The sequence below is a fragment of the Empidonax traillii genome, unplaced genomic scaffold (genome assembly GCF_003031625.1).
Source record: "Empidonax traillii isolate 1590-97213 ecotype Southwest subspecies unplaced genomic scaffold, ASM303162v1 scaffold551:size421405, whole genome shotgun sequence".
Taxonomy (NCBI): domain Eukaryota; kingdom Metazoa; phylum Chordata; class Aves; order Passeriformes; family Tyrannidae; genus Empidonax; species Empidonax traillii.
The window spans coordinates 107,775-179,863 of record NW_020955744.1 but is presented as its reverse complement, the minus strand read 5'-3'; the positions used below and the strand labels follow the sequence as shown (position 1 = coordinate 179,863).

The window sequence follows — 72,089 nt, the reverse complement described above, 5'->3', positions numbered from 1 at the left end:
CACATAGCTTTTAGCTTTCCTGGCATACCAGCAGCCCTAAAACCAAACAATACACTAATATTTCAAACCCAACTAAACCAAGATTTATTCTATATTCATGTAACTCACACCTCACTTTTATTAAAATGATCAATGCTCTTGGTATGTAACACCCTACCACTGAATCTGGGTACAGATTCTGTCTATGCCTTCATTTCAGGGATCATCACCATGTTGTGTCACTACTTTCCCACAATATGAGATTGTAAGAGACCATATACACAGATATGTGCTAATCTGTCATGGATTTCGGTTAGCGTAGAAGCCATTAAAATGTTTATTCACTTTCTTCTGATTTCAAGCCTAAATTATTTCTAATTACAAACTTATTCATGGTTTATATATAAATTCAAGCACTAAAAATGATAAATTTCTATTTGTAATATTTTTTTTAGAGCAGTCACAGCTCTTCCCAGCTTAGATTTTTGGTGGGTGCTTACACAATGATCAGCAAAGATCAGTACAAAATCACTGTGCCTTTTTGGACATAAACCATTCCCCTGGAAATCCCGTAAATGTTTCACTGAAAAATCTATGCCCCAAGTTATAGGACTCTCATTTATTCTTCTCTCTTGTAATAGCCTTGTATTCTCCAGCTCATCAGACCAGCCCTCCTCTGTGCCTGATGTGTTCTCAAGAGAGTACAGTACAGTTTGGATCAGAAGTCTCAATACTTAATGACCTTAATGCTTACCAATAGCTAGAGAGGGCAGCTCCCTTACATATTTTTTTATTTTATTTGTTTCTCATGGGTGAAAAACTTTAGTATCTCACACACACCAAAGGAAGAAAAAAAAAAAAAAAGATTAGATAATGTGATCAAGTCTTTTATTTCCTCAGCAATGGCTGTGCTTTGGTTAAAAGCAGCTTTTAATGGGAATTTGTATTATTTCATAAGCTATTGTATTTTGTATTGTTGCACTGCTTCTCAGTTCTATTATCCGGGTCATCAAAAACTTCTGTGTGTTACACATATCCCATTCCTCTCTAGGGATGCTCCTACTCACCTTTGCATTACCAACACAATACATTCATTTATTATTTTTTGGATTAAGTTATTGTACTGATGTAACTTGCTGTAATACTAATCTACAAACAGTCTTATTTAATACGTAACATTTTTATATCAAATAAGACTGGTTGTAGATCAGTATTATGGCAAGTCACTAGCAACTATTTTCCAACCGAATGCCTTTTTCTTCCTCACAGCAGTAATGGTCGTCAGTTTTACCTGACTTCTTGACCGCTTTGCCACTACCCAAAGTTCAGCTGGCAGCACAAGATCACATCACCTGAATTTCTACCACTGTTACCAACTCCTGTGAACAGGTGAGAAGCACACACAATGATAGCATCATGATTTGTGGTGTCCTGGGTCATGCCTGCTGAGAACAATAAAAGGACTTGTGTCTGGTTAGCACCTGTTTTTTATATTCTATAAAGGATGTAAGATAGCTTCCACACCACTGAGGCTGAAAGGTAGCTGCAGCCATGGAAAGTGGGTAGGTATTAAGAAGCATTTGGATTGAGAAAAGAAGCTTAGAGAACAGCCTAGTCAAAACTGACAGTCTAGTCAAAATTCTTTGAATGAAAAATAAAGCAAGGCTTGGACGAAGAGAAGGAAACACTTCCAGGTAATTCAGGAATGAAAGAAATGGACAAAGAGCAAAAGCATAAAAGGAACAGACTCTCAGAGAGCAACGTATAAAAAGCCTCGTTATGCATTATCATTCAAATCAGAGGAAAATTCACACAGTTTGATGTCTTCTTGGTTCTACTGACAAGAAAAATAGTTTCTATTCATATATTCATATTCTACAGGAACAGTTACATTCTCCAGTTACACACTTTCCCCTGACGGCAAACCATTTTCAAAAGCAAATCAAAATTAACCATCACTTGACATAACTGACCATTTTAGGTAAAACTGCTTTAGGGTCCTTCACAAAAACTTGTCCATGGCATTTCTCATTTAAAAATAATTTCAAATTTTCATGCAAATAAACCATCAATGTTATTTACACATATAATTTTGCTTCTGCTTTTGTTTTTTTCTTTTATAAACCTATTTTAATTTCCATTGATTTTTTTTTTTACTTTAGTGGGCTTTCATTCAGGCTCTACAAAGAATTAAATTTGAAACTGCCTCATCGAAAATACTAGAATACAAAAATTTGTTGAAAAAGCTTCAAATAGATGGGGTGAAAAAAGCAATGTCAAGCCTTGTCACTAAGATCACCAGTTCTCTACAGTATACAGAATGATTATATTTAAACAGTGATAAAATGCAGCTATTACATGTGTTGCATTTTTCTTCTGCAGGGAATACAAATTGAAAACTTTCAGCGAAAGGAGAATTAGGATTTCTGAGTCCTCCTGAATACTGAAGTTGAAAAGTGAATATGTTGTAAATTTGCTCACTAAATTTTGTGGAGTTAAAAATCAAGGTAATTCAAAAGTTAGTTAAGAGTGGATTTTTCAGGCTATTCTGCTTCCTGTCTCTGTGTGTACACCTGTTTAATCATCACCATACCCATTTTTTGTCATAAACTTGGGATATAAATGGTACATCTTCAGATCTATCATTTTCCAAAGGAGTAGACATTGCATTTTAACTCCTTTTGAGTCTTCTAAAGCAGTTGCTCTTCGAGAAGAAATGCACTTACATTAACCTTCCTATTTCGTGATCTGCATCTGCTTCAGCGTTTTTTTGGTCATAATTTCAGATCAGTTGCTAGCAATTTTTTTCCCCACATAACAACACTGTATTTCTCTCACTAAAAAGTGCCGAAAGTGCATACATATTCATGTTGATTTGGATTACAGCAGCTATTCATGAGATGCAGAAATCATAATTTCTATCATAATTTGAAATATATGACATTCCATGAACCACGAATGAGATAGCACAACCCAGAAGATGGTCTACACTGATTTCTATTTTCAATAACTAGTCTACACTTACTTCCACGGCATGGATGCCGTGAGAAAGAATGGCTTATATGAAGGAAGAAAGTTAGGGGACTAATACAAAACACGATGCTGGCCGCAGCCCGTTATTAGAGACAGCTCCCGGGCGCCTACTGGGGACAGCCAGGGGGGCCCAAAGCGACTTCACCTCCTTCCTTTAGGTCTCTCTTACGGCTCCGGGAGCGACTCAGTGCCGAGTGGTCTGGGGGACTTCGGGGACGGGCGGTGCGGGGCGCGCCCGGCGGGACCCGGCGCAGGGCGGCGGGGGGGACTTACCTGAGCAGAGGCTGCAGGAGGCCAGGGCCAGCAGCACCACGCACAGTAGCTGGGCTCTCATCCTTGCCGCGCCGCCCTCTAGAAAGTAAAGTCCATAAATCCTGAGGAGAGACGGAGAGAGAGACAGACAGACAAACAGAGAGAGCCCCGCCGCTCTGCGCCCTCCGCACGCCTGCTGTCGGGCGGCTGCAGGCACCAGACGGGGGACCCAGACCCTTCCCCAACTATATAAGCCGCGGGGTGATGTCACGGCGGTGCCGCCGTCGCCTCCTGACGAAGATCCCTCCCTCCTCCCCTCATACCCCGTGCCCCCTCCCGCTGCCCCTTCCCCGCCGATCCGCGCCCGCCGGCGCTGACGCCACTGTGCGCCTGACGCACGGCGAGCCCCCGCACCCACCGCCGCGGGGCGCGCCCCGCACGGGCTTTGCCCGAAAGGGAACCATCCTGTGATACGGAACGGTCCCCATTCCATTTTTTTTAATATTATTGTTATTAATAAATTTTAAAAAAAGAAAAAGTTTCCGCAGGTGCTTGGTCCCACGGCGTGGGGCCAGGGGCGGTCCTCGTTCGGTTGACGCCTGATGCGCTTTGTCTGTAGAACCTTTCCCAATAGCAAGGGAAACAACCGGGGAGAGAACCGCACATTGCCAACGGGCAGCGGTGTTAAACCGGGGATGGGCAGGGAACGCCTGACATGGGGCACGGTAGGGATATAACTCTGGCCATGGGCAGGAATGTTGCATGGAAAGTCACTTGATAGAGTCAGTCATAGATTCGAAAAAATCATGATACCCGACCCTATTACTCCTGAAGAGCGCTTGCCACAGCCACCCGCTGCGGTTTCAAGAGAGCGAGCGCTACTAAGAGACATTTCTCTCAAGATGCACTTTTCCCGGATGCTTTTTACACTAGGTATCCTCACTCGACGACCCGCACAGAACAGGCTCCGTGCAGAGCACCTGCAGGTCAGCGCAGGGACCCCAGGTGGAGGCAGGGCGGCGGGGGGGTGGGCGCGGGGTCCCCCCTCCTCCTGCCTCGAGAGGGGCGCGGGCTGAGGGGCGCGGGGTCCCCCGTCTCTCTACCGCACGCCCAGCCCTCCGTGCGAGCCCCGGAGCCGGGCTGTCCTGCCGTCCAGCTCTCAGCTGATGAGCCGTAAAGCCCAGGGAAATGACCCGAAGGTCAGGGCAGGGTAATCTCTTAACGTGTGGGTATAAAAACGTAAAGCTGAAGACTGGCGTCAGCCTCCATTACGCTACTGCTTTTGCTGTGGGTATTTTTTTTTTTTTTTGGTTTGTGTTTTATTTATTTATTTGTTTATTTTTAAATTTTGGTGTGGGGTGGGGGGGGTTTCCCAAATACACACAAATGCTCCATATGTTGAATGCAGATACCACAATGCAGAACATTTCAGTCTCTTTGAATACATTTAAGGGCAGATACACATGGCACACGTAGGCACAAACACACTCCGAGAATAAATTCTTCTGTCGTGGATGTGCTCTTTACCGCAGAAAGGTTCCTTTAAAATTCGAAGAGCAAAGACAGGTGTTGCTTTCTTTCTGCACCCTCTGTGAATGAATAGGTGTCGCAGAAACAGAAAACACACAGAATTTTCAAAATCCTGCCACAAAGAACACATGGCAAGAAAAGTTTAATTAATTGAATTCTTTCATCATTTAATCAACTTCTGCAGCACAACAGAATTTAAATTTAAATGTTGTTTTGGTGCATGGTCAAATGTACACACAGAAATGAAGTTGAGTGCATTGTCATGGTACTAGCTGTTTTAAGAACACATTTTTGCATAGAGTATATCTTTCTGTACTACTGGGAGAGAAATTAAAAACAAACAAAATCCCCCAAACACATTTAGTACATTGTATGGGCTGTGCTAGTCTACCAGAAAGTTTCAGCTATCACTCTTAGCCTTAGCACCGAGGTTAGATTAGCTAGCCACTCATGCTTCCCTCTAGTCCTATTTTCTATTATTTCTGTGATGTAGAAAGACCAATCTGCAGTTGATTTTTCTCTGTGGGTGTTCAAGAGTCCAGAAAGCTCTATGAATGAGAATCATATTTCATAGATATTTTCTAGTGCCTACTCTCTATCATAGATTTCTTCAATAGTCTAATTACACATATCCTTATATAACTGGAATTTAAAGGAATGAATTTTACTTTTTTTTGTCAGGAAGAGAGTAATTTCCATTAATCCTGCCATTAAAATCTCTGATCACCTAATTGTTGCTTTTTCTTTTTTTCTTTTCTTTTTTTTTTTTTTTCCCCATGAGTTAATAATTACTAGTGATTTCAAGAGGATAAATATATGGTATGTTATGAGCCATAATATTTTTTTCATTGCTCTGTTTTCCCTTTTTTTGTTCTTGGAAAATGACAAAGCAGAAACTTCAGTGCTGAAAATCTTTGCTTTCCGACCACACTCTTTTTGACACATTATCTTCAAGTCCCCTGGATTAGGCACAACTGAGCTTGGACAATTACATTTTTTTCGTGGTAGAACTCAACTGTCTTCTGTTTCTCAGATGCTTCTTTACTTACTTTTTCTACCTCTTTCTTACATCTGTATCTTGTACTACTTCACAAAGAACTGCATAATATGAATTTTAGAGAAGCTTTTACAAGGAAAAAAACCAAACTCTTGGCAGATCTCTGTCTCTCTCTCTCTCTCTTTAAACATTCCTAGCTAAAGAGAATATTTATAACTATTCATTAGTGCCAGTTGGTTTGGGAAATTCAGCTTATCTTCACTTGCCCTCAATGTGTAATTTAGATGGCCTGTCCAGGCCTATAAATCAGATCAATTCACAGCTGCGAGGCATCTGAAGATAATGAAACAATCACACAAATGGCAGATTCATGGAAGAACAGATACATGAACCTCTATTTATTTTGTCATAAAACTACCAGAACATATGGATAACACCAAACACAAAAGCTGTAATCACCAAACAGAAAGAGAACCGTTCTGCTAATAATCCTGGAGTAGAAGGAAGTGGAGATTACTATTAGGAATTCTCAGTGTTCCAGGTAGCAGTCTTATGCCTTTGGAATGGAAATAAACACAGTGGCAATGAATGGAAGGCAGTTCAAGATGTTCAATCCTTTCATTAATTATATTAATGTCTAAGAACTTTTTATGGTTTTTAGCCAAACCTATCAGTAGTTCTAGAAGTATGAAAACTTCAAGAGGAATCATTCTGGGGGTGGTAAGCAAGACAAAATTTTGTACAGCAAGCTCACTCACAATCTCAAATTTGAATTTAGTTGTGATGATTAAGCTACTTTGCCCCTACAACAGTTTGACTATCAGCAGCTTAGGTTAATATGCTGCTCAGAAAACTGATGACTCAATTTCTATCATTTCAGGTCAAGGAACAAGCTCAAGCAAAGCAACAGGGCAGATAGGGAAGGGTATTCAAAGTACATTTAAATCATTAAGTCAGACAGTGCAGCTGAATTTCCCAGGCATTGTGAGTTCTCAGCATCTCTTTCTCTGAGCTTAAAAGTAGAATTTTTTTGATCAGGACAGTAATGCTCAAAAATTGATAGTGTATTCAACTGCTGAAAGTCCCAGAGACCACCTTTGCTGCAAAGGATATCAGAAAAGAATTCAAAAGTAAAGGGGAGATGGTGCACCATCATTTTAAAGTAAAACATTAAGCATTTTCCCTACTTCAAATCTAATCTCCTCTAGCCGGTCTGTGACTCATTTTTTTAGATTTGTGAGGTTGTACAATTTAAGGAAACTTTGAGAAGGAAAAAAAACTTAAACACATAAGCAACCACATTATTATCTGAATCAAAAGTATTAATATGCAACAAATTTCTGCAGCATTTTGTAAGAAGTTACAAATCAGCAGAAATTTTTTGGATGTCTAATGATCTCACCCTTTGTGTTTGAAAGTTCTGGGGCCTGAAACTGTGAAGGTGACATTCTGCATAGCCTCTACATGAGATCTACATGCATGGTAGAGGGTTTTTTCTTCATGCTCTGAGATTTTAAACAGCAGCAACATCTCAGTACCCTAAGGAATCATGATTCTCAAATCACAGAAAATTTAAAAAAATCATCTTAACAGAATAATTTGAAGTACCATTTCATCTTTTGAATTAATTTTTTTCCATTAAAGCACAGCCATTAAATTTCCAGAACTGTGAGACTCTCTTAAGTTGTAATGAAAAGACAGACTCTGTATTTCCTTTACTATAGAGCAAACACAGCATGTATGCATCTACACACAAACAGTTAAAACAACTGGAAACACAGACTTTTTTGACATGTATATAACAGTTTGGAAATAGTTTAAGAAAAGTCAATTTGGATAAAAAAGGCCATAGGAAGACAACCTTCACTCCTACTCCTAATTTCAGTTTCTGTTTTATTTTTTTCCCTTTTACTAGAACCCTTCTATGTGAGAACCAGTGCAGTTAGAAGTGCCACCACAGTGTGTCATGGGAGTTATGCTTTGGGCACCTCCTCCTTACCCTCACCTCTCAGTAATTCATTCCTAAGCTAAGCTGCCTCTTTCTCATTTCTCTGATTACACATTTTCCCCAAATTCCTAAGGTAATCGATTTTTCATTTCTCTCCAGTGAGCTATGAATATTTTAATTTAAGTTCCAGGATCTAATATATACAATACACATGGGTGAAAGACCTTATATAACTTTGTTGACTATTACATATTCATGTAATCCTCTGCTCATCAGACTGATAATGTTTTATAATTTTTTGTTAAACAGATGAAGTAGTTAAAAGATGCAAAATTATTATTTTAATACTGTTACTGTTGGACTGATTAGACAACAATGATTATCCATAATTTCTGAAAGAGCAAAATGAAATTGATCTGAATTCAGGGAGTTGACTCTCTTTTCCCCCATAATATTCAGTTTTTGTCTGCAATTATTCTTCAGTGTTCCATGAAACATGGTAACAGAAGGCATACAATATGCATTGTCATATATTACACTGGTACAAGTATGCCCATATAAATAGGAATTAGACTCTACACTGTGAAACTTCTGAAATCACATTTCCTGCCACCTCCATAAATGTCTTAAATAATTGTGCTTTTTCCTTGTACCCAAAAGAGAAATTAACCTTAACTAGTTATTTAAAATCACATAGCCATGAAAAGATTTTGAATTAAAAATACTGAGGAATATTTACTCTGTGCACAGTAAAGAGACAATATGTTATCATTACTGTAAATCAGTGAGACTATGATGAGACCTTCATCTTGACCAGTTACGAGTTCTTCTCCAGGAGTCCTTAAGCCGTTTCTTAACAACTAGTAGACTTTTTTTTGTTGTTGGTTTTTTTTGTTTTGGTTTGGTTTGGGTTTTGGTTTTTTTGTAATAAAAGGGATCCTCAAGAGTCGTGGACAGCCTTGCACATTTCTTCTACTGAAACATAAGAAAAAACTAACTGCCGTCTTTCAGTTGTAAGTTATTTTTCCTTCAGAAATTTCATTAAGCAGGGCAAAAGCACCAGTTTTAAATTTCTTCTTAATATACAAGGTTCTTGGTTTTATGAATAGATTGTTTAAAAATCATTGTTAAACTCATCGGTTTTGATTTAGCAGTAACACTCAATAACAAAATATGGATTCAAAGAACTGTGGTTTCAGCACTGTGCCAGCACATACAACACTTCTGCAACTTCCAGCTTTTTTACCTATGAGGGATGGAAAGCGTCTACGTAATTTGCACATCTGTGAACTGAAATTTGCATGCATAATATTTAAGAAATTCCTAGGAGACTGAAAAGCAGACATCCCAATAAAGACAGTCAAAGTGGTAATAAGAATACATGTTACAACAGCAAACATAGGCAACCAATCATTTACAACACAAGCAAAAACATCACTGACAAAGAAAGAAAGCACTCTTTCTGAAAAATATAAAGAGGCTTTGCATCTGAGAAATATTTTGCATTTGCATAACACCTTTCAATTTCAGTGCTTTATAAACACGAATTAACTCTAGCCATGTCCAAACTAGAATGCAGCTTATAAATACATGCTATTCTCAAAAAAAAAATGTTTGTAATCTGTGGCAACCTATACCAGCCTAGTTTTTATTGTTAAAGCTTATCACAGGGAATGCTAAAGAGCTGTTGTGTTTATCTCTATCCCTTATCAAAACCATCGAGAGCAGTGCATCCTCCTGGATATGTGTCATGACAGTAGTTCTACATCTGTGATCACCAGCCACATCATAACAACATCAAGCCTTGGTGTACTCCCTCCTCTCTCTTCCCCCCGCCTTTCCCTCCCAACAGAAATATGTTAGACTGGCAAGAGAACAGTTGTGCTGTTATAACTGCAGGTAAACTAGGGGATTCAGTATGCACAGAGCGCTCACACCCCAGATTAACATGCTGATGTCAGCCATGCCTTGTGCTGTAGACATGATCTCAGCTTCAAACCACCATCCTGGTGCATTGATTTGTGCTACTGGAGCCATATTTAATTGAGACCCAGAGGGGACTGTTTTCTAATCACTCGATGATGTAGCCCCAATCCTGAAAACACCTCCATACATGTCTAATTTTAAGAAGATGAGACGCATGACTCAAATGTTAAAACTTAAGCTTGTCTGTATCTGTAAATTTCATGTACCCACACTGAGGAACGTGAATTGTTGATTTAAACAGTGAGGCCTGGATTGCAATCTTGATTTTAGTTGAGATACCTATAGAATACTTTGGGCATCAACTGAAAATATGTTAGCAGTCAAAGATTACAAGCAGGTTTGAAGAGCACTACACTTAGTGATGGTACCCTGTAGCATTTCATATTGTTGATTTAGGTAAAACTAAAGCTTTTTAAAATCAAGAATAAACTCCCATTTCTTCCTGCTTTGCTCCTCGTTGTCCCCAGTCTCCCCTGGATGAACAAGTGCTCCAGCTGGTAACAGGTGAGACAGCTCAACATTCACTGTTTAGTCTAACAAGTAAATGATACCTTTGCATAGCTACAATGATCTCTCTTCATATGGTCATATATTTGTGAGTAAGGCAAACCACTGGAAGTGAGCCTCTCTGACTTTATTTCGATGAATATCACTAAATGGAATGGGTTTTTACACACAGATGAGATCCCTTTGCTGTGTGAACAGCCAGCTGAGTTATTGGTGCAGAAAGAATAATGTTAGATAGCATCACTATATACCTAAGGGGTGTTACAAGGTGTAAAGAGTTAAAAAACATAAGCAGATGTGACGTGTTATTTCTGGCAGGCTTACACAGGTTCATCAAGTGTATGTAACTCCTATTCCCTACAATCTATAGCCTTAGAAGAAGGATGTGCATCACAGAACAATGCTTCAGTTACAGTGGCAGATGCATTTGATTATGGGTTTTCAGAGACTCAACTCTTACTAGAATCATAGAATCTTTTAGGTTGGAAAAGACCTCTGAGATCATCAAGTCTAACTGTCAGCCTAGCACTGCTATGTTGACCACTAAGCCATGTCCCACATCTAAACAACTTTTAAATACCTCTAGGGATGGTGACTACCATTCCAAAGCTTGACAACACTTTCCATGAAGAAATTTTTGTTTGTATTCAACCTAAATACTCCGTGGCACAGCCTGAGGCCCTTTCGTCTCATCCTGTCACATGTTACCTGGCCTTTGTAGAGAGCAGTAAGGTTCCCCCTGAGTCTCACTTGTTCCAGGCTAAACAGCCCCATCTCCCTTGTCTGCTTCTCATAAGACTTGTGCTTCAAACCCTTCACCAGCTTTTTTGCCCTTTTCTGGACAGCTCCAGCACCTCAATGACATTTAGTAGTGAGGGGCCCAAAACTAAACACGGTACTCTAGGTGTGGCCTCACCAATGTTGAGTACAGGATGACACTGACCAAGTTTACAATTTTCCAAAGTTTTCCAGAAACCTAGTGTCATGGTTTAACCCCAGCCATTACCCAAGCGCCAAGCAGCGTCTCACTCACTCCCCTACCAGCAGGACTGGGGAGAAAATCAGAAGGGGAAATGGTAGAAAAGTTATGGGTTGAGATAAAGAGTTTAATAGGAAAAACAAAAGTCATGCATGCAAGCAAACCAAAACAAGGAACTCAGGCAGGTGTTCAGCCATCTCCAGGACAGCAGGGTCCCATCACACTTAGTGGTTACATGGGAAGACAAACACCATCATTACAAATGTCCTCCCCTTCCTCCTTCTTCCCCCAGATTTATAGACTGAGCAGGATGACATATGGTATGGAATATCCCTTTGGTCAGTTTAGCTCACCTGTCCCGGCTCTGTGTCCTCCCAAACTCATGCATCCTCAACTTCTTTGCCAGTGTGGCAGTACGAAAAGCAGAAAAGACCTGTGTAAGCACTGCTCAGCAACAACAAAAACAGCTCTATTATCAACACTGCGTTCATCACAAATACAAAATACAGCCTTATACTAGCCACTGTGAAGAAAATTAACTCAACCAAAATCAGCACTACTAGAGATAAGGAGTTGCCTATTATTTACACATTTGTTTACAACAGGTAGTTCAGATGTTATGCTGACTTCACCAAATAGCTCATGCTGGGTGATCCTGTACATTGTCTTTTCATGGAATAAGACTTGCTGTTGTGTTTTGAAATTCTTACAGAGTACAGATACCAGCAGAACACAGCCTACAGTCCTTGTACCAGAGTAAGATTCTTGTGTTTTTAACAGTAATTAAGGCAAGAATGCAAGAGAATAGGACACTGCCACACATAGCAACTATTTGTGCTGCCTCCTGCCACTACACATTACTGCTGTCATCCAGATTTGCAGTGCTGAACATGTCCTTTTGCATGTACAATTCAATGGCAGCAGTTCCTTGCCAGATCATACCCTTTGTGGTTATGTAGCTGATTGTGTAGCATTTCTGGTCATAGATTTATGCACCCAACCAACTAAATCTTTTTGGAGTAAGGCCTTCAAGCCATCACACAGGCCTGCACAGTCAGCCATAGTCACAGTCAGGGACTGACTGTTTTCCCTCGACTGCTACATCTAGCACAAAGGATCTAGGCTTAAGTAGGAAAAGTGTCCATTCATATCAGAATCAATGGGAGTGAATTATCTAAACAGCTTTGTGGATTTGGACTAGGTAAATGCTAACTCAAAAGTCTCTATAACTTTTTACTAGATAACTATATTTCCTTTATACTGCTTCAGGAATTAGTTTACTGTCAGCCAGAGGAATGGAGAAGAAACCAGTGAAGTACATTGCTTTTATTCTCAACAGTTTAGATTCCTGGGCCTCAGGGAATATTCTTGCTGAAGTAATAATTAACAATTTACCTGTGAAAAAATATGTACTTGACCAAGAGGCACAAAAGAGTTCCACAGGAGCAATAATTTACAAGGAGACAAGTATTGTGAGGCATTATACCCCAGTTCAAGATGTGAGAACATCTTCAGCAGAAGATGTGTGTCTTGACATATGTAACTCTGCTGTGTAAACTTTCTCATCCTTCTTATTTGTTTTGGTCTATCGAATGCATCCCACGTGTCTTTCCACCTTTTAAAAATATTCCTGATGTTATCTGGTCTTACATGTCATCTCTGGCATCTGTGTCAGAAACATTCATGTAAAATCCATCTAAAACTCTCATTAGAGACATATGTTCTTTATTGGAACTACTGCTAAATCTGTGAAAGAGAAAGTGTGTCTTACATTTCTGAAAGACTCAGATAGTTTTGACTATATTATTATAGTTGAAATAGACAACGATGCTAGAAAATACAATATAAAATATTCTACCCCATCTGGAGAGTAAGCTCAATACAATTGTTTGGTGGGGGGGTGTTGGGGTTTTTTTGTTTGCTTTTTTTTCCCACTTCTGTGTCTTAAATTGGTACTATTTCAGTTGCTTCATCCTGAAGTTAACACCAGGTTTATTCTTGAGTAAATGTTCTGTGCAATAAATCCATTTTCCAGTTATGGATGAAAGTAAGAAATTCTTTTGGATATAAATTTAGATACAAAATGAACAGTCTCAAGAAATTTTGGTTGGTTTTTCTTTTTTTTTATTTCTAAGGGAGAAAAAACACTTCACTGTCCCAGATATCAGTCTTTCCTAACACATTTGCGGTTGTTCATTTTTGTGAAAAGACCTTGATCAGGAAAAACTCCCACTGGTTTCAATGAAAAAGCTTCAAAAAAAGCACATAGAAATGTGAATGTAATTGTCTCCAGGTTTTACATCATATGTAGATTCCTACCCTCCTGCTTTTTTGTTGTTTTGTTTTTTAAGAAATGAAGTGAAAGATTTAGAAACTGCTAAAATTTTCATATATCATGTATTAGAAGATTTCTTATTCTTCATGATGCCCTAATTTCCTTTAAAAGTAATTCATGAACTGGCAATCTGCCACCATAAGGTTACGGAACTGCAGCTTTTTGCCACTGTGGAATTATCAGTATACTTCCATGTTCTCCTAGATAAGACAGGATGGGAGTAAGGAGTATAAACATTTGTTTCTGTTCTTCTGAAAAACAGGCAGCAGAGATATTCTACCAATTAGGTAGAGTTTGAGTATTTTCCATGCATGGCTGGAATCTAGCAAGGGAATAGAGCTTGTATTTTAATGTGTGTCTGGCCCATTTGAGAGTCGACATCTGGAGAAGATCTCTCTCTGTGCAAGAAGACGAGAACAGGCATGCTGGAAGCTTACATCAGGGAAACAATATCAAGGATTTTGGTGTAAAGTTGAAAAGTGATAGGCTTAATAGGTGCAGGTACTGACAGGATCTCAGGGACTGGCATTAAATAAGAACATGAGTACTCACTCTGTGATGACTGGAATAGTGCACACCTCCAGGGGACACTTATTTCAGATGTTTGTCTCTAAGAAATGTTCTCATTCAACAGACAAGAACACACTCTTGGTAAGAAGCAATTTAAAAACACAGCAATCAAGAAGAGAGGTAAACTATACATGGGGCATGAAGGCTCCTTACCTTGGAGGTTGTCTGGTAGATATGTGGTCATTGTCCTTTTTAAAGCTTGTGTGATTAAAATTTGGGTAGGAAGAGGAGGAACAATAATGTTATTCTCCAGTTTGTAGTTGGAAACCATTTATTCTCCTGCTGTGTGAACCAAGATCTTTGAAAAGTCTTAACTATTCATAAACCTCATAAAACTATGTGATGTGAAATGTATGGATATTATCATGGCAGACCAAAAGACATACAATTAATATTCCCTTTATTAACCACATAGTGGTACGCAAAGAATGCCATGAATAGGGGTTTACAGTCAGGGCACTGTCCTAAGAATATTTCCATTGATTTTTTCTGTATTCCTTTGTTTTCTGTTTTTAAAAGTCTTCAAATAATTGAAAATAATACTGTCAGTTGCTTATCTACAAATCCTATGATCATATTTCCTCATTTAGTGTTGCAAGAACTGCCATTGCTTATCCTTGGATGTAGACAGCATAAGTATTTTTTTTTTTCAGTAACAGTAACATTATGCAAATCTAGCATATGTCTTTTGAAAGAAAAGCATTATATTAAAAAAGCTTTAATAAAGGTATTCAGAACAATTATTACATTTGTATCAGGAAAATATTTTTTTCATAATTTTGAAAAAGGAAAATTATTTTCTTCGTGTCTCTTCAACTTCTAAACACTTCCAGTAATAGGAAGTTTCTTTAATGTACTGATGTGTTTTCAAAATGTCTTTCTCAACGGATGCAATCTGAGCTTCCAAGGCTCCTGGAAGTGTACTCAGAGGAATTTTAGGTTTTGTGATAAATCCTCTACGTCAATCATTGTTGACCCAAGTATGGCAGCTTGGGACACAACAGTTCATTTAAACTGCTCTCTTTGATAATAGTCAGAGCTATTACAAGTCAGGCATTTACACCAAAGAATATAACCACAAAGTAGTATTATAGCATGCTGCAAAAGCTGTTATGAAAAATAATAGTATAATATGTTTCACAAGAGGATTAAAAAAAAATAGTAAAGGAGGGTATTATGTAAAACATTTAACCCCATCTACTGTTTCTAAGATAACTGTGCAAATCTGTAGGAGCAGAGAATTTAGTTCATGTCTCTCAACACATTTTTATCAAAATCACAGTGAGAAAAAAGGACCTGTTAGAGAGCTGAAGAAGAAATGCAAGAAGAGCAATTTTCATGTTACATCCAATCATCAACGGAAGAGGTGCTCTAGCAGATCATATAAAATACCTTACTGGCATAATATCATAGAAACATAGAATCATAGAATCAGCCAGGTTGGAAAAGACCTCTGAGATCATCAAGTCTAACCCTTGATCCAACACTGCCATGGTTACTAGACTATGGCACTAAGTGCCGTATCCAGTCTCATCTTAAAAAATAGCCCGTCTCTGATAGTGGACACTAGTAAATGTTTACGAAAGAGTGCAAAAGCAAGGCAAATATGAGGTAGTTTTTTTAATCCCATCATGAAGTAATCAGCAATTCAGGATTTTTAGAGCTGAAGGCTTATTTGCACCACTGTATTTAACAGACACTGTGACAGACAGAAGGATGTTTTGCTCACTTAATTTGCTTCAGCCTTTTATTGCAGATTTTTCAAGTGCCTAACTGACAAATATTTACACCATTACAGAAGTAGTAAGAATACATAAGAGAGTATAATGTTGGAATAGAAAAATGGCAAGTTCAGTCACAAGACATTGTCTCAGTACCTCATGAAAGAAAGGAGAGAAAGAGATTTGGGTCTGAATGCAGAATGTGTTGACTGAGATTTTCATGTGCAGACAAAGAACTTGACTCTGTATCTGTGGATTTTCTCCTTACCAATGCTTAGGAGTAATTGTAGAATATACAAAACTAGTTCTGTATCTGAAACATTGAATAAAAAACTGCTTACATGGAGTCAAGATGACTGTTTTGATCACTGCTGTATTAAAGTGTAGGAAAATCCTTACATGGAAGTCCTATACAAGAGGGCACAGCAGCCATGGTGATGGTACATTTGAACCAATCTGCAAGTCAAAAGTAACCTGTGAGGTTTACTGTGTTTTGGGCTATGCCAGTAGCTAGTCACCTGTCGGGAAAGAAAGGGAAATGAAAAAGAAATTTGAGAAACCGCTGGACCAAAAACACAAGAATCCAGTGATTTTTCTAACCTCTGGTGGCCTTAAGCTCCATGGTTTTGCCTCATCTCTCTTTCTAACTATTCTTACTTTTGTTCTTCCCAACATTTGCACTCAGAGGGCAGTTCTGTCATTTGCTTACAAGTACAATCTTTTTATTTGTATTTGTTTTAACTTTGCTGTCTGATTATTTTTTTCAGCAGGCCCTTATATTTATATTGTGAGCAATAGCTGTTTCCTGTTTAGTTTCTCTATGATGTAGATTATCATAGAGCTCTCTTAAATTAATCAGATATTCACTTTTCTTTAGATTCAAGGGTCTCATCTCTCTACTTAATTTCTCCTCATGTATTAAAGTATATTTTATGTTAAAACTCTCCTGCTGCCATTTACTTCATATCCTTCTTCAGATAGGCTGCGATATTCAAAATGTAGACTCAGAATGAAAGTTTACAGTGGCATAACAAGCTTTTCTAATTCCTTCTGCATTCCTTTCTCATTAATTGTTAACTCTCTTTTTTGTTTGGATTTAGTTTTAGTTTTAACAGTATAGAACATTGATCTAAGGCTTCCCATCAACTGACCCAAATAAATTACATTTCCAAGATGTGACACTTTAATGGTTTGTTTAGATTTTCTTCTCAGTATATTACTCTGCACTCGTCAACATTACCTTCACCTGCCATATTATAATCAGCTCCTAGTCTTCTGAGTTCATTCTGCAAATCTCAATTAAATTGAGCAGGACAGATCCACAAGTTCGCTGAAAATGCATCACCCACTTTCCTGCCTGTCAGTGAGTTATAATCCTAACACTGACCTTTCCCTCTTACTCTACTGGGTCATCTAGTCTAGTGTCTTTTATTCATACATTTGGCTGTACTTAAGCAGCCATAAGTCTTTATGGTAGTTTAAAATGAGGGAGTCAAGGTATCTGCAGCAGCCTATTCATAGAGCAAGGAATCAAGAAATTGCCCTGTTCCTAAGGTAGCTTTTACTGTCTCCATTTAGCCACCTATTGCTGTAGCCAGAACCAAGTAACACAATATGGCTGAGCCAATCTAGCTGCTCAAGGCTGCTCAGACAAGACGTCTTCCTCCCTCTGCCCACATTCTTGGCCACATGATCCTGTTTCTCTCCTCACATACCAGTCTTGCCAATTGTCTGATACCTCAATAAGCCAATTTAACTAGCTAGCCCACAAAAAGCTGTCTATTCGCTTTCATGTTTCAAGTCCATTTTCCATCCATTTAAAAAGTTGAATGGTATAAGCACAAAGCCTATTGACAACCATACTTGGCACAAGGAAAAGGTCAGGAGTCTGTGGCTGGTGAGAGGAGTAGGACCTCCCAAATTTTAAGGACAGCAAGCCATTAGATTAGATTAAATCATTTCTTGTAAACCCACTCTTGGAATAAGTTAAACTGCCAAGCTGCCCTGACACTCAGCCAAAGGAGGCCTTGCTCCCCATCACTACTTCCAAGTTCTCTTTTGCGTCCTCTCTTCTTTCTCTTAGTTCTTCTCCCTTGATTCTGCTCTGGAAATCACACTGTCTGAGTGATCTTCTCTGATCTCGAGGTAAGCCAACTCATCTCAGCAATCAGCCAAAATAGAAAGAACGAACTTTTTTTGCTGGGTTGGAATTTGAATAAGTTATGCCAGTTTACAAGGAGATCAGATGAGATCCTAGAGACTGTTTAAGATAAGCACTGAAACTAAGTGGTGGGTAAGAGAGATAAGAAAGGGAAGGGGGGAGCAGTAGCCCACCCCCTCTTTGTTGCATTTAAAAGTTAATTTGAAACTATACCCACAGACTAATATGATTAAAGCTGCGTTCCAAACTTGGTTAAAGCTGGGGTTTAAAACATTGCTGTGCTGCAGTATTTTTATCAAAGAGAGGAGTAAAACACTCAATATGAGCTTCTTTGGAAGATGGCAAATGAAACATTGCAATTTATTAACCTTAGGCTTTCTGATCAAGCACCCAAGATTGGCATCCATATTTATTGTTAGGTAAGTTGGTGGCAAGTGATGCTCTAGTGTTTATAATTCCCCTTCCTTCTCCTTTAAATCAGAGTGAATCATGGACATGTCTTTCTGAAGAAAGACTAGCTCCATACATATACATTTTATGGAATATTTTCAAAAACTGCATTCTGCAAACCAAACTATCTGCCACTGATTCATTACTTATCCTAGAGGGAAGATACTGTGACAGAACTATTTGGCTGGGCTTCACAGTATGTAGGTGAAATATCTGATGTTACCAACTATTCACCTTTTAGATTTTTGCATGAAGAAAGAATGATTAGAAGGTGATCATACTCAAGATTTGAGTGGTGGTTGCTTTTTATGCCCCTATGGCATGCTGGGAAGTGCCAGGGCCCTGGTCTGGAATGTTGGCTCAAAATTCCTGGAAGATCAGAGCTGGAGTTTAAAGAAAACTAAGGACGTGTACATACAGATACAGATAGTTAGAGGCACTTTGGAAGTTTAAGGACAAGCTAACTGAATTGTTGTGTCAACACTGCCTACAAAATTAACTTGTCCCTCTGCAAAGTTGTGCTGCAGTTTCCACTCTATTCACAGACTAGTTTATGTGATGGAGAATGGAAGGTCAAGTCCCTTCTCTTACTAAGAAAAACATCTATGTATTTTTATGGTTTTGAGTACACTTTTCCATACACTCAGATTAATTGAACATCAGGTGAAACAGCATGTCTTCACTTCTTTCTGGTATGCTAAATATCCTTTGGTTTTGTTTTTAGTAAAGCACAACGTTTGTGATTCTTAAGATTCTCACCTTTATTAATCTGTAAGACTTTATCATACACTCACGTACTTTCTTCCTGGTTTGGGCTAGCCTAATTGTAAAAGTGCATAGACTGAAAGCCTTTTCTTCTCCCTCTCTTGTGGAGGAAACATCTGCTTATTATGCTGCAGTCTTTTCTACATTTCTTTGCATAACTACATGAATTTAACAAACATTTTGATTTACTTGTGTAGAGGGACCCAGTTCCCACATTACATATATTTAGTTGAACAGTAATTTACATTTGCTAGAGGAAGAGGTACAATTTACATAGTATTTTAATTTTTAAATAAATTAAAATTGTGAGATGCCTATTCAGAAGTAATAAAACCAGCTACAAATATCAGCAAGTTCCCATTTATTTTCCTAATGATGAGAAAATTGAATATTATTTTATGGATAAAGCTATTTTACTTTAACTTTGCCAATATAAATAGTTACTTGAATTTTAATTATTCTCTAGGAGGTTCTATAGTGTTTTGATTTTTATGCCAAATATGCCTTGAACATCTCTTAGGGACCCAAAAAAATTCCTGATCCTTTAGGTATAAGAATATCTCCTCTTTGTAGCATATAACCTAATTCAAAGTAAAAAGAAAGTCTGAAGACTTAATATGTGCTTATAATCATAATGCCCAAATCAAACTACCTAAAATCTACCCTGGCAGCAGGACAAGAAATCTGTTATTTCATTTCAGCTTCCCTTTTTTTTGTGTGTTATTTGGATGATTACACAAACAAGGCTTTTAAGAGGCTACAAACTTCTCTTTGTAGTTATAGCTCAGAGAATTTAGAGGCGTGGGACTGAACTGAAAATATGTGGGGTATTCCTAGAGCTGCCAGTAATAGGTAACCCATGGAATGGGCCTTTCCTTTGTTTTCTTCAGGTTGCTGTGACTATCTTGAATAAGGGAGGAAAGGTGAAATTTAGAAGAAGAAGCCTTTTTTTTTCCAGATAAGCCCTTACTCTGGTAGGCTCCTATTTAATCATCACCCTTGGTTAATAAAACAGTTCTCTATTGTGCTGCACCTTTGGGCAGCCACATAAAGAATTTGCCCTGTGAGGAAAAAAAAAAAAAATCTAATATGTACCTGTTAAATTAAGTGCAGAAAGGGCTAGTAGAGGGCTACTATGAGCTAGGGCTGTGCAGAGAATTTTCCACCTGCCCTCGGACCTTCACACACCAGCACCAGCCTTTGGGGAGCAATGGGTGCTTTTTTCCCTTGCTCAGCTCCATACTAGAGGAGGCCGGGGGTGGGGAATAAATCCTTCTGAAGCTCTCTTTATTCCAAATCTGTTGTTCCCAGAGGGTTCCAGTTAACAGGAACCATGGTGTGTGTTCATTTTCCTTCTGGTGAAGATAGTTTAAAATAATAACAAAAAAGGTCCTCGGACAGTGCAGTAGGAACCCTGCCTGTCGTATTGCTGCCTTGCTTGTTCTCTGCTAGGCCCCACTTTAGACTTTTTCAAAGGTGGATTCAGTCTGCAAAAGCTTTCATGCAAATGGCTTATTTACTTTAAAGCCCAGAGACAGCAGAGGGGCCACAGAGCTCTTTTTCCCTTCATCTTCCCCTTACTCGTCCAACACCTTGTAAAAAAGTACCGAGGTACTGAAAAGGCAGATTATTATGCACTGGGAACTGGTGTGGCAACTATTGCTTCCCCTTCATTAACGCGTGTGTTTAAGCTGAACGACTTGACCTGAAGTGGCTGGAGCCTCCCAGGGAAAGTTTTCAGTGCTTTTGTGTGCGTGTGTGTCTTTACAGAGTTCCACAGGAGCAAAACCCCTTCTTTCCCATTTGCTGCCTGCTGCCCTGAGGGTGACAAGCCTGAAAGTTTAGCAAGTTCTGTGCATAACTTCACATCACAAGAGCAAGTGCGTATTCTCCCCCTCCCCTTTCTTTTTCCGGCTCCTAAACACCTCCTTCAAGTTCGCAGCTGGGCAGGACTCCAAAGGTGCAGCAGCAGCAGCAGCAACAAGCTGGAGTTCAAAGTTAGCAGTAAATTGCACAACTTCCAGCTCATCGCTACGCTCGGTGACTATTAACAAGCTGGAAGGAGCTCAGGGAAAAAAAAATTAGGGGAGAAGGGAACACCCTCGAATTGTTTGGGAATCGCTGATGTTATGCCGCTGGGATCATGGCTCCTTTTGGAAGGAATTTATTAAAAACCCGACATAAAAACAGGTAAAATGCGTGGGTATGTGGAGGAAAAGGAAGGGCGATATGGGATAATATTTTTATACTTTTTGTTTGGATCTGGGGGCAGGATGTGTTGTCCGGACCACGCCGCTCCCTGCAGCTGGAACTCCAGGGCTCATGAGCGAACGGGAGAGGGGCCGGAGGGAGCGGGGCGGAGGGGGCCGGCGTGTACAGGGGCAAGGGGCTCCTCTCTTGCCCCCCTCCCCCGGACCTGTCATTCACCTCTTCGCTCTGGCTCTTTTGACTGCTGGTCAATATTTTCCGTGAGCGGAAGGTAGCTCTTCCGGACTTCGAACCTGCCCTGTCTAAACCGAGGCGAACATTGGCGGCCCCCCGTGCTAACAAGGTGAGGCTCGCCGGGGCCGGCAGGACGGGCTGCAACCCCGACGTGCGCGTCCCGCCGGCGGCCGGGGGGAAACCCGGAGCCCTTCAGCCGCCCCGGGACAAAGTTCCCTGAGTTTCTCACGGGAGGGCCGAGGTCCGGGCCCTTCGCCGCCCGCCTTAGCCACGTTCCCCAGGGAGGTAGAGCAGCAGCCTGCAACTCCTTCGAATCAACCCCGTCCCTTATCCTGTCCGCTGGCTGTAAGCCTGGGAGGTAGGGGAGTATCAAGCTCCAGCGTGGGGAGAGGGCATGCTTTTTTTTTGTTTAGCCTTTAGTCCAGTATGGACTCGTACTGCATGTGGCTTTTTGCCTATAAAATTCTTCAGGTGGTCAGCTGTGGTCCCTGGATCTGCTGGCGCGAAGTTTATGGGGACTTTGCCCCTCACGCTGTGCATGCTTCCACATGCCCCGCACACCGGCTGCGAAAAGGAGAAAAAGAGTTATGTAATCACGTTAGGTGCTAGGATGGCACTAGATTATTTGAGAGTAAATATTCTTGGAGTAGAGTAAATCTGCTTGGGCTCTGTAGGATGTACAGTTGCTGAGACCTTCTAGCTAAAGCTGAACAGAAACAGGTCACTGAAATTTTGCCTCAATAAGAAACTCAAAAATCACTTGTAATCTCTTCCCCATTTTGGCTGATGCTTTTTGCTGAAATTTAGTTTGTATTTAAGGGAATGCAAGGGAAAAATCTCTTCTAGGGGGAATATAACTGAACTCTTAAAAAAGTCTTGTAAAAATGTCCCTTCTTTGGGTTTGGCATTTGGTTTTCACATTTAGTATACTGAAATTTTTTCATGGGGGATTGTATTTGTTGGGATTGTGTGAAAATATTAATTTAGCATTGTATAAAGAATATAAATCAGAAAGACTCTAACAGTCAATGTTTAAAAAATTGGGTAGTATTTTTAGAATTATTATATTGTGGATTACAGATTAAACGGCGTGTTTTGCTAATATGTCTGAAAACAGTAAAACTTTGATGTACTTCTCATGTAGCCATTTTTTGTTTAGAAGATCTGGAAAGGTGGACATGAACTGTTTTATGATATTGCATTTACATAGAACTGTAAATTTATTAGTCTTAAGATGTAAGTTTCGCTACTGCCATCACTTGTCTGAATAAGCATTACATCACAAAGCGCAGTTCCATTGTGTTCAATGGTGAAACTGTTTCTTTTGGATATCTTTTGGATATTTATAATATCTTCACACTAATTTCATCAGTCTCACTGTTTGCTAATGTGACATTTTATTCATTGTGAAAAGAACTTCAGAATCCAAAGCTTTAAACAGGCAATAAAAATTCAAATACCAAAAGAACTATTACTGTGAACATCTAGCATTTTCTTCTCATTTCATCCTTCCACCCCCAAAAATAAATTAATGCTTTTAATGGCAGAAAGTAGTTGTGGCAATAAGAAGGTGCTGTGTGAGCACAGAAATATGGGGGGAGGAGGTCAAGAACAAAGCAAACTACATAATTTGTAAGATGTGTTGCCATTATGTTCGAGTATTTAAATTTCTGCATAATTAATGTTAGCTCTAATATTGAATGTTGAGATTTTAACTTTGCTTATGCACTTAGTAAAACGGTTTTGCAGTATAACTGAAGAGCTACATAATAATTCTTCTTTATTATAATTGTATCTTGGTGAACTCATCTGAAATCTTGAAGTGAGCTTAAAATCCTTCACTACGTTTAGGGTAGTAGTTGGGGAGTTGGAACTTGTGGCTCACTACCTTTTATTAGTTTAATTACCTTTAAAGAGGGACCAGAAAGGGGCATACAAAAATGTAGACCTTTAATCTGCTGCTTCTTTTTTCATTAGAACTAGTGCACGTACACTTTTCTGAGAAACTTAAGTTTTTTTCCTTTTTCTCTGGAATGTTTTAATGACCATTTGCTACATGCAAATATAACTTTTGAAAGTTATAAGATAAGCAAATGAGGAGTAAAATCTATGTTTACATGAGGACATAAAGCTAAGTTGAGGCAATAAAGGTAAGTGGAAGAAATGCCAGAAGGAAAATGAAGGCGTTACAGTCATTTGCTCAGATAACAAGATGACACCACTGTAATTAGTGCTTGACTTGCAGCATTGCCCAGAGGTCCCAGATCAGGGCCTTGTTTCATAGTAGGCTCTTCATATCCAGATCATAAATTGTCAGTCCCTACCCCTAAGACCCCAGAGTTTAAACAAGGAGTTTACCCTGAGTCTGTGTTTATGAGGTATTCTAGCAAGAGGTGAGGGATGTTGGCTATGATGTCACCAGCCTTTAGAGAAAGAAGCTGAGATTAACCATCAGGAAGACAAAACCCATGCAAACTACTACGAGTATTTGAAAGATCTTCAGTCAGTATTACTCTCTTGGGCTGCTGAAATCTCACTGATGCAGAGACAGTACAAGCAAGGCCTATGTCACTGTAAGCCCTGTTTTGATTTCAGGGGAAAGGCTGCTAGCAATGTGGCTCCAACATATATTTCTTGGCCAGAAAGACAATGAGTGATGTTTTGATATCTTTTTCAAGAGCTCTAAGTAGCATAGACCCCAGACTGTGTTTGTGCTTGTCAGTGTGTCCCCAGGAGAACAATACTTCCAAGATGCCCCACCCACCTACAGACCAAAATGTTCACAGTGGGGACAGGCTGTACTCTCTGAGGCAACAATAGAAAAAAGAGTTTCCTGCAGGACTAAGGCACTGCAGCATGACTGAACTCAAGGGGGTTTATTTTCATGCAAATCTTTTAAAGATGCCATTCTTTGAGAGTGAAAGGAATACTCAGCTCATATCATGCTTCAGAAGTGTGGTGATGGCAGGAAATGCTTAGCGGAAGGTGGAGGAAGAGAAAAGGCACTGAGTTCTTTGCATTCTAACACATTGCTCTGCACAGAGCAAATCAGTTCCCTATCCAAATATGGCAAACAAATACAGAGCATATATACTTCCAGTGTTTATGTACCAGGGTTTCACACTGTATACGATTTCCTGGTTGCTAAGCAGTACAGGAATTTATGCTGCATTGATTTTCTGTAAGATTAGAACTTCTTTGCCCTTGGGTGCTAGATTTGATCCCTTTGAAAAGGGGTCTTTAGGTTCATTTAAATACTTCAAGGATATCTGGATCTATCTCACACCAAGAAAGCTGGCATCTATTATTTCTTTCATAAAGACTACTTCCTTGGGTTTTGCACATAAACCTTGTTGAAGCTCTACTGTTATGTGCATGTTGTGGTCAGGGAAGTAGCACACTGAGAGGCAGAGGGTACAGATAATCCATCTTCTTCACACAGTTGTCCTTGATGCTGTAGGGTTGTCCTGTTAGGCATAGCACACTGAGAAATACTTTTTGCCAGTGTACTTCGTGTTGGCCCTATGTTTACCACAATCATTTGCATGCTCTGTTGACATTCAATAATTCTGAACCCAATATACTGTTTTGTGATGAAACAGTTGTGTTACAAATCTTTTAATATTTAAATGTATTTATTGGTTTTCCTTTTCCTTCCTGATTTTTTTCCCCACCTTTTGTTATTTACTTTTTTCCACCATTTCCACTTTTACTCAGTGCAATGGCAATCAGCACAGAGTTTTGCTATAGGAGGAAAAGACTTAATTCTTATTATATGCCTAGTCTTAATTCTTCCTCTCTTTAAACAGCTAATCTCTAATTCAGATGTAGAAAGAAAGACCATATACCTCCATTCAGTCTTATGGATATAGAGGGAGTTCTTTCTGTTCTGACAGTCAGAGGCGCCTCCCCAATGAGAGACACATTCGATGATTCTCTCAGTTTTTATATTACTGTGCAGGGTTGTGAATTAGATTAGCAACTTCATCTCCCTGATACTGACCTAACATTTCCATGATCCCTCCCTTCCTCCCTCCCTCCCTCCAGTAGTTTCTCATTACATCTAGTTAGCACAGTGATTTGAGTATTACTCTGAACATCTCTACTGCTCTACGATTGAGTACGCTGCTATACATTTTATACCTTGGTGACGTAAAACTGAAAATGCTCGGCATTGATGTGTGGATTGGTAAAGCTCTTGGAGATCAACTGCTTGTCTGAATGAACTGTGCGTGACCCACACTGTAAGTCTCATGGGATCATGTGAGATGTCTAATACTTCTTCTCTTGGATAAACAAACCCGGATAAAAATCTATATGAAGCTATAAAGGTGCTTTTTGATACAAGACTACCAGGTATTTGGTATGTATGTTGGAGGGGGTAGATAAAAACTTATTTAGAATCAGTGGTGTTATCTGTGTTAAATTTTTTAATCAAAGGATGGTGCTTGTTTGGTAATGGAAGAATACATTCTTCTCCATATTTTTTATTTCTTCTTGAGTGTGAGACGTATTAGCGAACTATGAGAGAAGTTATTCCTTTTTGAGCCAGACTTCATACAGGAAAATTTCTTTTCTGATCTGGCTTGTCAGCTTTGTCACAGGGGTCAAAATGGTTGCATACATTTTCTAATAATCTTTGTACGTATCTGTTCACTTCACTTTCAGGAAGAGCTTTTCGTCTAGCAAAACACTAACTTTATTTCTAAAGAGTTAATTATCTACTATTCCAGGAGGTCAGGCAGCAATTTCATTCCAAAGGAGTAAATAAAATGAGTAATAGAAGTGTGTAATACTACACCATCTAAGGAAAGAGCATGACTTAGGTTAAGTTGAAGCTAATCTGAAACACTAATATAATGTAAAGTCAGGCTGAGAGATACATTTTGGAACAAAAAACCCTTTTTTTTTTTTTTAGTGAAAAATTCAAAAGAGGAAAAATCTTGTTGGTCAATGACCATTTCCTATTTTACTGTTGAAAAATTAGCATTTTACATAGAGAGTAAAAACTCAGTCACATTGCATTGTTTTCAGCGATGGGGATTTTTTAAGATTCTATTAACTTTAATAAAAGTCAGTGATAATCACAGAGTAATACCTCCTGATTCACCTATGCTCAGAAAAACTTTTTGTTTTGTTTGTTTTATATGATTAGTAGTAACAATGTAAAACTATGGTCTGAAACATTATTATTTGAAAGCATTAACATCACATATGCTGTACAAGCCTTAATTAGTCCATTCAGCTTCTATATTTAGTATGTTGATAAATCCTTATTAATAGTGACAGAAAGGATGATGCAATATAAAAGTTGTATTTAAGACCAAACATTAAGTGAAGCCTAGAACTAAATGTTGGACATGCTGGTACTTAGTTACGTGCATGGATATTATTGTCACTTCTACTGTTTCTCTCATGTGTTATGATACCCTCAAGATGCCGACTTTCTGTCTTCTGCAGTGCTTCCATGCTAGCAATTCATTAGGTATCACACAGGACAAAACGGAAAAGAGACAAGTGGTTTCAGAATGAACGGAAAGAGTGGCCAACCAAATGGGAAAATAAGTTAAAAATTTTTTTTTTGTGTAGCAGAGGCCAGAACAATCCTTTACAGAATGTAGGTACTAAACAAGTACAGTTCAGTATAATGTTATGCACAGTTCTCTGAAAATTTCTCTCAGATCAGTTTGTATCTGATCTTTATTTTTTTTTTTTTATGAGCTATTCTATACCTACATGTCCCATTAGAAAAAATTACTTAGAACGCAGCACAGTTTTCATGCAAATTCTGATGATGACATTTTACCTTCTGGGGCTGTAAATTTTCCATGGACTTGCATAATTCTTGAAAAATTATAAACTTTCAGAAATTTATCTTATGCTTATGTTTAACACATAAATATAAAAGTCAAAACCTCATTAGTGATTTTGGAAGTTGCATTTTTGGGGGAGCCTTGTCCAAAATACTATTTTTTTTAACATCTTTCTGATACTTGACTCAAATGGGCCCCAGAATGAAGCACTAGTTGCCTTTTCTTGTTTTGACCTATCCAGAAATGCACTTAAACTGCAGGTGTTGCAATAGTGATAATGATACCAAATTGTTTGTGACCTCAGACAACCAATAACCTCATTTAGTTTTCCTTAGCTGTAATTTGGGTGTTAATATTTACATGCCTCAGGAAAATAAGTAGGACATGACTAGACAGTGTAAAATTTGTGGAAATAAAGAGGATGAAAGCCAGATAGTGAGAGAGGTATGAATAAAATCTGTGAGTTCTTTGTTTCTAATTGTTGTACAGTACACTAGAGCTAGCTGCCGTGCAGGAAAATGAGAATACACTGTGGATTGTTTAGGTTTAATTTCACATAATTGTCTGAGGAATTTTCAGGAGTCTAAAATTTTTCATAATGTTAAAAATGGCTTGTGAGGAAGGTTGTATTGTACTAGAAAGGGAAATAAAGAAAGAAATGTCATGTGGATGTTAATAGATTTTGAGGTGGTTTTGTGAAGTGAACATAAGAAAGGAAAGTTAACTCTAGAAACCAAAAAAACAGAAAGGAAGGTTCTCGATGGTAATGATAATAAAGTTGTCATGTAATTATTTTTTTAATGCTATGAAATCCAAGTCCTGATATCATTTAGAAATTAAGAAAAGGCAAGAAACTTTAAAGAAAAAATTACAGTGCAAGTTTGGCACATCTGTCATGCATTTTATTTGTACCCTTTATTTAAAGTTGTTTCTCTTTCACCATTTTTTTCCTGTTTCATTCTCAGTCCTGTCTGCCTGAGTACCTATTTGCCTCTGTCAGTTTGAACCATTTAATTTGGAGTTTGGATGGTTGCTAGACATACATTTTTGAGCATTAGCATTGGAAGAAGCTTATTTCTTATGTTTTAATCTTAAAAGTGATATATGCCTCTGTTTTCCTGGGTTGTGGTTGTTTTTGTATGATTTTTCCCCTCACATTCGTTAGTAAACTGGTGAATAATGGGAGGAAAATATATTTATAGAGAGGGTAGGTATTTGCTGTGAGTAAAATATATAAGTGTGAATATAATTTTTCTATTTTGAGGGTCAAAACTTTTAAGTTGCGTCACCCCTATCTGTTCTCTTTCATTGATGTAAAGAGTTGCGAGTTATGAATTTTCCATCATAATAGTAAATATAATAATCTCTGTTGAAAAGCAGAAGATATTTATTTTTTCCTCCTTATAGTAATAAAAAACATCAACCTTTAAAGTAAATATACAAAAAATAGTAATATTCTCATGTTCAAGGACAAAATCAGGTATTTGAAAATTTAATAATCTATTAGACCAAGTTTTGTTTTGGTCAGGTACAGATATGTTTACCTTACTTTAGTTTGTAATGTATGACCTCAGTGGAATAATGTAGCTGAGTGAAGACTACTAATTTTTAAGAGAGTCTGCCCTTGGGTCTTGATCATGCAGTTTGCTTTGTGTTAATACATTCCATCATCCATGTAGAACACCTTACTTTGCTTTCCCCAACCTCTTTCAAATTCTAAAGGATTATTTCTACAGAGGGTAGTTTCCACTGTGAAAGCAGTTTTAAGCTACAACATTTTTCAGAGCAACAGTTGGGATGACCTAAAGTATACCTCATTTGCCATAGGAAGTTATCAGATTCTGCTCACTGATCAAAGACTGGCTTAGTGATATTTATAAATACAGGATCTTACACAGATGTGCAGCTGCTCGTGTTTTGCTTGGCTTCATAAGTGGTAAACTGATGTTCTGAGCTGCTGTTTCATTTGGATATTACCAGATGACAGACTTCCTCTGCACTGATTTCTGAAGCACTAAGTATACTTGTTTAACTTGATTATTGCCTGTATCTCTCAGGGCCATTTTGTTATTAGAATCGTGTTTTACTGAAAAGCTCTGTACAAATCCAGTTTTCTAAAAAAAATTAGGATTGGTATTGACTTTACTGCCCTTTCCCAGATTCCTGATACTTTCAGGTTTAGGTAGTTAACTATGTTTGTTTACCCGTGAAGGTCACTACAGGCATCAGACAAAAAGATCTGGTTTTGGAACTACAATTGTGGATGGTCACAGTACTTCTGACATTCATATTGTTCCTAAGATTAAAGCACACAGGAAAACACAAATGTCAAGCTCCGTCTTACTCAACTTGATCCACTAAAAATTTAGGTATCTAGTCATCTAGGTACTCTTTGTAGTTAATGGATACATCTAAACACTTCTGGAGGGCAATTCATTCAGTCTTAGACAGGCTTTCAGTATGTGATTAGTCACCCTTTTGGAGGAGCCTACTTTATGCCACTCTGATTACAGAGGAAGGTCAGAAAATTATCTCTGATTGCACATCTACATTTTAAATAGCTTAAGGTAGATGACATGAGCTCCACCCAGTCACTTTTCATGGAGCATGCTCAGACTTTGTAGAACACCAGTTCGTTTTAAAAACCAGAAAGGGAATCATGAACGCAGAGGTGAATTACAGGTGGATAATGTATGATTAGGAGAGAACCATCCTAATAACATGGATGTGTTCCCCGACTCTGCCACAAAATTCCTACCTGATTTTGGGCAAGTCATATGAACCACAGTTTACAGAAGTGGTTACTCACTGCATGTTCCTTATTTGCTAATTCAGTGTCCTGTAATCTGTTTTGCACAAGGGCTGAGCAAAGGATGTCTCACTTTGGACATTTCTATGGATATCAATTCAGTTAGCCAGAGTGGGAATTTAATGAGTGGATAGCTTTGGCCTGAATATTTTTGAGCTCTGGTTTGTAAAAGAGAGTTCTTTCCCTACAAGAGTATGTGGAGATAAATTCAGTAATGTGTCAGCTTGAGAAGCAATTGAACATCTGATGGTAAATGGCATGTATCAAAAGTTTAGATTTTGAAAAGTGTCTTCTATAAAAGGGAGAAAATATATAAAATGCACTCATAATGAACAAACATAAGTAATAAGGGCTAGATTTATGAAGGAGACTTTGGTGCCTAAATGTAATTGTAGTTGCTTAAGACAAGGTATAAGAACTTCTGATGTTCACAAAATTAGGTTTAAATACTGAGTAATAACATTTTGACTGGTAGCACTGCCCAGCTGTCTGCACTCCTACCATGTCTTATGCTGGTCCCAAAAACCCTGTAGTTTGTGCCTCTGTCACACCTTACCAAGATTAGGAAAAATGCTGTCTTTCAGTTTTTTGACCACAAGTCCCACGTAATAGCCCTGTTCAGAGCATGTGCAACAATACACGAAGTGCAGCCAGGAGCCCTGGTGGACAGAACCCTCCTGTCAGATGCCCACACTGGCACCCTCATCATGTATTTGTCAGAAAAGTCTTGTCAAGTTATTCTAAAATGAAAATCTCTTAGTATTTCATGTTGAAGCTGTACCATTTTGTGCTGGCATAAGTTATAGACTGACAAAGACCAGGATTTGTGTTGAAGGCTTCAGTGAGAGGAGGAGATCAGACTTTCTCTAGCTTTTCTAATTTATATTATATTTTTATGCAACGAACACCTGAATATGGTCTAACAGTACCTGTCCTGCCCTCCTGCCCTTTTGTTCACCTTTCTGACTACTTTAGATCAGTTCCTGCTGAACTTGCTGATGTCAGCAAATCCCTTTGTTAGAAGTTAAACTCTTCTGCAGTACTTTTGTAGAAGTTTAGGTGTCCAGGTGGGTATTATGAATTTTAGCAGCAAGGAAGACACTTCTGCAGGTTGCATATCTATCATCTACATGTTAGAAAACTAAGCACACATTAGACTTCTTTAAAAGTCAGAAGCCACAAACAGAATGTGCATAGGACATGGAAGAAAGCTAAATATGTATATTTCTCCAAGTATGACAGAGTTGTCCGCATGGCAGAGGGAAACATGCCTGCACTCAGCTGTCACTGTGGGCAACCATTCAGCTTATAAAGTACCTTATTAAAAGTAAACTACCATTTTATCCTCCCTGAGCTATGAAGCCATATGAATTGCTCATATGTTGAAAGGATCCCCACCTGCAAAGATTTGTGAAAGAAACATCAGATTAATTTGAATGGTGACTCAGCCTGACTTTCTGTGAACTAAACAAGTAGTTTGCAGTGTCTTTCTGGTGTCACAGCCTGCTTGGGATAATCACTATCCTGCCATAGATGCATCTCACAAAACTAGCACCATTATTTCTTGGGCCTGCCTTGGTCTTTGGTCACAGTAACCTAGCCATACTTGCCTTCAGCTGTGCCCACTGCAGTTTTTTGTCTCATACCTTCTCTCTCTGTTCATCACAAATCTTATGCCAGGGATTACTATCCTTTCAGCTACATCAAATTTTTGGACAGTTTCTTCCTGAACTGTTCTATCACATTTAGATGGGTTATCTTGGTTTAACAAGGCTTTTGTCTTTATGGCCTAATTCATCATGACTCACTGGAGGTCAGACAAGTAGCTCAGCCCCAGTGGGAGTGTTGTGATGGACAACTGACATGGTTATGAGACTCTTCATATGACCCTAGAGGAAAACTCATTATCTGAATGTATTATGTCTGTTATAGAACAGGTTTTGGGCTTAAGTCACCATCATTCAAATATTTTGGGATTCACATGGCTTTTTATGTGAATCACATGAAATGTCTTTCCTCTGCAGCCAGCCTCCTTCTTCTTGCAGCTAAAAATATGTGTGTGTGCTACTGGACACCATTCTCTGTATCTTTCCCTTTTGTCTACACTTTCTTCTTTGCATTACTCTCATAATTTTCCCCTTACTCTTGGCAGTCTTTATGATCCAACATTAACCTTGCTTCCAGACAGCAAATCATCCCTTCTTGCCTTGCCTTCCCTATCTCTATTGCTCAGCTGTCTAGAGCTAGTTGTGCGATCGCCTATGCCCTCCTTAGCATATCCCTTGCTAGGACAGAGCACAGTTGGTAAGGTTAAAAATTTATTTCATTTGTTCAGTAGCTTCTTCAGAGAAGATGTGGTTATATTTCAGAGATCTTATCAGCCTGTGTCTGACTAACTACATATTGAAGCATTCATTGATAGGCAATTTTAGAAAATTACTTGAAAGCATAAGATGCACAAATCTCTCATACTGACAATGGACACTAAAAATTCTTCAGGTTTCTTTTAAAAAAAATTTATGTCCACTCTTCTTGTTAGCATAATTATGTATCTAGTACTCAATTTAGCTCTTTAGAATGAAAATTTATATGAGTCCACTTCATCATCTCATCTTTTTTTCCTTTCAACTCTTCAGATACTGTAAGTAATGGAACACATTTGTCACTGAATTATCTTTCAGAAAGTTGGAGGAAGAAATTTGAAGAAAGAAAAAGAGAAAGAATCAATTGTAAATGAGGTCTTAATAGAAACCCTTTTGAGGTGATATTCTTCAAAATAATCTAATGAAAGCAAATGAAATGGCAAAGATCATGCACTATAACTTTCAGAGTGATGTAGTTCACTCTACAAAATTTATTACAATACATACAGAAGAAAATTAAAGCTTATCCTGTATTTCTCTCACTTTTGGCAAACTGTAAAGAGATCCTTAAACTAGATTTTACGATACACAAAAAAGCTGTGTTGACAAATCATTAGATTCAAAAAAATTAAGAAAGAGTGATGGTTGATGAGGTGGCTGAACAGATCTAAAAGCTTGGTATTGTAAAAAGCCCCCTTTCCAAGTTCCTGGCCACTCTGCCTTTTCCTTTGCATTGCTCCTATTCTTGCCTGACACTGTAGAACCCAAACAAATATTTTCCTTATTCTTTTTTCTCTTCAGGTTTGTTTTTTTGTTTGTTTGTTTGTTGGTTGTTGTTTTTTTTGTGTGTGTGTGTTTTGTTGATTTGGTTTGGTTTTGGGTTTTTCTTTTAATATTGTTTTCCTGGGTTTGCTTGCTGCAAGTTTATCAAGCTGGAAACTCTGGTTAAACTAACAGAGCTGGCACAAGCAAGGAGATGGGAATATCAGCTAGACACCAAATGGCCTAAATTATTAATGGTATTTTAAGTCATATATATTGCTAACCTATAAGACTAGATTTAGCAGTAAAAATAGTATTTAGGATAATCACTTTGCTAAGGTATTTATTTTGTAAATAATTTTTGTCTGTTTTGGGGATAAGTTTGAGGAGTGTCGGAGTGTTTAAAAACAGAAAATAAAAATAATAATTCCTACAGTGTTCATGAACTATAAACTGAAATTTGCCACAGGGTCCTACTAGAGCAGCTACAGAAGTAGTTACAGTAGGTAGCCAGAAGGAACAGAATATAAGGAAGAGATTATTTTCTGAGCCTGAGTTCAGCTTGAGGACTGGCAAAGAGAAACCAAATCCATCTGGACTTTTCTTTCTGTTTATTGTGAATGAGATTAGCTTCTGTGTCACATGGTGCTACCAGAAGCAGAGAAGAGGTAACAACATGCACAGCATATAATGGTTCATAAGAAGAAAACCATACCAGCCTTCTTTAGCTTAGGGAGTATTGGAAAAGTGGAATGAAATCTTACTATTTCCATGTTGTATCTTCTTTTATTCAGCTTACCTTATTATCATGAGTTTACATATAGTGCGCTTTGTTCATGTTTTGGCAGCCCAGACCCAGCCTCAGAATGCTTTGTGTTTATTTCTGCACTGGGCAAAATGTCAACAAACCCAGAGGAGGGAAGTAGCATACATTTGCTTTTCAACAAAAGCTGAACTGAATTTCATGGAACAACAACAACAAAACTCATCCTCTCAATGCTTGGAATTCCCCTCACTTCTTTGATCTCAAAAGCTCATGAACAACAAGGATGCTTCTGAAAAGCAGTTAAAAAATTCTAATAGGATAAATTAGATAATTTCTACTGGCTGTAATAGTAACTCTATCATTTTGAAGTCTACGTTCCAAATGAGCTATAAATGATTCTGTTTCCTCTATATTATTGAAAGTGATGGAATTTTAGGCAAATTTTGTGCATTATTAATAGGAGTTTCATAAAGCTTGTATAGTGTGACCAGTGCTTAAATATGTATAGGCGCTTAAGTAGACACAGGAACAATATATAGAATTGTATTTTTGCAGTGTAGCAAAATTCTTGCGGTAGCTAAGAAGTACAAGCGGCATTTTCATTTGGTCGCTAGTAAGAACTAGTTGCTCCCCAAAATCAAGATGTAGCATTTGCTGTATTGATATTCCTAAACTTTGCATGTTGCTTATTAACACAGGAATTTGAAAATGCCCATCTTCCCATTCTCCCCAGTATGATCTAAAGAACTACTATCACTGAATACATCAGTGTTTGGTTTGGCTCTGGAGTTTTTCCTGCACCTTCCATCCCTGTATAACAGCTGCTTCCTCACTAGTAGTTGCAATATGCACATCAAAGTGTGTTTTCCCAGTAAAGTAAATTGTTAATGTTATTGTTACTCATATTGGAAAATATTTTGGTGGACAGCTAGTTCTCCTCTGTTCTAACCTCCACTGTGTCAGGTCACCACAAATACACACCTGATATGAAGAACATGTTACCTGCTACGGCATTTTGTGTACCTAGCATGCTTGCTGGAATTCCAAACATTTTTTTGACTAATATCCACTTAGCAATCTTGTGACTTTGAATATACTATGGCGAAATGATGATTTGTCTGACAGGAAGGCAGATTTAAAGCGTAGATGTAATTTATAGGGAATGTATACCCTTAGGGATAGAGGAAAATTTCAGAGGTATGACAGGAGGAAATGACAGGGGCAGATGCAGTCTCCACTGCAGCCTTTCCACTTGCCTATAAGTTAAGTGATTGGAAGCATAAATATGGTATATGGCAGAGCTAATAAGTGAAGGAGAGGACTTAGTAGAACTTTGGTCACCTTTGCTGAAAACCTGCATGCTGACCTTGCAAATAGGATTTTGCAAAAAAATATTGTCCACTGTAGCAATGGCACAGAGTCCTGTCATTAAATGGAGCTACAGGGGTGTGTTCAGGATAATCTACCATAACTATCACTCTCATCTAGTAAGCAAGGTGTATAATTCCTTTTACAGTATCTCTTATTTCTGTCTTTCTGTTATTGCAACATCCTGAGTTACTCTAATTTCTTGGTTTATTCTCTGTGAAGTACAAACTATCTACATAACAGATGGTACAATTATTACTGTCAGTCTTTGTTGGTCCTTCTTGTTGGCTACTTTAATTTCTTTTTTATCTGTTTTGAGTATTGTCGGGGCTTTCCCCTCTTTTTATTTTTCTTAAATATTAATCCCTTTTCAGGCATTTGTTTCCAAGCATTACACTTGTTAGAATGAAGCACGTGACTTCCCATGGGATTTTTAACAAAGTCTGACATTTCAAGTCAGCAGAAACTCTGGTGTGAAAGTGTTATTTGCAATAAACTAATTATCAGAATTATTGTCTTTGAACTGTTGTGCCTTTCATGTATTTTATTCTATGACAAAATAATACTATCCCATTGAAATTCAAAATTATTTCACCGCTATAGTATAAAGTGATTACATGAAGAGAAATTTCAACTATAGGTCATTGCTGAGTTATAATGTACACAGTTTTGTACAGTAGCTAACTAGGGCGATGGCATTTCTCTGCAGAATAGATTAAGGACCTACTCACAGTTTTAAGTACATCAATTTTAATTGATATGACATATTTGCAACAGCTGTTGCTAATTAAAATTCCTCATAAAGGCTTTCTAACAGTATGGGTATCTTATTTAGTCAAAAATTTATGCTTTTAAAAAGGAATAGCAAAATGAACCTAAATTTATACTTGGAAAAATGTGTTGTAAATAGCCAGTTGTAAAAATTGACTTTTTTCACATATCTGAAATATTTCAAATAGAGCATCCAAAATGTTGTGTATATGTGTATGTTTGAAAAATATCACGTGACTCACAAGATGCCTAATTTTCTTTTATTTTTAGTAAATGACTATGTACATTTCTGTAAAGGAGGAAGTTTTACTATAGAGTAACGTTAAATGGTTATAGAAACAGATGGTAGAGAGAAATTAAAGTTATTTCTTTTGAAATAATTTTTTTTTCAGAAGTCCTGTGGTGTTCTTTCCAAGTCTTCCTACAGTATTGGGACTACTACTCTTGGGAGCACACTGAGAGTTTTTGTTCTTACAGTTAAAGTAGTAGTTCTGCCTTGCCATTATTCTTTTCAGCTAGCTACTGCCCTGATTTTCGTGTGATGCAGAAGGGAAGAACCAAGTTTCTGACATGTCATGTATGGAATTTCTATGTGGACATTAACTGTACCTATGTTAATATTGTTTTTAGGGACAGGTGAAGTGGAATGGGAATGCATTTAGTTAATAGGCTAACTTGAATCCCTAAGGTTTTGGAGTAATTCCAGCTTCATTGCAGGGTGAGAGAGTAGCTACTTCCTCCTTGCTGCCCTTAGGAAACTCAGAAGCGTGTAATCTACTTAGGCAGGAGACATACTGAGTATAAGATTTGGCCTTTATTGTGTTTTCTGAAAAGCTTTACAGAAGGTGACAGAAAGTTGAGAAAAAAGGTGGATTAAATGTGGATAGTCTGAATAAACTTAGTCTGAACTTTTAATATGATTCATTTATTCCTGAAAGGTTGAAATGCTGCTGACCTTAGCTTTCATATGGGCTGTATATTCTCTATAGCTTTAATGTTTAAACTCACAATCAAAAATCTGTTTGGATCAAATTAAATTAGAGTTTCTTCCAAGCAAGAGCTGCAACACATGGCACCAATAGCTTTACTTTTTTGCAAATTCACAAATAAAATTCCATAGACCCAAAATATATTTTGATCTTCTCTTTCATAGTGATCATCTACTGTTTCATATATACTTATACATATATAGTGTAACACGCTGAGATTTTGAAAAAGAAACAATAAAAGCAATACATTATCATTTCTAAATGGAATGAGATGATTTGTGCATTTGCTATGTTTTGACTTTGTATTAGGTTATTGACTTCATATTAGGTCAGAGGTCTGGTGGAAACTGCATTCCCACATCCTTCCCACAAATGATTGGATGTTAGGAAAAGATTCCTCACTGTGAGTGGGGTTGGGTACTGGAACAGGATCCCCAGGGAGATTATCATGGCCTCAAGCCTGTCAAAGCTCGAGGAGCTTCTGGATGAGGTAGTCCTGTGAGGAGCAGGGAGTTGGACTCAGTGGTCTTTATGGGTCCCTTTCAACTTGAGATATTCTATGATTCTATGACCAGTAAATTAATTAGCTCTTATATACCCTGATATGTAAATCTCACTGTTATCAAAAGCTCTCAAATGACATGCAGCATGTGATCTATTCCAGAAATGTAGGTTTTTTGTGCCAAGTAGGTATTCCTGTAATATTGCCTTCTTATTTCCAGCAAGTATTTATAATAAAAAAATATTTTATTTTTATAGATAGTCTTTTTTTTGATAGGTAGTTACAGCTTAACTCTGACAGATAACAGAGATTATTAATCTCAGCACAGCAATAACAAGGTTTTTAGCAAGTGCATAAAAACAAGGCAAGTGCTCTCCAGGCCCTTGCACATGGAAGAAACATCTGTGGGTGTTGAACAAAGAGATCCATAGCACAAACACATACTTGCCGAAATCCAAATAGGCATATTTATGTGCCCCAGCAGCGTGCTCAAAACTAGCCCCTTGAAAACACTAGACTGTTAAATGTTTAGTGTCTCTTGTTTTCCCAGGATGTTATACGCTATTGTGTCACACCATTTTCAGAGGAGAGCAAGTGGCTTGGCCGGAAAATTGTTACCCACTGTGCAGTGGCAGGTAGAAGATGAGGTTCAGAACCTCTTGCTGAGGAGCTGGGAGTGTACAGCTTGAAAAAGAAGGTAGAGAGTGCTGAGAGACACGAGGAGCTACCTGGCTGGATTTCCCTATAAGTTTCATGTTTCTTAATGAACTTTGAAATGGCAGACCCTGTACCTCTAGGCAAAAACTTCCCTGCAAGGATGAAGTAGGCATCAGGAGGATTGTCTCTTAAAGCCTTTTTGGCTTTTGGTTTCTTCATTGAAGAAAGTGAATTGTTCTGCGTGGCATTTAACATAATTTAGGCGTTTGCTTCTTAGAAGTTTAGAAGCACTTTCATCTTACTTTGGGGAGGTCAGGACAGCACCGTACCTACACACCCTGGTCAGCTGAGGACTCCATCACATCAGCCAGTCAATTATAAAACACAATTATCATCTGATCTGCTGCAGATTAAACTGTGTATGCTATTGAGAAGGTTCAAGTTGTCATGGAATAAAATGTTATTTTCCCAATAAACTGGGGGGAAAATTCCTAGGAGAATTTACACAAATGGCTTTCCAGCATGATCCTTTTAATAGCAAATTTATAAATTTTTAACAGTTGTACACATTTTCAAGGAAAAGCTTAGTGTATTGCTTGGTGTGCCATCTGTTTTCACCTATTGATTTTTTTATTCCATATAAATTATTTCAATGACTGGGAGGAGACAACTAGTAAAATTTTTGAATATAATCTCAGGTTTGAATCCCCTTCCTAACACAAAAACTTCTAGTTGGTTGCTATGCTGACATAAAATTGGTTCAGCTGTTCACATTGAATTAAAATTAGTAAAGCGTTAAACTAGCAAGGGATTCACAAAAATGTCCTGGCTGTGAAATTTCTAACTACTTAGGTATTTTTTAGTTACAGTTTGATTTTTCTTTGGGGAGGGTACATCAAGAAATATGGTAATATTGAAAAAGGAATTCCATTTTGTTTTGTGAAAGTCTAGAAAGAATTTATTACAGTGAAGAGAGGGAAGATTTTCTTTTAGTGTTCAGAAACACTGCATTGAGTTGCTAACAGTACAATATGCAAGTGACCTAGTCCGAATAGAATGTTTGCAGAAATTATTAAGGTAAAAGAAACATCTTTTAGAGAGGAAGATAAAATTCTAAAAAGTAGGGTGATCTCTTTATTTGATTGGCATGATTGGTTGTAAAACAATATGTTGCATATTTAAGAAGAATGTTAACATTTTTAGGAAGGCAAAGAATTACGTGTTTTATATATATATATTTTTGTTCCAGACGTACCTTTGAGTCAGTGAATATCAAAAGCGCCGCTTCCAGCATTTAAGCTATCTCATATTTTGACTTTGTGCAATGTAAATATGTGTTTTTGTTTTGTCTATGTGTTGCTGGAATGTATTACTTTCCCCTAGGCCTGAAGAATAAATTAACAAAGTGTATATCTGACAGGCAACAATCAGTTTGTGCTGACATAATTAAGACTGTGTGAGGTCTATAACATGATTGGAATGTTTTTTTGGGTCATCTTTAAGAGAAGCAAGGAGTAGAAGGCATTAAACTAGCAGACGAAGCAAACAAAAAGATTCAAATTTACTTTTGACCATTCTTAAGTTTAAATTCCCATCTGTTCCTAAGAAACAATTGCCTTTGCAAAAAAAGACTTGCATGTTGTTGTTATCATCAAGACTTTAAAATCATAGATGGATAAGTAGAACATTTCAGTGCTCAATTCAAAGAAACAGAATTCAAGCCATAACTGAAAGCTTCAAAACCTGTTTACAGCAGCAGCAATGCATTGTTGGAAAAAAAAAATAGTTGCTTAGCTACTTTTGAGAAAGTTGCTGTTGTGGTTTTCAGGAAAAGCAACCATTTAAACTGGAAAAACACTTCCACTGTTATGCCCTCATTAACTGATATGCCATTAAAAACGGTGGTTCTTTTGTGTCCTTTACAAAATTGCAGCACATGGAAGGAAAGCAACTTGTAAACATGAAAAGCTTGCCTCTCCCTTAAAATGACTGTTTGAAAGAAGCTGTTGTTGCTGAAGATTATAATTTTTAGTATTGCATTTCAGAAAAAAAATATTGTCAATTATCAAAATTTATTCAAAATATCTTGCTTAGTATTGGAATGAATTAATGGATTTCCTTATGAATTACAGCAATAATTGAACAGTGAATGGAACAGTCAAGGTCTAAACTAAGTATGAAGTTCTAATATGTTATCTTTTAGTTATCTTCACTAAATCTACTGTTGCTGTAACCATTCTTGTGACATTTCTCTCAGACAATAAACCATAATCTGATTGGATTAATCTCACCTGAATTCAACTACCTGAAAATGAGCTATTTAATTGAAGGTAGCCTCATGATCTCTCATAGTTTACAAAAGAGAGAAATAGCTTCATTTGAGAATTCATCCCACTGATCACAGATGGTCTAGGCAATGGTGATTTCTCCTTGGTGGTCCACACTCAGCTCTTGACAAAGAGGAACGTCTGATAGTGAGTTTATACTGAAATTTTAACTTTCAGATGTCTAAGTGAGATGAATTCCACTTTGTATATGGAGAATCTGTGGTTCACTTTCTGTGAGGAAAGCACAGCTGAACAGAAGATACGTCTTTGTACTAGCTACTAGCATCTTCCTGCATCCTAAAAGCAAGTCTTTAATAATTGTTCTTTTCTGACTGACACAGTGATGCTTCATTTTTGTTTGGAACTATCTGAATTAACTATGATAAAAGAATTATACAGTAAATTTTACATATAATGTCCATGGTAAAGTGCATCAGTTTACCATTTTTTGGTGGAAGAAAATAAAGAATCACCTTTGATATTTTAGAAGATATTAGAATTTGATGGAAATGTAAGATTATAAATGACTTGTTAATTCTTTTTGATTTAAAAGGAAGATCAAAATTTTAGTGAGGCAACTGAATAAAATTTAAGATAATATATGTTGTAACAAAACATAGAAAACATAATGAAAGAATTTGTACTTTACAATTTTGTTTTGGCCCCAAAATTACAGAGATGTTCAGAATTTTTTAATTTATTCTCTCCTTTTCTGTAAAAGGTGACAATATAATTAAAAGATGTTGGTTACATACATTACATACATACATATATATTTATAAGTATATATTTTCATGTATAAGCTACTTGAGTTCTTTGCGTACCTGTATGTGCATACATTATACAATTTTGCAGTGCTACTACTAGTTACATGCAATAGACAAAGCAAAGAACAGTCCTTCTCCAAAAATCTTAATGTATATCCTGTGTAGACAGGTGCATCATAACTGAAAAAAATAACAGGGGGTGATAAATGGCTGAAAAAGGACTGAAAACAGTAATTTAAAGATGTTATTTTACACACATATTGTTTCAGGGATCCTGTAGAGATTGCTTTACAATAAACAGTGTGTTGCCATCAGAATTTTGCTTAACTCCTGCTGAACTCTGTGGGAATTTTGTATAAAAATGGGTATAGCAGAAGTATTTACCAGTACAATAAAGATAAGGTGTATGGGGAATTTCAGATTTTAACTGTAATTTCACTAATATCACAGAGGGAAACTGTCTTCATAAGAAAACTTTAAAGGAGGCAGGAGAACAAGAGACTATAAGCTTCTAATTCACAGAATCTGTTACATACTGAAAATATTGACCAGGAAAAAACATAGCAATCAACCAAAAACAAGAATAAAAAAGAAAAATATAGAGTTTCAATGTAAAAACAAATTGTATAAGATACACCTGGAAGAATGCCAGAAGGGACAATACTCATTCCTTGAAATGTATTTCTTGATTACAGAAGAAACCAGGAAGAGCAAGCACTGAGTTTACCACATCAGAGTTCCCAATCTGGTATTTCTTTTCATATCTGTAGTGAAAAAAAAAAGCCTGAATTATTTTATAGTCACAGCTGACTCATGTTGCAATTTGCTATTGACCTTCGTTTCGCTTAACTCCCAATCTGTCAACAGAAAAAAAAATTCTATAGCATCCTGGGTTTTTTCAATCTAAAAGCACTTACAGATGTTGAATTTTTAGCATGTGACATACTTAACAGTAATGCCATTTAATCTAGCTAGTATCATCTTTCATTCCCTCCCCCATTTCCATTTAAACTTGAATATTACTCTTTCTTTGTACCACTTTGCCATTTTCTATGTCTGTGACAAATATTCTCTTATTTTGAAAAGCAGTTTATGAAAACAGTATTAACCTTCTGAGCACCAGCTTCAAAAATAATTACTGTAAAATGCTGGTTTGTAAGGGGGAGCTATTGAAGTGGGAAAATTATGTCATTACTCAGAGTAATCTACCAAAACACAGATTTTACAGAGGAATGTTCCAAGGCCTGAAGCAATGTAGTTGGACAGATCTCTCCTGTGCGATGATACTAATAAGCTCACTCTTGTTGTTTTTATTAGTATTCATTTGCACTCTCCTGTCTTTTGAGGATTATTGCCTCCTGGTCGGAGTGGCACCTAGAGCTGAGTCAATCATAGTTCAGTTTATTAGACTGCAGTGTGTCTGTCATGTTTTGTAATAATTACGAAAACAAAACAAGTTGGATTGCTTTAATAATCATAGGGTATAACCATAATCAAGCCAAATAAAACTCCATTCCTACTACATCTCAAAAGACTAGAAAAGGTCTCCAAATAAGTAGTCCCAAATAGAAGCAAATGTTGTATTGAGCACTTTGAATATTTTCTGAATAGTTATTTTCATGTTCAAGTTTTCTCAGTAAGACCAGGTTAAATCTCATTCATTCAAACTAACTGCAAGAGATACCAGAAAATCCGATGAAAGGTATTTTTCCTCAGGCAATTTACTGTTTTATCATTTTATGTTAAGAGAGGTCAAATTATCAGGTATAGGCAGGCATTTAATTACGCATGTGAAGTTTGAGGACATAAATATCCTAGCAACTTTGCCAACATAGGCCCATAGCAATCCAGGGCCACTCAGATGGGGACAGACTGAAGAGTTAGCTGTAAAGTGAATTTCTACCTTTAGTCAGCTGAATTGCTCTCTAGGCACTACTGATTGTACTGATTAGACAGTTACAGTAGCCATAAAGGGATCTCAGACACCTGAAGTATCTTAGTGTAAGAAGATAGCAGTTTAATGGCACTTTCATTGCAATTCATAAACAAACAAACAAATAAATAAACTTTTTTCCTTTTCTTGCATTTTGTATCATTTTAAATGTTATACAGACCCATATACATGTTCTCTTGCAGTTGATATTCTCTCACAACTCATTGGAATTCACGCTATTTGGTACTTCAGGAAAAAATAGTGAAAAATAACACTGGAAAACAATGCTGTTTATGCTTGTGTGGGTCTGGGTGTGGCAAAAAAACTATAGATTTATCCTATTGTCAAATTTTAACTTTGATGGAGTTCAGTCAGCTTTCCTCAGTCCATCTATGTTCAGCTCATTCTTTTCTTCAGAAACCTTGGTGATATTCAGAGCTTAGAAATGTTTGTGCAGTGTCTATGGGACGAAGAAGTTGTGCTGTCCTAGTATAGTCTGGATATGGAATACAGATTGCCAAACTTTATCACAGATTTTTAATACACACTTACTATGTGCACAAAAACTAAATTTGGTAAAAGACATTTTGTGTGACATTGCCGTTTTGTGTGAGATTACCAGCTGACTTAGTAGTAATATTAAGGCAGTGGCCGATTAAAGCTGTTACTTAATCAAAAGATATTTCTTCATGGAATTTAAACTAGTATATTATCTTGTACAATAATACACAGATTTTTCAATGTGATGTCGTATTAGAATTATAGTAATTATTCTGTACCATTGATAGTGTAATTTATATTTGGTCTCTTCTTTTTTTCCAGGTCTCCCAGCAAGGACATGGCTTCAAATGAAAGAGAGATTGTGGTTTGGGTTTGCCAGGAGGAGAAGATTGTATGTGGCCTGACAAAGCGCACAACTTGCTCAGAAGTGATTCAAGCACTGCTTGAGGAACATCAGAAAACATTTGGTGAGAAAAAGATCCTTTTTGGAAAACCTAGTGATTACTGCATCGTAGAAAAATGGAGAGGCTCAGAGCGAGTACTGCCTCCTTTGACAAAGATTCTGAGACTTTGGAAGGCCTGGGGGGAAGAGCAGTCTAATTTGAATTTTGTGTTGGTGAAGTCAGATGCCTTCCTCTCGTTTCCATTGTGGAAGACAGCTGAAGCCAAGGTAATACAAAACGTAGAAAAACAGTGGGACCTCAGTCCAGCAAATTACATGAAGATGTTGCCAATAGACAAGCAAAAGAAAATTGTGAGGAAGACTTTCCGGAAACTGGCCAAGCTTAAACAGGACAGTGTTCAGCAAGAGAGAGACAATATGGAGACACTGATTCATCTGATAATTTCTCAAGATCATACCATTCATCAACAAGTCCTTAGAATGAAGGAACTGGATATGGAAATTGAAAAATGTGAAGCGAAATTCCATCTAGATCGTGTGGCCAATGATGGAGAAAATTATGTACAGGACTCCTACTTAATGATCAATCCAAGTGAGGCTGAGCAGCAAAGGAGTAGGCCAGATGATCAAAAAGAGATGCAGGACTATTTGAGCAAAAGTGAGGGCATTTTACAGGTTGAAGAGAGACTGAAACATCACAAACAATTAATAGAGAACCTGTGTGCTGAAATTGAAAAAGAGGTACACGGTATATGCACGGAAAAAATTGTAGATGGTGTTCGCACAGAAGTAGCTGCTAATGCTGATTTGGAAAACTCAGATTTGGAAAGTGTAAAATACGAGCTGGAAAAAAGTATGAAAGATGGTCTAAGAATCAACTCATACCTGAGCTGCATTCAGAAAGAACTTACATACAGGGACTCACTGCTTCAAAAGAAGGAAAAAGAATATGAACTTCTTACAGAAGAATTTAATTTACTACATGTTAAAGACAACATTGAAACTAAGCTTCAGTCAAATGAAGAGCCATCCAAGGGCAGTGGCATCTCCAGTAACAGCACTGCTGTTCCTGACTTTGTTCATAGAGTGACTAATCTGGACATAAATGATACAGACTCTGACACTGGAATAAGCTCTACACACAGTCAGGACTCTGAAATAACTTCAGGAGACGTGGTACTGTTGTCAACATAGTTGAAAACAGTAATGCATTTAGGAAAGGTTGTATTTTGAGGATATTTATAAGAATTAGTAAACCTTTTTGTCTTAAAAGTTAAGCTCTTTAAGATGTTAAAACTGTGGCACCGCTATAGCAGCGTAAACACTGTCTATTTATGTCTTTAACAGTATATTTGTGCTGAAATGTATGGGCAGTATCATGAATTTGCTGATAGGTGCAAAGTTGTTGGCTCTGCTACATCAAGACAGCCTGTTTAGATCTTGTAATATTGATACTCAGTGGAACAGGAGCATTCTGACTGGCTTGGCCCAAAAGTTTGGAGATTTGATATCCTTTGATCTTTGAGTCCACTCCTGCATCTATCTAACTTTTTAGGAACATGAAGTAGAGACTAGAGCAAACTAGACAGAGAGCTTTATTTTCCGCTCTGTTACATTAGCTTTATTCAGATGGAGTTTTGCTGCCATGGAGCTGCTGTAATGGAATATATAATTGAGCATGTAATTTGATAAAAATTAGTTTTCATGATATAAGAAATATAATTGTATTTATGTTGTATTTTTAAATTTAGTTTCATCAGGATATTTTCAAAAACTCCTAAGTGCCATTTTAAAAATTACCTTACACACATAGGTTTTTAATTTTGATTCTCTTTCAGCAGCACTTACCTGCTTTTAAGATACTTAACCTCCCTACTTATCTGCTGTTACCCTGTAGTTGTCCCAGTGATGTTTAAGTCCACATAGTTTCTGCCAGCAGGCATGTCACAACTGCTTATGTCCTGCTTGTGCGAGATGCTCAAATCCCAAACTCACGCTTAACCCCAGGGGCATTTTCAGGAAGGCTTTCTCCTGCCTATCTCACTGTTTGGATCCAGTGTCTTAAGCCTCCTCAAATAATGACTACCAAAAAAAGCATAACAGAAGCGACAAGCAGGGACTAGACATTTTTGTCTTTGTCTAGACACGGTTTACCAATAGGCAGCTAGTTACTATTTTCACATAGCAGGTAGGTTGTCAAATTCCATATTATAATGTTTTGGAGCAGGAACCTGTAAATCCTATTTCCTCCGTGAGGACTATGGGATACAGCTAAAACTGATCCACTTTATGTAGCTAATTCAATATTAGGCCCCAGATAAAACAAAAAAGAGGGAATGCAACATATGAGAATTTTGCAACTATGTGGTTAAGTTAAATGATTTAAAATGTAGTAGTTGACCTGTAATCCTTCTCTAGCACATTGCTGTAAATCCAAAGTAAAGCTGTAGAACTGAGGTGCTCTCCTCAGTTACCAAACAAGATTTCTAACTCTGAGCTAGAGGCTCTGCTAATAGAGAGTACATGCATAATTTCTGGGTTGCCATGTTTGTGTTTTGCAGAACATTCTGTTTAATGCTTCTGATTAAAAGAATTGAATGAAGAAATCACTACAGTGTTCTTAAAAAAAGTTCAGCTGCAAAATTCAGACAGATCTGGGAATCAACAGAAGGTATAAATGTAAAATACTTTCAGATACACTGCTTTCTCGTTCTGTAATTTTCTTCTCTTAAATGTCTTTCAACCATCTGTCTTCTAAAATGACCAAAGTGCTAGGACTGCTGATTAGCACATATTTGATGCAGAAAAAGAAAACAAAACAAAAATTTTCTAAAAAGGAAACTTTTATTTTTCTTTTTTGTTGTTGCTGCTGTGGCTTGGTTTTAGTTTTTTGGGGGGGTTGTTTGTTTTTGTTTTTTTTTTTAATCCTGGATATTATAAATAGTTCCTGTTCCAACAAAGTGTGCTACTTGCCTTAATATATTTTGTGTTGTATTTTGTCATACGATGCTATTTGAATGCTTCAATAATAATGTGTAATACTTAGACTCATCAGCTCCTGATGGAAACACATGTATCAAATATCTTATCTTTGTAATAATTTATTAACGCAACTCTGCATCTTTTAACCTCTGTGGTATTACTTTGACAAGTAGTAAGCACAGAGCTCTGAATGCTGAGAGTAGGCTAATGTATTCTATGAGTTCTTGGGAGTTTAGTTAACAGTTATTTCTATTGAGTCATTTTTTTATGTCTAAATACTTAGAGAATAGAGAATTGAAACAGAATAATATGCACAGCTGTGCAGGCTAGAACAAGACCCATGGGGGAACTAACTAATTTCCACTCATACTCTATCAGATTTATTTAACTCATAGGAACTTGTATGGGTTCTCACAACTGATTTTTATCCACACTAGGTGGTTAATTGTACCCCGCCTTGCAACATGTAGATCTTAAGAGTATCACTGTGTTTTAAGAAGAAAATGGGAAAAGTAGATTGGGAGAGAGTATTTCTTAAAAAAAAAAATAAAAGAATAATAAAAATGATAAATAAAAATAATAAAAATCCTGTGTTTCGATGCATTTATTTGAAATTTATTCTTTGGTATCTCAAGCTTTTTTGTTTCAGAATTTATATGAATGTACAAGATGATGAAAGACTGTGTGCATCCTTTGCTGTCTATCCGCCTCGACACTTTCCATATACTTGTTCAACGTGGTTTTAGAACATTTATGCTCCTTACTTCCTCCTCTGTCTCAGCTATATTTTTCTTTCAAAGCCTTAAAAGGAAATACACAATCAAAAGCTTTCCTATAGTTTCCTATCATTCCTTTAAGCCAATTGACTTTTGATCTTCAAATTTTGTTTCTTTTTATAAAATTTTTATAGACTATGTTACACTTACCTACAAAAAGGAAGATCACATCATAAGTCCTGCATAAGAGGAGAGACAAATTCTAACCAGGGAATGGAAATGTGAAATGTCAGTGTAAAGTGAAACAAAAATCAGAAACGTAATTGTTTCATAGAATCATAAAATTATTTGGGTTGTAAGGTGCCTTAAAGATCATCTTATTTCACCCCCTGCCATGGGCAGAGACACCTTTCACTACATCAGGTTGCACGAAGACCCATCCAACTTGGCCCTGAACACTTCCAGGGACGGGGCATCCACAGCTTCTCTGGGGAATCTGTTCTAGTGTCTCACCACCATCACAGTAAAGTATTTCTTCTTTGTATATAACCCAAAGCTACCTTTTTTCAGTTTGAATCCATTCCCCCTTATCCTGTCACTATATGCCCTTTTAAAAAGTCTCCAGTTTTCTTGTAGGTCCCCTTTAGGTAATGGAAGGTACACAGCAGTCTCCCCAGGGCCTTCTCTTCTCCAGGATGAACAACCCCAATTCTCAGCCTGTCCTCAGAGGAGAGGTACTCCAGCCCAGAGAAGAATGCAGCACACCAGGTGGGGTCTCACAAGAGCAGAAGGGAAAAATCACCTTCCTGAACCTGCTGGTCACCTGTCTTTTGATTTAGCCTAGGATCTGGTTGGCTTTCTGGGCTACGAGTGCACATTGCCAGGTCACACTGAGCTTCTCATCCACTACCCATACCAAGTCCTTCTACCCAGAGCTAGTCTTGATCCATTTTCCACCCAGACTGTATTTGTGTTTGGGATTTCCCTCACTTGGATGCAGGACCTTGCACCTGTCCTTGTTCAACTTGATGAGATTCTCTTGGAGCAACCTCTCAAGTCTGTCAAGTCCCCTGTGGATGGCACCACACAGGCTGATATCTTTTGGTCAGCTACTCATCTACCCCCAGGCAGAGAGAGCTCCATGAACTCCAGTTGGTCATTGACATAGAGGACAGCAGCCCCAGCTTGTCTCCCCTACCTGTCCTTCCTACAGAGCCTGTGTAATTCCATTCCAACAGTCCAGTCTTAGGATCCATCCCACCATATCTTTGTGATACCAATAAGGTCCTAGTGTGCATCTCTGACTCCTCTTGTTTATTCCCTACCCTACATGCACTTGCATATAGGCATTGAAGTTGAGCTCTCAGTGAAGACTATTTGCTGACTAAAGTGAGAGGAATGCCTTTGTGCTGCTCCTCAGGTACCCTCCTGCTGACCTGCAGTCTCTCTCCAGGCTCTGGTCATGTCTTGGTGGCACTGGCATCAAACTGGTGGTAGGAGTGGGACGGATTGAGGTTCCCCTCCCACAGCAACTTTAGTTTAAAGCCTTCTTCACCAGCTTGGCAAGTCTATAACCAAAGGTGCTCTTCCTCTTCTCCGACAGATGTTCTTCATCACACCTCAATAGACCAGGTTTCTGAAAACAAGTCTCATGGCCTAAGTAGCTGAATTCCTGGCTATGGCACCAGTCCTCCAACCATAATCTGATGAATTGTCAATTTGCCAGATATCAGTGGCACTTTCAAATCCCTACTCTCTGACAATGAGAACCAATGAAAAAGCTGCCTGCACTCCAGACTCCCTTACTGCTGCACCTAGGGCTCTGTAATCATTCTTGATTGATAATCAGACTACTGCAGGCTGTAACACTGGTGAAACAACAGCAGATTCCCACCTGGGCACAGCTTTTTCAGGCAGGTCTGCAGCCCGTCCCTACCACAGCAGAAGGGTCAAGGCACTTCCCACAGTGCAGCCCCATCTGTGGGGGAAGTATAAGCCACCACCAGGTAAAACATGGAGCCCTCCCAGCTGGAGAACAGCCTTAAGGGTCAGGTAGTAGTGCCCTTGGCAATGTACAGAAGGGTGCTGTAAACAAATGGTGGGTTATGTGGACTCCATATCTCTTTACTCAGGCTCCTCCTTCAGAGAGGCAACACACACACTGCCATGCCACACCCTGTTTGTCTCCCCTGGTCACAGTGCTCCTAGTTTTCTTCAGAGCTAGAGAATAGCGAAGAGGTGCCAGACTCAGCCTGTGTTATGACTGGTTTTGGGTGGGATAGGTTAGTGCCTGATATGAACCTATGCAGAGATCTTCAATGACTGTCATCTGGGCTAACATTGATCAAATGAATGGACGTGCCTAATACAAAGTTCTTTGGATCCTACATACATAAATAGTCTCACATATATATTTATAACCAGGATAATTCCAGCAATTTCCAGGGAACAGCATATACCCCAAACTCATGTTTCTGAGTGACTTTATTATGTACTTTTACAAATTTGATGAAAGCGGATGAGTCAGTTTAATTACCTGCTTCAGTTTCTTGATGACTCTTTCAAATAAAAAACATAATTGTAATTTGGTCATAGAGAATTTTACAATATTTACCACCCATTTATGTTCTTAAAAATTGCCATGTAATTAGAAAATTATTGTCTTTTTTTTTTTCCTGCACTCCTGAAGAGATTTTATCAGTTCAAACTTATAGACTTATAGACTATATATTTGTCTTGACATTGAACTTTCAGCAGTTTTTCTACTGGCTGTATATATGTGCTCTATGCATACATACACACATATTACTAACAGGAGTATTCAATTGTATGATACTGAAAGATTGAAATTCACAGAGGTTAGAGCTTCAACTTGCAAACTGCTATGATAGGCTTTACATTTGTCTACATGCTTAGAATCATTTATTATTTTCTGCATATTTCCAACTGTGTAAAGACATAAATAGATAAAATATAACAAATCACTATTACAAAATCATATAATTTCTATTTCTGATTGCCTAATCTTTACTTTGGAGAAAGATTTAGATCCATGCACCTAATCCAGCAAACTACTAATCCATCTAATGCTAAACAATTAGTAATTTGAATGACTTTGTGTGTGCCTACATTGGGTTTGCATGGCATGATTTTGACATCGGTGTGACTACAGGGGTGGCTTCTGTGAGAAGTTGCTAGAAGCTCCCCCCCATGTCTGACAAAGCTAATTCCAGACAGCTCCAAGATAGACTCACTGCTGGCTGAGGCCTCGGGGATAACAGATTTAAGAAGGGAAAAAACTGCTGGGCAACAGTGACTGGAGAGAGGAGTGATAACATATGAGAGAAACATCTCTGTAGACACTAGGGTCAGTGAAGAAGGAGGGGAAGGAGGTGTTCAGGTTGCTGGAGCACAGAGTCCTCTGCAGCTCATGGTGCAGCCCATGGAGAGGCAGCTGTGCCTCTGCAGCCCTGGAGGTCCACGGTGGAGCAGGTGGATATCCAAATGAAGATGTAATCTGTTGGGAAGCCCAAACTGGATCAGCCTTCTGGCAGGACCTGTGAATCCATGGAGATAGGAGCCCATGCTGGGGCTGTGGTCTGGTAGGACTTATGACCCCATGGAGGACGCACGTTGGAGCAGTCTGTTTCTCAATGACTGCAGCCTATGGGAGGAACCCAAGCTGGAGAAGTTTGTGGAGCAACCCCATGCTGAAGCAGGGGAAGAATAAGAGAAGGAAGGATAAGCAGAAACAACATGTGATGAACTGACTGTAACCCCCATTCCCTGTTCCCTTGCTCTGCTCAGGAAGGGGGTGGAGCAAAATCAGGAGTGAAGTTGGGCCCGAGAAGAAAAGAAGGGTCAGGAGAAGGTGTTCTAAACTTTAGGTTTTATTTCACATTACCCTGATAGGATTTGACTAATATATGAATATTTTAATCAATAAATGAAATTATTTTCCCTGAGTCTGTTTTGCCCATGATGGAAGCTCTCCCTCTCCTTCTCTCAACCTAGGAGCCTTTGCTTGTATTTTCTCTTCCTAGCCCAGCTGAAGAGAGGAGGGATAGAGCAACTTCGGGCACCTAGCATCCAGCCAGGGTCAACCCAACACAGTGTTCCATATATTTTCTTTAATATTATCGAGCATTCCTTGTTAATTTTTTAGTATTCTTGTGACTGTCTGTTGTGTTAAAAAAAAAACAATACAAACATCTAATTTTCCCCTTTTCATACCATGAAACACTGCTTTTGTAATAAAGTATCTTTGGTAATGATAAGCATTTTCATTAACAGTGCAAGAGGAACATGCATTTTAGAACAAAAATCTCTAATCCAAAGGGCTTTTTTTCTAAACTTACCTTGGACCATCTCTCCCTGTCTTACCAGTTTAAATAGCTTGAACACAAATGACTGGGTTTTTTCCCCAAGTAGAATTCTCAAAATTATTACACATATAGTATTTTTATTTTCCTAGAGTTGTAGTGTTTATCCTGCTGGGTGTTCTATTATGCCATTTTACCTTTTATAAACTCTGAGAAGAAATTACTACTTGCTATCTTTCTCAGGGCTCTATCTGACAAGATAAACATATTTCAAAAACAAATATGACTAAATTTTTTGTGTTTATAATAGAATTATTTTTCCATATATTAAACCCATTAATTTTTCCTGAAAGTTTTTTAAATGAGTATAGGGTTCTTTTAGTATTATACTGCCTTTGTGATATAATGTTTTTGTAAAATGTAATAGTCTCATTCCAAAGTTTGCTGTTGATGTTTGCTTTTTTTTTAAATTTAATATGCAACTCAGAATACATTATACTATGTAAAAAATCTCATAGTCATTTCTCAAACAAAACTCTCCATGACTGAAATTATTATCTTCCAAAGAGAAGACTGTTGGTATATAAAGTACAATCAAGATTTTCTTTCTAATACTTAACAAATTCTAATATTTAGTTAATAGCCTTACAACAAATTCAGCTTTTCAGGCAGATGATTACAGGTTTATTTTCTGCAGTTAGATTTGTGGCTGCCTTGCATCGCTGGCAGATCAAGTTCAACTGGAATCCAGTCACTAATTTCAGCAGGAGCTGTGCATAATGTTTTACAAATCTTCAGGTTTACTTCAAGAAACAGTCACAAGAACCTATCATTACTTATGTTTGGGCAGTATATCACTTTTTCTGAGTTACTAATTAAATGCTTACATTTTATCCTATATGTAATTTTCAGGTTAAAAAAAAAAATCTGACTAGAATTCTATTTTTCACCTGGAATTTAAAGGAGTTTAAACAATGATTCATTGAAAAAACTACATTTTCAAAAAGATTTATAGAAAGAATTTTGGATTTGCTATCCTTGTTAACTGAAATCCATGTAAGGGTGGGAAAATGTAGCCTTTGTGCATGCAAATGCAGGTTTTTACTTATGCAGTGACTATATACATACTTTTCTCAATTAATTTGTTAGTTGAAATTTTAATTCACCCAAATATTTGAAAACTTTTGATGTTCAATCCGTCAATCCATTCCCCAACATCCATTTTTCAGGAGTTAATAATTCTTTATGGGGAGAAAGGAATTACTTTCTTAAGAACAATGCAGTGATAATCTTGCTAAAATATAGTTAAGATAAAGTAAAAAAGTTGGTAAAAAAAGTTCATTGTCAATTAGAAGTTTAGTTTAATCCTGTGCAGTATTGAGGCAGGGTAAATCATATAATGTTAACTATGGGAAATTCATGCAGTCACTTACTATGATAAAAAAAATTTGTGTTGTTCCACAATGCAAAGATTCAGAGGAGTATACAAGATCCGTAAGTATCTGCGTTCTTTCCCAGTGCATTCCTGAGAATAATGCGTCAGCAACTCTGTAATAGATTGTAGAGGGGGAAAGTTATTTGCATGAAGAAGTAGTTGGTAATTCCTTTCTATCTGTATTCAGACATTTTGCTAGGCACAGAGAAGGACTTTTTGGTTTAGAGAGCTTCTGTGGTTCCTGACCTAGAAGTAGTGTGGACTCTTTTTGTATTAGACTATAGTGACAGAAAATATACAGGGTAACGTTAACTCTTTTGCAGCTTGACACAGACTGTGTGAGTGTAAAGCTTATCTGACCATTTTTCCCAATTCCTGTTTGACTCTTCTCCATAACTTACTAAATAATCACCTGCCTAATGTATTTTCAGCTCCATGCACCATGTTCATGTCTGCAACTTTTTGAGCTATTCAGTGCTTAGATCAGATTTTAATAATAATTTCTTCCAACATCCTATAACATGCTTGTTTATTTTATGTTTATTCCTATTTTGCTTCAGAAGAGCTGTATTTCAAGTTCTTATTTCTGAGCTAATGTATTTGTTTTAAACTGTAGATTAAGTAGCTACTGCTTCATATTTCATTTTACTGAAATATTTGCAAAATAGATGTACATCTATTTTCTTGGATAAGGAGGCCACTGCTTAAATCTCGGTTCACCAAGCTGATTAGCCTGTTAATAGTTTACATGTAGTAAATTTCCTTTACTTTTGCTCTTCTTTATTTATGAAAAAAAAATAAGTGGATTGAAAGATGATTTTATGTAACATAGGAATGTCTTCATTAAAATATTTCCTATGTTATTTATATTTGCAGTGAATTCTGAGAGCAGAGAAGCTGCATGAAAAAAAGTGAACTGCTATTTCTTTTCTGGTATTTTCATGTCAAACAGGGCCAGGTCAATCATAAACTCAGGACTGTATTGCAGTCACACATTTTTAGAATAATAGATTAGTAATACACAGTTTGGCTAATGTTTCCTGAACTGTTCTGGTATCCTTAAAGCTGAGAGCTTAAAAGAGTTGTTATGAAACTGTTACTGATGATGACCTCAAGAAGCATATCCTTCATCTTAACATAAACTATTTTCAGGGAGGCTTGTTTTTGCCATCTGGATGATTATTCTCCTATGCAAACAATTTTGTTCTATAATTTGATCTCTCCCTTTCTTTGGGAAAGAGTTAGTATTAGCAAGCAGATCTTTAGTTCTTTTAATTTCTTTTTTTTTACAAAAGTGGAATGATATAAATAAATTTTAGCTCAAGTGTTCTTAAAAAAAAAAAGATGTCTTAAAGAATTGGGTGTCAAAGAAGAGACTCACCTGGCAATTATTGGGAGTGATAAGATACAGAGCGGGTCTTCAATAAAGGCCTTCTACCACAAGAGTACAGAGATGCATGTGTGCCATGTGTCCATGTGTTCCACAGCTTAAGATATTGTCCATCCGATCCCAGATCTATCCACCTCCCAGATCCTCCCCAGTTCTTCCTCCAGCACAACCCTCTGAAAATTGAGTCAGGGTCTCCTACAACCCCCCCTTCCTCATATTCCTCTTCTTCACAGTATATACAATGTTGGAGCTCCTCCGCAGTTCCGGGTTTTGAAGGCTGCTTTGACTATAATATATCTTGTTCAGCCAAGGGTGCAAGTGTTCTTAAACAGAATAAAGGCCTTCCTTGAAAGAAGTCTAAACAAGCTAAGGATTTAGAAGTTTTGATATGAAATGGGGAAAAGAGTTTGGGTAAGTGGAAACTCCTGTGCTAAAGTGTATGGGATTACACACCTGCATTAAAATCTACATTTACTACACAACTACTTCTAAAATCTACAAAAAAATAAAAATCAAAAAAATCCATTGGCATCAAGGATAAAAATTTATTCTTTTAGTACAGATTAGTCACTTGTGCACTATTGCTGCTTTTAGTGTTCTTTTCCAAGACATATTTCATATATTTGGTTTTGATGTCTAAAATTACAGGCTGAGTGTTTGTAGTTAAGTCAATATTTGAACTATGCAACATAGGCATTCAGAGAAAGGCCAACTGCTGTGCTTGTGTAACTGTTTCATTGCTGTAAATTCCTCAGTAAATGCTGCACTCCTATGTATATTGAATGAGTGATACAGTAGTTCACATTTGTGCTATAAGTAAATTCAGTGGCCTAAAAGAAGGAAAGAATGCTCTCATCTGTTTTCTAAGAGTCGATCCTTATCCTGATATTTCTGCATAAGAGCAGAACAGTTTGTTGTGATTCCTTGCCAATTTTCCACAATTTTATAGCATTATCTTACTTCCACTTTCTTATTTAAACTTAATATGGGATTTTATAGACTATATATTAACTAATTTTTTGTGTTGTCAGATAATAATCTTACAGTTTGTTTATATCTATAGTTTGTTAATTAACATTTGCTTTTCCTTCTTTTTTAACTTTGACTCTCCCAAAATAGAACACAGATTTAGATGCTTTGAGTTTTTAGTGCAGCTACTATGCTATTGATATAGACTTTGTGGCAATACTTTGAAACATCTATTTATAAGGCAAATGCATGATTTTGGCAATTACAGTATAGATTAACACTGAAAATGGAAAATCAACAACACATAAACAACATAAAGGAACTCTATCTGCAGGATTTCATTGTGGGAGAGGTTAGTGGATTTGTTTGGTTTTGGAGTTTTTTTTAAGTCAAGACAGTATGGAAATACATTGGGAATGGGCTTGTTTTGACTAACGCATGTGTATGTAGCTTCCTTCAATTTGAAGTTTCCCTCTTAACAATAATGTTTTTGGAATTCACTGTGCTGACACTGCTATTCCATGATCCCATGTGCTTGATGCAGTCAGGCAGACTTATAAATAACCAGTTGTATCTGGTTGTTGAAGTGCCAGTGTGATTTATGCAGAAGCCAGTAAGTTTATGCTTGGCAGATGCTTGGCTGACAAGACAGATAGCTCTGAGTTTCACAACTGAATTGTGCTACCATAATTTTTCTCCTAACACAAAATCTTATATGAGTAAAAAGCAGCATCATAAGACAATACTCTGCTACATCCCATAACATAACAGATAATTCCTGCCTTCTCTTTTTTGTGATCTGGCATAGCTTTTGTGGGGCCTGAGAAAGGAATGAATTTAAGTGTAGTTTAGCATGACATGGGATAAAAGTAAAGGGAGGGTTGAACGGAGCCAACTGCAGTATAAAACCCTTAAAACTTAGTTATAAAAGGCCAGCAAACAAAGGACATACACAGAGATATGAAGTAGAATATTTTGTCCATTGCTGTGGGTGTGACAAATGCTTAGACTATATTCACCCATATCATATGGCAGCCCTGTATTAGTTTCTGGTTCAAAACAAAAATTAGAAACAACTGTTCTGCAGTGATAGCAATCATCCATTGCCAAGGAAGAAGGAAATTCATCATCTCCAGGATTCCTTAAATTGAGACAGGATGTTTTTATGCTCTAGTAAACCACAAGTTATTGGGTTTGACAGTATTCACCTACAATTTAAGGGAAGATGATATATTTCACTCCAGGAATTACTGGTAAAATTTTATGGCCTCTGTTAGGCAAAGATCAAACCAGATAATCCTTATGTATTAAAATCTGCCTTTAAAATTTACAACAGCTCAAAAAAAGTCTTGTAAGCAAAAATGATAAAGGGAAAGAGGAGGTCTGAAACACCAGTCTAAACTGTTTTCCTTACAATAAAGCACCATTGTTTCCAGAATGGGCAAATCTGTTTGTTCTGGAATTATTACATCCCCAGACTTGTTCATAGTCATGGCCTAACTGAAAATTTCATACACACAAAAAAGCTAGCTGTGAGTTCCCTACTACTTTCTCTTCTGGACTGTTGAAAGAAATATTGCCTACACCTCCACAGTGTGCACCACTCATGTCAAGCCATGTAGAGATTTACCTGCCTGTGCAATGACTGTCTAAGGAGACAAAGAAATAGTGTCTTCTTACATGTGAGAAACTAAGTTCAGAATGACTGAGTCACTCAAAGTTGTGAAATTTCTGTCAGAGCCAGGGAATAAATAGAATTAGGCATGAATCTATCATGCTACTAATACTAAGATTTTCCCTCTTATCTCATTTTTACCATTCTGTCTCACGTCATGGAGCACTTTAAAAGAGGAAGAGAAGAAAAAAGGTCCTAGTGAAGTAGACTGAAAAAGTCCTGACACACAGTAAATCTTTTCTGCTTCCTGCTGCTGAAACTCTGATACTACAGAGGGGTCAAAGAGTGGGAGTACTCTGTGTGCAACACCTGACGAGATGAAAAGAAGATGGGGAGAATGAATGAATGTAAAGGAAAAATAATTTTCCATATAGAACAGAAGAAAGAAAGCAATTTCTGACTCGTTTTTTTTCACCAATGCAAAAGACAAAGAAGGAAGATACCAAAGCCTAAAGCTTTTAATTCTGTCTTCTGCTTTAGCTTTTAGTTGCATACCTCATGTTTTTTAGAATGAATTGGAGATTTTCAAACTAATGAAACTTTAATATTTGCTTCTCCATTAACTTTTTTTAATTTAGGCTTTGGACAAGGTTAAAATCTGACCTGTTTCAGGCTATTTAAACTTTCTGTCATGCAATCATAGTCAAGTTGTTTTAAATGATTCCTATAAAACTGTAGCTGCAAAGATGACTTCTGCATTCTTTTCTTTATATGGTCATTGTAAATTAGGAAGCAAACAAACAGAAATGTTGTAATTATGTTTGACTTGCACCGCCAGATACATAGCTCAGTAAATTCTCAGAAGTTGTTTGCAGGACAATAGAAAAAGAGGTACATGGCATGTACTTGGAAAAAATGTCAAAAAACATGAGCACACAATGTCATGGTATTGATGTATACCCTTTTATACCCTTTTAAATCATAAATTATTGATCTTCTCTCTTGAGCTTGCATGGAAAAAAAAAAAAAGAAACTTTGTGCCAGCAAGGGAAAATAAGTTTTTCATCTTTTTCAGAATGTTTCCAGAATTTTATACACAATGGATCCTTCAGATGATCTCACCCAAGAAAATTGTAGGAAAAACATTCTTTTGACTCCTCTTCCTTTCCTTTCAGCTATCTCTGCATCTCAAACTGGTCATGGTTGGAAAAGCATCTAAAGTATTTCTCAGAATAGCATCTGAAAACTGATCTCTGAATAAGAAAAGTGGCAGATCAGAACACTTAAAAGATAATATGTCTGACCTAATACCTGGGTGTAGCAAAACCTGGAAAAAGTAATAAAGAATGAGGATTCTGGGGTATTTGGTAATCTCCATTTGCCAAAGCATGAAATTTTAAAACCCCCAATCAGCATGCGTTAAGATACTTGGTAAAACTATGGGCAATGCATGTCAGCCAATAAAAGGAACAGATTGAGAAGGATTGATCTCTCTTTATATTTAAAAAAAAAAAAGTAAATTCTGTCCTATGTGGTATTCCTCATAAATGGTTTGTAAAGCATTTCATGAAAATAATTTCACCAGCTGTTATTTAACTGAGAGTCATTTAGCATCAATACCTAATCTCACTTTCTTTATCTTCTCTACTGATAATTCTAGTATCTATATTAAAAACAAAGAGTCAAAGTGAAGCAAAATAAAGCAAAAGATTTTCCATCAAAGTATCACTTCTTTCAGCTCAAGAAACAGGTGTTACCAGAGTCTATCCATCTTTAGTTTATCAACATTCATTGGGACAGCAAGTTCAGGTGCTTTGAACTTCAGTTCATCATGTATTGTTCGTGTTTTAACACATGAAGGATTCAATACAATGGCAGTTCAATCTCAGAAAGTTCAGCATAACTACATTTACTCCAACTGGCAAAAGTAATATGAGGAATTTCATTTAAGGCGTGAGGTCACAATAAGTAGAAATGCTCCTATGCATTCTTCGGCTTTAATTTCAGAAAAGACATCAGCTAATAAAATTCGCATGACCCCATATGGGACATCTCATTGCTGCACTACATCAGTTGCAATGGAAATTGTATAATTTACCATACAACAAAATTGATAGATTATTGGTGCAAATGTGCTTTTTTGGTACACTCTCTGGAAAGTAATTTTTCAAATAGCCCTTTATTAAATAAAGTTATTTGAAAACAGCCAGCTTTCCTGCAGAACTGTGTGGATCTCTGAACATACACACCCATGCTGAGCAGCAAATTACACATGAAAGCCTAAGAACATCTGCAATTTAAGATCAGTTTATTCCTTAAAAGAATAACTATTTCATACAGAGTTGCATGACTTTCCTTGCTAGCGAGTTAAATACACCTTTCCATATCTAACTTGGCAAATGGTACAATATTCTTGGGAAAAGAGAAGTAGAGACCAAAAGAACTGGGATTGCTGCTTTGATAGTCTCTGAAATCCTAGATGTACTTGGAAACTGTACCATGAAGCCTGCAAAAGCCATGAAACACTTGAAAAAAAAAAAAAAAAGAATTGCTCAAGCATTGTCATTGTGGAAATAGTGGTCTGACTTCACATAGCTGGCAGGGAATTTAGTACATATAGTTCTCAAATAGACAGGACAGAATTTTCAGCAAAGATTGTGCTGCATCTTCAAGCAATTTCAAGGCTGATACAGCAAATACAGTCATGATGAATGCTATGTGATGCTACAAACACCCAGGAAGCAATTTCTCTGCTATTGTGTGTGAAATTATCATGTGTTTGTGCGAGATACAACATAATGCTCTCTCAGTTTAGGATGCAAGTAATCCAGAGCAAGTAATTTATGAAATTGTGTAGTGCCATTTGCAGGCCTATGCTATGGACCTTTTGCTGCAAATGGAAAATTCTGGTGACTTTTTTTTTTTTTTTTCAATGATGGGGTCCTTCCATTTGCATAGACTGTTGGTGTTTTTTTAATAAATCTCAGAAAATTGGCATGTGACTTAGAAGCATAAAATTTTACAAGAACATTGACAGTGAAGTGATTCGTAGAAAACTATTTCTGCCAGAATTAGGGAGCATACGGTATTTTATAAATACATTAAAGGGATAAAACTGATCCTAGAATAACTATTCAAAACTAGTTGTGGCAATGCATAAGAAAAAGAATTTCACAAGGGAGAGAAGTGAAATTGGTAAGATGCTGAAAAATACTAAGTCTTAGCTTAAACTTTCTTCCTCGACTTGGTTGCTGATCATTTTGGACATATGAATCTAAACTCATATAAGGAAATTGTTTAATAACAAAATACTGTGGAAAGGTTTGTTGCAAAATTTGGGTCAGTTGTAAACCAGACATCCCACAGAGCAGGTTTCTGTTGGACTCTTTGTTTAAGAGTGGATTTTGTACTACAAAGAAGAAGTAAGTAGAGATAAGAGAAGATGCACCAGCAGTGAAATTCCCTCCATACTCTCTTGCTAGCATAGGATGTGGGAGAGGAAGGGAGAAGAGGGCTCTCTCAGATCACAAAAGGCTGGAAAACTGCAAATGAGACTTCTGTGCAATGTGACTGGCAGTACCAATGCCCAGGAAGAAGAATCACTCTCTGGTCTGGTTTCCTTCTAGAGATCAAGCTGGCATTTCTCCATGTAGGGAGTCTTGTACCTGCACCCTGGCTGATCAAGTGCCATTGGTGCACTGAAAAGCTGTTCAGTGATTATGAATTACATATGGAACAAAACAACCCTCAGATTTACAGCCACTTGTTGCTTTCTCATGTTGAAGGCTCTATTGCACAAAAAATTTCAGTGTTTACCAGCTGTCATTTTCCAAAACAATAGCAGGGGTTTTGCCAAGTGCACAGGAGTTATGCAACAGCCTTTTTACTGTGTTTGTAAGACTGCTTAGTCTTGCACTGCAAAGGACATGCTGTGCGTATGAGGAAGGAATAGCATGAAGGATTCACTTTAAATTTTCTGACTTATGATGCATTATCTGGGGCATGGTTAGGATTTTCCTGCTTTGGCAACAAATGACATAGAATCTATAATTGTTTCCAGGTATAAGAGGATCTCATGATGTTTGTTATCACCATAGGATCATGTCTTGAAACACTTTCGAAGCAGAAGTAAGAGACAAAGGTGCTAGACTCACTGCCCCTGACCATGACTCAGGTCTATTAAGCAGTGACTCTAGGGGATATGTTCTGAAAACTTTATTTGTTATATTCTAGCTGAACAGAAAAGCCATGTTCAAGTGCCTGCTTAGAGAGCTGAGGTCTTTTGTAGATACATACCAGTGAACCATTGGACTCACAAGAGTATGCAATGGACTCATAAACATTGTTTTAGACACAAAAAAATTACATGTAGGTGTATACTGAGGGGGATGGATAAGGAAAAAAAAAAAAAAGGTAAAAATGAAAATGCCCTAATTTCAACATAACATGCAGCAGCAATTTAATTATACTTGACCATTTCAGTAACAGCTTTTAGGAAAGCATAGCTCTTCTAATGTTTTTCATTTTGAGACCTTGCAACACTGTGTGAAACATGTTAAAGCTAGACAGAGGAAGAAAATGGAGTTTGCCAAGATTATTTAGCCAGTCAGTCAATGATAGAATTGGGATTTTTAGTGGGAATGCTTAGTCCTAGAATAGTCCTCCGCCCATAATTTTCTACCTGTTCCCACTTAGGTGAATGAAAAAATCCATGGTAAAAGTTATTGCTGGGACCAGAGGTTCTTAACTCTGCCTTCTTTCTACAGGATTTTTTTCCTTCTAATCCAGAGAACGCAGTTAATGGCAAATAAAACAATAGCTTTTTTGGGAATTGTGGGATTATATAAAATAGTAAATAGTTACTTGTAAAGAAACTCAGGATTTCAAAACTTAATTTTTTTTAATAGTAAAATTATTTTGTACATTTTTAATAAAAAAACCTATGTTAAGTGATAATTTATAGCATTTATATGGAAGAATAAAATAAATATAGTGCTGCCTTTTCCCTCTCTCAATGTGCAGGTGCCGTATATGAAAAAAGACTGGTAACTTTTCAAGTAACATAATGAAAATAGTTCTTCAATTAGTAATATGGGGTGTATTTAAATAGTTTTCTAATTTTTTTTTCATATTTGTGTTACATCTACATGGGGATTACAGAGGCATAGCTTTTATTTTAAAATATACTATTCAAGGAAAGTATTTCAAAACCATGAAATTTTACTGCAATATTAAGCACTCAAATGTCAAGGTTAGTTTCTTTTCACAAAATGAATTCACTTCCTTTGACTTCATGCATTATAATATGTAGGCACCAATCATATTAGCATATGCTATTTTTCAGCAGAACCTTCCTTTATGCAATGCAGGTAAAGCTCTTATCACATAATGTACCAGTGTTTCAGGTATTATTCTCTACTGTTCCCTTTGTAGCTGCCTGCTCTATGTACTGCAAACTGTGCAGACATTAAGAAAACTTATTAATTCCCTTTCCATTCATTGTGGGATGCATCCATGATATCAAAGACAAAAAGATTCACAAAGACTTACAAATTTCTTGTTAAAAGTCACTCTTGGAATAGGGAAAGCTGAAGCACAAGGAGCTTAAGGTCATACATTTCCGCATGTTAAACAAGAGTTCTTTAGCACTTGTCTTACAGCATTAATGTACAGCCTTCAATGATACAAGTTCAATGATATGAGGTACAAGTTCAAAATTCTGGCTACCAGTGATTTAATTTACATTTCATTGAGTCTCAGATATTGTGTTCTCAGAAGCAAAAATGGTCCAGCTAGAGGAGAAAAGCAATGCAGCTAAAGCACTGCAACCACGTGATACACAGCATAGGGACTAGGTGCGACATTGGGATGTACTGTTGGTCAGGGAGAATCTAACCAAATAAAAAGCTCAAAACAACCCTAGTTACTTTTTGATTAGATATTACAATGCAATTTAAAAAAAAAAATTTAAACACCACATATGTTTTGTTCACTGTGGTCCTAGCTTTCTGCCAGTCAGTCATACAGTAAATGACACACTCCCTGCTGATTTCTAAGTATTTTCTCCTTCCATTATCCGAGAGGCATTCCTGTCCATTCCCTGAACTTTAACAGCAGTTTATGCTCCTAGCTCCTTGATGTTATTCCTCTTTCTTATTTTTCTTTTCTCTGCAGTCTCACTCACCCTCTGTGATAGGGAAAATAGCATGAAAGTTGAAAGCAAATAAACAACACCCACCCTTTTCTTCAAAGTCATTAGGACCTTCTAGGAATGATCTAGGTTACAATCTAAAATTTCAGTTCTCTATTCTTTTCTTGAATTTTCCTGTTTGGTTTGCAAAAGATCTCTTTTATTTTCTTCATTGTTGGTCTCTTATTAATATATAATTCCTATTCCTCACCAGAAAAAGTTTAGCTATCAGCAGGAGTCACATGGTCACAAGGGAACAGTTTACCAGATCTGACCCTAAATCTGATATTTCACAGGCAAAATAATGCTCTTTTTATCAATGAAGTCAGGAGGGCAATGAAAATATTTTGAAGAAGAAATGGGGGGAAAATCAAGTTCAGTGATGGGGTTTCCTCTTGACATATGTATGGGTCACTCAGGTGGAAATATTTATACTCTTTATTTAAACCAATGGAATAAAAGACAGGTTTTAAGCTTATCAAAGCTAATGACATCTCTTCATGGGCAAGTCACAGAGAATAAGCAATTTTGCTATGGGCTTTTATGGCTATTTGCCCACAGGAGGATTGAACAATGAGATTACAGAGCTCTGGGCTCTGCTCCAAGCTCCAGAGAAAGTGGTGCTGCAAAAGCACAGCCTGTTCCAGCATTATGAGCCATCCTCTTTTTCACGCTTCCCTAAGATAATGCCTCTTTCCCAGTTCTGCAGTTTTCCCACTCATGGTTTTTCCTACCAGTCATATTGTCCTATCCATAATACTTTTTCCCTAGCTTCCCAGGCTTGTCCTTTTCTGGCGTATATTTCTTGATTGTCTCTCTTAGCTTTTACTTGTAGTCCTAGATTATTTTGGCCACTTATATTCCCTGGTTTACCTGTCCCAGTCTTCTTGCCAAGTCAATTCTTGCTCTTGAAAAGAGCTGAATAGCTTTGATTGGATTTTTCCAGAAGCATTTAGCCTGAGGCAGCTATGAAGCATATGGAATTTCAGCCTAAACGGTTAAAGTCTGGCAAAGTTTTAGGCAACTTAAAAGAAAGGTTTTAATAATAAGCAGCATCACTAGCCAAATATGTATAAATCCTAATCTGTTTCCCTTTGAAGTCGATGGTAAAAGTCCCAATGGGACCATTAATTTTAAACTTTATTACAATGAGCAAGTAAGTACATGCTTAAAGTGTTTTTGTGGATTGGACAGCAATTAAAAATCAGAATGAACCTCTAGTTACTATGAACATGAATACATTATTTGCATTTACTACTGTCCCTTTCATTTTATGAATGTATCCAATGAAATCTGTAAAGCTTCTCCTTGAAATTACTCATTGAATGATGTTGTCACAAGGGTTGGAGTTCCAAATCCATGGAAAATGAAATTGATAAACTACTTTTCTTCATATAACACTAAATGTTCAACTACACTTTAAAAAGTGCAGCTCTTTGTTGTGGCTGTTTTGGTTAGCAGTATTTCAGTCTGTAAGCATTTTAAGCATGTGTTCAAAGTAGCATGGGAGAGAGGAACATGATCTTTTGTCTTTGTTTTCATTTATTATTCCAAAGAACATGAAGGACTCTTTCAAGTTTTCCTATGGAGTGCAGTGCTTTTGAAATTCTTATGCAGGGAATGTTACAGTCTAGTAGCCTTTGGCAATATGGCCAGGATACAAGACCTCACAGAAAAAAAAAAAAGAAAAAAAAATTTGATGAGGCTGAGGGAAAAAAAAAAAAAAAAGACAGTGGAAACATAGTTGTGACACCCAGGCTGTTCAGAGTTCAAAATAATGAAAGTAAAGCTGTGTGGGTCTTATGGATTATATAGATGCAGTCTCCTTTTGATGATAAGCCCTTCAAATCCTACAATCCTGTGAACACATCCTATTTCCCAAACTAACTCAGAGGCCATGAACAATAACAGTCAAAACTTCCCCCTTTTTAATACACTAGTGAGATCTCTAGCTGTGCTATCTATAGAGCTTGTGCTTCATTACCTAGAAAATCATCCTGTGAGCCATATCACTTCAGGATGTTTTGGAACTTTCTAATCAAAAAAACCAAAAAAACTCAAAAAACCCCATCATCTTAATTTTGCTTCTATCGCATTTACCTCAGAAATCATTTTTTGATTTATGTAAGTTAACATTCCATAATCAAGGTGGTCATAAGAAATAAATTACGTGAGCATGGAAACAGTATAAATAATATCTAACAACTTATTTTATTTTTCCCTGATAGGCAATTCAATTTCTCTGATGCACTTTGGAAATAATAAACTGCCTTTTTTCTTTTTTCCAAATTCCATAGTGACTCTTCTGATTAGCATAATTTATAGAAGTAATTTTCTTTGATACTCACTGCTGAACTCTTCCAGGTAGATCTTGAAGGTTGAATGGCCTGTTTGTGATGTGACTTCTGCACTGGAAGACTCATTAGAAAGAATGTAATTAAAAGCATAACTAGGTCCAAAGGCTTTGCTGCTTGTTGTAGTGCCTAAGTTTCGCATTAATCAGAATACAAACTTCTTCAGCACTCTCAAGAAGATATTGGTTCCTTTTTTCTGCTGAATTAAATTGTTTCCAGGTTAAGTTGCCTAACTATATAAATAAATTGTTAATTAATTTTCTTATACCAGTTTCTCAGGTATTAGGGTACAAATTGTGTAACTTCTCTAAAATGACCAGCTGATCAGACATTTGCATATATTTTTAATATATGTAAATTTCCTTATTTCTTTTTTAAAGGACTGTTTTCTCTGTTCTGGATTTTTTGGTTTGGCTTTTGGGGGGGGGGGGGGGGGGGGGGGTGGGTTTTTGTTTTTTTTTTTTTTTTTTTTTTTTATTGCCAGTACTTTCATATTCCCACAAACAATTGCTCTCTTGTTCTGCAACAGGCTTCCAGTTATTTTCCTAGCTGTGTAGTAGCTGCATTCGTAAGGTATCTGGTCCAAAGTTACACAATGTTATTCTCTTCTTTGGAAAGGCCCTATTGAAATTCAAAAGTCCTCACTTTCAACATTATTCCCAGTGCTGCCACTGTTTAGACAGCAGTAGATTTTTGGGAAGATTTTTTCAGTCATCATTTGCTTCTACCACAGAAGCAAATGATGACTGAAAAAANTATAGAACTGCTCTAACATCTAAGGAAGCCAACCAGGATTCTTAAATTCACTTCTCCAGAAACAAAAGCAGGCCCAACAAGTCACATAGAGATCACTCAAAAAGTATACTTAATATTACAATTTTAAAAAGGTAGAAATTATTATAAATCCTCAAGTAAATTACTGACCACAGTAAAGCCTACTAAAAATATCAAACTTGCAAAACCAGGAAACTTGATGTCACAGTAGTCATGCAACTAAGATTTTAAGAGAGTAAGGAAAAAAAAATTGAAATGTTTAAAGTCCAGATCCAGAAGGATATTTTGAGACTTAAACTGATGGAAGTTAGGTCCTGAAATACTGTTCAGGCTAACTACCAGATGCTTATATACCTAGCTGCCTCCAGTTTCAGTACATGTGCAACTACCTCCAAGAAGTCAGGACTACAGGTCCTGCATTTCCAAGCAGTTTTCTAATTGACAGGTATCTATAACAAGATACATTCAGACTTGTCAGACAGGAAGACAACTATTAAATGCAGGCTGAGAGAGAGCACATCCTTTGGAAGCTTCCAGTTTTAGTGGTATAACACTCGTGTATGCAAAGATGAACTCTGAAAACATTAAAGTAATTGTGATTCAGGTGAAAACAGAGACACCTGCATAATTTTGCTTCCTTTCTCTATGAGAACTTGAAATACTTTCAGATTTCAACATTTTCCTAATTAACGATGTTTTCTTGTGAGGGAAAAAGAACAAACAAAAAACAAACACACAAGAAACCAAGCCAAACCAAGAAAAAAAAGAAAAAAAAAGAGAGAGAGAAAAAAAATAACCCCAAACTGTTTCCATCAGTTAGCTGAGCTTTAAAAATAATTTGTCACTTTAAATTTGATAATTGGGAAGTCACTTTAATGATATAATGAAAACGTACTCTATAGAGAGGATATAAAATTGGGCTTAGACCTTGTTCAATGTTGGTTATCTCTCAGGAATAAAAAGCAATACTGACTGAAAAACAAATATGTAACTAATACAGAAACATTCTAAGAGTTGGAAAGGTACCATGGGCAGAAAACCAAGGGAAAAAGAAGCAAATTTAAAATTCTTCAGTGAGAAAAAGTAAAGGGTTTATGTGTATTCCGTCCTCAGAGATTGCACTCTTTTTTATCTGTGGAGCCCCTGTGCTGCTATCTCTTGTAGCCTTTATTCAGCCTATTTACCTGGCAGAAATGTTTTTTTAGAATATTCTGTAAGTCAGTCATTGGAATTTCAGAAAAAAAAAAAAATTAGCTTCTGATCCTCCTGTTTAATTAAAAAATGGTGGCAATAAAGCTCTGTTAGCTTGAATGAAGTTATTCATTGCATGTCAGTATGCAGAGCATACCACCAGTCCTAGGTATTATATTCTGCTATTACAATGAAATGTCTGAAGTTGAAACAGGAAAAAGAGAGAGGAATATATTGAATGACAGTATGTATATGGACAGAAAAAAACTACAGAAAAGAAGAAAAAACTGAAGTACTAAGAAGTCTATGTCAAGAGAAAAATGGACTTCTAGGTGAAATTAATTTTAGCCAAGCTATTTAAAATAAAACATAAACTGACAACATGCAGTTAAGTGGTTCAGTAGTTGTTTCAACAACTGGCCAAATGAATCCAGAGTCTAACTGAATCATTTTTCTTGATATAAATCCAAACATTATCCTTACAGTTCATCATTCAAGAGTAGGGTCAAAGGGATATTAAACATCATCATAACTGTATGGTTTTATATGAATAATTATACTGTTTGTATACATTATTTCTTATATTTGAAGGTCACAAAAGTTTTTGTCATAAGCTAAAGTGTGTGGTCTCCACTTAAAAAACTAAAATCAGTGTCATGTGATTCTATTTTTCTTGAATTACCATTATCACAAACTTAATATCCGATTTCAGTAACTTAAACAGAAAGAAAAAGAATCCTGTTTTAGAATTGTGTTTTCACCTGTGTTACAGCTGAAAAATTCCTGGAAAGCCAGTAGATTAGGTTCAGACCACTCTGACAGTGTTTCTCCGTTCCTGTGACATTCTTGTATAAGAGTGAGAAGTAGCACATGCAGTTTTGTAATACTGGGTTTCAAGATGCCTATTCCCTGTATAAATACAAAGAAAAACAATGAAATAGTGTAAATATATATAAATATGTATTTCTTTATTTAAATATAAATTTATAAACCATGTTGGTTTTGTTATTGTTATTATTGAAATTATTATTACTACTACTGAGGAGAAGCTGGTATCTGTGACCTTTTCCACAGGAGAGAGTAGTCCAGGTGCAGATGCCTTGGTGTTCTCTGGCTTTCCCGTATGAACTGTAAGCTGATGGCACTCAGAGAAGCTGCACAGAGCCAAGGAACTGGGACATTCTGAGTGAGTTGTGAGCTCTGCAGGCTTTGCGTACTCTACTCCTTGGAGATTAACATTTTCAGGAGCCCCTGAGGAAATTTACCAGAAATAACTGTCATTAAAACTGTGTCCAAGAAACTCTGAAATATTTTGATCAGATCTCAACTGAGATATCAGGGAAAGGAGCTTCCTTTGATTAACAATGGCTGGACTTTACATAAATCTACAGCAGGAAGCTCTATCATTTATTTCAATGCATATGTAAACAGAGCAGCAGTTTCTGTGCAGCTAATGGTGCTACCTTTTCAACAGTCTTTTAATCCAAAATTTTCCAAACAAATCTTCAGTCACACAACAATAATAAGGAAAATAGTACTGTGAGAAAAAAATTAATATTACTGAAAAGAAATCAGTAAAGTTGGTGATTTCTGCTCTCTTTTACAACTACTTCAACTCCTACTAACATGAGTGGTTAGAAGTTATACTCTGTGAACTAAGCTGTGTTTATTAATTTTATTTCAAGAAGTATTTGTGATTTAAGAGATTTTGTGATTACAAATTTTAGGTCATCTAAAGAGCCTGACTCTTGGCTAAAGTTCTTCAAACCATAGAGCACTAACACATTGCAATGTGGCTGCGTTTTGCCAACAAGTTTTATTATTCTTGCAAGATCTTTTTCAAGTTTCAATGCTGTAAGAAATAGAAAACATCCTCTCTTGGTCCTAAATTTTTAACAAGTGTTCACATGGAATGATCTTGCCATTCTTTTTTGTCAATGTTACTTGATTTTGAATGGGAAAATGAAAAATAATTTCAAGAGATACTGTATGAGTATTGTGCTGTATCAAAAAATATCTCCAAGTGAAATAACCAGGTTAAAGGGTTGAGAATATTTATTATATTTATAACATTTTACTATTGTAAAGTCCATCTAGATTTGGGTTTAACATGCAATATTTATTTTTAATAGTTAATACTGAAGCACTCCTTCTGAAGTCCACACCACTGTGAAATGGTATAAAGGAGCTGAAAACACAGTCAAACATGAAGACCAGTAGGAACTAGACATGCCAAAGTCAGTTGAAATGGAATGTTAGTGAAAAATTGTTTGGCATTACTGAAGAAAACATGTGTGTCACACTTCAATATAACTCTCAGGTGAAGAGTAAAGGACAGTATAAACTAAAATTTTCTACACTTAGTAAGCAAAATGTACAAGAGAAGTTTTATTCTACAATCATCTGAATGACAAAGAAAGAGAGAGAATAAAGAAATAACATGGCTGTCCACCTCTAAATTCAAAATATAATATAAGCTGGATAGAGATGGAAAGATGCAAATCACAGAGCAATGGAGAACAAGTGCAAGAAAAATTGTCCAACATTAGTGAATAATCTTCAGTTTGGGTTCCAGTTGCAGACTGTTTTCATGGAAAAATGTCCATATACATTTGAAGAAGCAGCCATGTGGAAATTTAAAATCCTTTCTGTAGGTCCTACTAATTATTTTAAAGGGAAAGGTCTTGCTAATTCCCTAGTAGAAACACAGAAAAGCTACCTGTCTGTCTAAGAATAGAGGAATTCTTCAGTTAGTGCTAAGGAGAATGGAATTAATGAGACTAATGGTCCATGGACACATGCTAATTTCTTGCTGCCAGAAGCCAAACTAGCATTCCTTCACTGAGTGATCCTGGCCTCAAGCCCAGCAAGAAGCCAGCTCTACCAGCCTCTCATGAGAACAAGAACCTTCAGATCAAATCCTCTCTGTTATGGCAGAGGTTTGAGAAAGCTAGATGTTGTTAATATTCTCAGCTTGGCTTTAGAGAGCTCTGGAAGGCAAATGGATTATGGACAGTCAGTGAGTTTGACTTCAGACCTGACAATGAAGACACTGTGACCTCCTCCTATTCCCAGTCACTCTCAAATAGCTTTCATGTGCCCTAACTCACAGTTCAGTTGCAGGAATGAAATATCACAAGAGCCCCGAGGCTCTTCCGTGAAACTTCTCCAGAAGTGAATTTGCTCTGCTATCTCAGAATTTGTTCCTGTCACAGAGACTGATTAAGAATTTAAATGAAACCTGCAAGTTGTCAGCAGCAGCTTTGCCCTTTGGCTTCTTTGTTCAAGAAAAAACTCATAGGCTGAACAAAGTCTGGCACCATGCTGAATTTTTTCTGGCTGCTGTTCCTTTCTATTACATTTCCATTTTCTAAAAATAGCTTCTTATATGGAAAAAAAAGGAAAAATTAATATTTTAAAATGTCACTCATAACTGCTGTCATGTTAACAAGAATACAATAGCTGTTGCATCACATAAATTATCAATCATTGCTCTTTTTGCAAAGGATTCTGAACAAAATTAATCTTAATATTCTACAGTTTCACTTTTTTTTTTTTATTTATCATTGCTCTGGGATAGCAGGCATTATTTTGTCAAGGCATGATATAACAAATTACCTACAAATTAATGACTAATTTTATTCTAGTTAATCTACTGGGTTTATAGTTGAGATGCATTTTATGAGCCTACCTGTCTAGTCCCCTTTGGATCATGAGTTGCTCATCTGTCTGTTTTGCTGAAGACAGGACAATACTGAACCTGCT

General features: G+C 37.1%; 2 protein-coding genes across 4 annotated transcripts in view; one reads left to right on the top strand and one right to left on the bottom strand.

The window, feature by feature from the left end:
• NTS (neurotensin) overlaps positions 1-3,570 on the bottom strand; it is a 13,159-nt gene extending 9,589 nt beyond the window's left edge. The window contains exons 1-2 of one of the 2 annotated variants that reach the window (XM_027897600.1): positions 3,500-3,518; positions 3,286-3,363 (exon numbers count right to left, since the gene is read on the bottom strand). In XM_027897600.1, coding sequence (XP_027753401.1) covers positions 3,286-3,346 — 61 coding nt within the window. In that variant the 5' untranslated portion in view covers positions 3,347-3,363; positions 3,500-3,518. Of the gene's footprint in view, positions 1-3,285 lie in introns of both variants that reach the window. The other variant, XM_027897599.1, reaches the window with a different exon arrangement.
• A 17,605-nt stretch (positions 3,571-21,175) lies between these two features.
• On the top strand, positions 21,176-46,709 carry RASSF9 (Ras association domain family member 9). Of its 2 annotated transcripts, none has more exons than XM_027897601.1 (2): positions 21,176-21,403; positions 44,305-46,709. In XM_027897601.1, the coding sequence occupies exons 1-2, from the start codon at positions 21,357-21,359 to the stop codon at positions 45,578-45,580; spliced, it is 1,323 nt and encodes a 440-aa protein (XP_027753402.1). In that variant the 5' UTR covers positions 21,176-21,356; the 3' UTR covers positions 45,581-46,709. The 2 variants fall into 2 exon arrangements, with proteins under 2 accessions (XP_027753402.1, XP_027753403.1); XM_027897602.1 differs by lacking the exon at positions 21,176-21,403 and adding an exon at positions 21,588-21,764.
• The last annotated feature ends 25,380 nt before the right edge of the window (positions 46,710-72,089 follow it).

Bases quoted from the DNA above. Each gene is read 5' to 3' on its own strand.
- RASSF9 (XM_027897601.1), top strand. From the start codon at position 21,357: ATGGCTCCTTTTGGAAGGAATTTATTAAAAACCCGACATAAAAACAG. The intron at 21,404-44,304 runs GTAAAATGCGTG...CTTTTTTTCCAG, and splicing joins AAAACCCGACATAAAAACAG to GTCTCCCAGCAAGGACATGG.